This window comes from Carassius gibelio, chromosome B5 (genome assembly GCF_023724105.1).
Source record: "Carassius gibelio isolate Cgi1373 ecotype wild population from Czech Republic chromosome B5, carGib1.2-hapl.c, whole genome shotgun sequence".
NCBI lineage: Eukaryota > Metazoa > Chordata > Actinopteri > Cypriniformes > Cyprinidae > Carassius > Carassius gibelio.
In genome coordinates, this window is record NC_068400.1 from 7,945,812 (window position 1) to 8,017,900 (window position 72,089).

Consider the following 72,089-nt stretch of genomic DNA (forward strand, 5'->3'; position numbering starts at 1 on the left):
GCGCCTAGAACGGCACGAGAACAGAACAGACTGGGCATGTGCCTAAGGCCGGTGACACAAATAAATAGCACGTTTATATTTGAATATATGTCAACCTATAGACTTTCAAACATCAGAGTGTCATATGCATTTGTGTTCAAAATGATATATAAACATATTGTCCTATTCTATTATTATCTTTTCGCGTGAAAAATAGGCCTCGGTTCTATTTCTAGCATGCACGCGTTTTCCGCGCGGGCCTCACGCAGGCCGTCTGCAAGCTCTAACCTGTTAACATGGGAGCCGAATTAAAAAACGGACATGCCAAGCAGCTGAGACGCTTGCGCCACGCATCCAGTGTGTCGCCGGCCTAACTCCAGTCTGTCTGTCTGTGATGCGCCTTTTTTTCGAGCCCATGTTAACGGATCAGAGCGTTCACACTGCATGCTGTAAAAGGCTAGAAATAAAAACCTGCGAAAATAATTAATATCTAACACATGAGCATAGAGAGAATTGTGAGTGCACAGGACGCAGTTTAAGTGAGAGGAGACACGTTTTAAGTGCGCACACTCTCTCCGCGCAGAGCAGCGTGTATCGGAGCAAGCACGTCTGGTTTTGTGACAGCGCAAAGGAAATCTGCGTGCAAACAGAGAGATTCGCACTCGTGCATTATTTTAATATGCTTTCGCGTTATATATATGCACTCTCGCTGCTGACCGCATACACACTGTATACACACTGCAAACACCTGAGGCACCGCTACAATTAATAAACTATGAACAATGCATGGCAAAAAATAAAAAAGTCCCTGTACACAGGATTTTTATTTTTTATTTTTGCCAAAAGTCTATACATTTTGTTATATCTTTACTATAGTGATAATTTTGACTTATGTCTGTTCTGGAGACGTTACAAGTTTTTGATAAAGCTGTAATTGGTTTTCTTTTGGAAATATGTTTCAGATGACACAGCCCCAGTTCATTCAATAAATACAGTTAACAGTCTAGCTTCTGAGTACTTAGTTATTAACCCAACAATATTGGGGTCAGTTAATTCTTTTGAAGTGGGCCGCGCAAACATACGTGTGTGGTTGTGTGGGCCGCGAGTTGAAAAAGGTTGGGAACCACTGGCCTAAGCTATGCGCTTGACAGACCTTTTTGCAATCTTAGTGCTTCTTGTTAATTTTAACATACTGATCTGATCATATGATCAGATGATTTTTTTTTTTTTTGCATAGTATTAGCAAAAATAAGCTGAGGAAATACAGAATTGTTAGACTCTGTTGTGAGTATTTGCAGTAAATTTATTTAGTTGTTTGTGTTATGGGGATTTACAGTGTTTTGCAGTGTTTCACGATCCACTCAGATCCAGTAGTTCCGAATGGGATCAACCCTCCCTCGCTCGTTTGCCAGCGCATCTTCTGCTGCCGAGCAGAGTTATGTGAGCAGTTTGGACTTGAGCGAGGAGGGATTTTTTTTTTTTCAAGTCGGAATGTCGTGTTTTCACTCGCTCCAAGAGTGCTCGACCACTGCTCCAATAATTTCCTCAGCTTGATTTTCCAGCTGAACATTGCTTTTTCTTACGGAATTTTTCATTAATTGCTCACATTCAGACAGCCAGTGCATCTGAACGCTCTCCTCGGAAAACGGGTGGGTCTTTGACTTCTCTCCGAGTGATCAACTGGACTTGGGATAGATCTAGCGTGTTAAAGGGGGAAGGTGCTTTTGTATTGCCTGTTTCTTCAGGACTTGCATGCACAGTAGCTGTAGGGCTAGATGTGTTGAGGTGTGACATGATGCTATCAGCTAGCTGCTTCCCTATCTGCTGCACAATGGTGCTCATTTGGTCAACCAGTCTCACATCATCAGATCGAGGTTTAGGAACTGATGTACTAGTGCACTGTGGTGATTGTAACTCAACCATAGGCTGATTTTCGGGTGCCAATATATACCTATGTCTAAAAGGACTGTGGACAGAATCCTCACCAAAATATGTCTTATGCCCCCCTAGACTGTCACCCAGTGAGAATGGGACCGATGTGCTATGTAGTCCTCTACCTCTACCAATACCTAGAGGAGTCATTTCAGAGGTAGTACATTTATTGAAACTCAACCATGAGGACCTGCTCCTCACCCTCCCTGATCTTGCACAACGTCTGTGCAAGAAGGCTCACTGGAGGAAACGCATACTTGCGCAAGCCCAGGGTCCAGGGCGTCCGTGCCTAGAGTGCCTTCGGTCAGGGAGTAAAACAACTGGCACCAATTTTCTGGAGAGGAAAACAGGTCTACCTGAGCATCTCAGAAGCATTCCCGAATCAGCTGAACCGACTCGGGTGGAGTCTCCATTCCCCGGGGCGAGACTGCTGCCGTGAGAGCTCGTCAGCTGCACGATTGAGCCTGCCCTGAATGTGAATGGCACGAAGCGACCTCAGATGCTTGTGACTCCACAAGAGGAGATGGCGAGCGAGTTGTGACATGCGGCGGGAGCGTAGACCACCCTGACGGTTGATGTACGCTACGGTCGCAGTGTTGTCCGTAAGGACCAGAACGTGCCTGAAGTGGTGCAGAGCAAGCCGTACTGCTAGCAACTCGAGGCAATTGACATGCCACTGAAGTCAGGGTCCTGTCCAGGAGCCCGACGCAGCATGCACGTTGCACATGGCACCCCAGCCCGTGACAGAGGCATCTGTTGACACAACAAGATGTCTGGACACCGGTTCTAGGGGCACGCCGGCCCATAGAAACGAGGGGACCAACCACGGGGTGAAGTTTCGGGGGCAGGCCAGAGTGATGGTCACTTGGAGCATGCCCTGTTGCCATGCCCATCTTGGGACTCGGTTGTGAAGCCAGTGCTGAAGCGGTCTCATATGGGGTAACCAGAGCGGTATGACCGCCACCGCGGACGCCATATGCCCAAGGAGCCTGTGAAACCGTTTCAGTGGAACCGCTCTCTTACCCTCGAAATGTCTCAGGCAATTCAGCAGTGACTGTGCACGCTCCTTCGTAAGCCATGCGAACATGGCGACCGAGTCTATTTCCATACCGAGAAAAGAGATCCTCTGCACAGGGGAGAGCTTGCTCTTTTCCCAGTTGACCTGAAGACCCAGTCGGGCGAGGTGTCTGAGCATTAGATCCCTGTGCTCGCACAACCGAGTGAGCTAGGATCAGCCAGTCGTCGAGGTAGTTGAGGATACGGACACCTTGTTCCCTGAGAGGAGCCAGGGCTCCTTCCGCGACCTTCGTAAAGATGCAGGGAGACAGGGCCAACCCGAATGGGAGAACCTTGTGGCACCAAAGCCTTTAATCCAGAGGGCGGGAGACGCTAAATATTAGCCTAAGCCAGTGGTTTTCAACCTGTGGTCCGCGATTTGTAAATCGCTTTATAGCACAATTTTCCACGGCCCTGACCTCCTGTAGTATGCTATCCGATCCAATCAGAATGCATTGCGCGCGCCTAGAACGGCACGAGAACAGAACAGACTGGGCATGTGCCTAAGGCCGGTGACACAAATAAATAGCACGTTTATATTTGAATATATGTCAACCTATAGACTTTCAAACATCAGAGTGTCATATGCATTTGTGTTCAAAATGATATATAAACATATTGTCCTATTCTATTATTATCTTTTCGCGTGAAAAATAGGCCTCGGTTCTATTTCTAGCATGCACGCGTTTTCCGCGCGGGCCTCACGCAGGCCGTCTGCAAGCTCTAACCTGTTAACATGGGAGCCGAATTAAAAAACGGACATGCCAAGCAGCTGAGACGCTTGCGCCACGCATCCAGTGTGTCGCCGGCCTAACTCCAGTCTGTCTGTCTGTGATGCGCCTTTTTTTCGAGCCCATGTTAACGGATCAGAGCGTTCACACTGCATGCTGTAAAAGGCTAGAAATAAAAACCTGCGAAAATAATTAATATCTAACACATGAGCATAGAGAGAATTGTGAGTGCACAGGACGCAGTTTAAGTGAGAGGAGACACGTTTTAAGCTTTCTGTATCCTCCATGGACAGCAATTATTTTACTTTCAAGGCCCGGAAAGATTGTTAGAATAGTCCATATGTATACAGTGGTTAAACCTTAAAGGGGGGGGGTGAAATGCTCGTTTTCACTCAATATCCTGTTAATCTTGAGTACCTATAGAGTAGTACTGCATCCTTCATAAATCCAAAAAGTCTTTAGTTTTATTATATTCATAAGAGAAAGATAGTCTGTACCGATTTTTCCCGGAAAAACACGACCGGCTGGAGGCGTGACGTGTGGGCGGAGCTAAAGAGTCACGAGCGCGAATAGGCTTTTGCGTTGAGCGCATGTGGAAGCTGTGACATTACCGTGAGGGAAAACCCATCATCCAAAACAAACCATGGCTTACAGTCAGATTCACCCGTTTATTTATGATCCAGAATCAGATCCCGAGGCTGAAACTGAACGAGAGCAGCAGCAGCAGCAACGACCCGGGTCTCTGGCATGGGAGGGGACGCACTAACAAGGAGGCAGAGATATTTGAAGCAGTTTTACTCACCGCCTGCGGTTCCAACACAGGATCGTGACCCTTTTTCCTTGGGATTGCATCATCCTTAAGAAATAAACGATACGCAAATCCGTCGTCAAACTGGGCCTTGTGAACAAGCATCTTCGAAATGCAGGGAACAAACAAAAACACTTGCAAAACTCCGTTGATGCTCTGTAAAAATAAACTCCATCCACTGGTCCCTTAATGCTGTTTTTATTGGTAATCTGTGCAGGGTTGGCTTGCCCTGGCAACCAAAAACACACTTCTTTTGTGACTTTTCGCAACGCTCTCGCTCTGATTAGTGAATCGCTCTGATCAGTGAAATGTCTGTGCTGCTCAGCCTCGCTGTACTGGAGCGCGCGCTCTTCCGGCAAAAGTGCCTTAGGACCCATATAAGGAAATTCCGCTCCATCTAACGTCACACAGAGCCATACTCGAAAAAAACTTTCCGAAACTTGTGACAAACCGGAAGGAGTATTTTGGGAACAAAAATACTCCTTCAAACGTACAACTTAATTTTTGAAACTTTGTCCATGTTTAGCATGGGAATCCAACTCTTTAACAGTGTAAAAAACTCAGTATGCATGAAATAGCATTTCACCCCCCCTTTAATGTTATGAAGCGACGAGAATACTTTTACTGCGCAGAAACAAAACAAAACAAAATAGAATACCGACTTTATTCAACAATTTTTTTCCTTTCTGTGCCAGTATCCGATGCTGTTCACGTGATGTGTTCTCGATCATGCATGTGATTGCATTGCGCACAAAAAGTATTCTCGTCGCATCATAACATTGAGGTTGAACCACTGTAGTCACATGGACTATTTTAACGATGGTTTTACTACCTTACTCGGACTTGAAAATGGTTATAACATAGTAGTCTATAGGTGGGATCAGAAAGCTCTCAGATTGCTTAATTTTCTTAATTTGTGTAGAACAAAATTCATGTGTTTGGAACATCATGAGGGGGATGTAATTAATGACAGATTTTTAAATTTTGGGTGAACTAACCCTTTAATAGCTTCAGTAAACTTCTTACTGCATAACTACATCTAGCTTAAAGGAACACGCCAACTTTTTGGGACTTTAGCTTATTCACCGTATCCCCCAGAGTTAGATAAGTCCATACATACCCTTCTCATCTCCTTGAGTGCCTCTGTTTGACGCACCCACCGCTAGCCTAGCTTAGCACAAAGACTGGAGGTAAACGGCTCCAGCTAGCATACTGCTCTCAATAAGTGACAAAATAACGCCAACATTTTCCTATTTACATGTTGTGATTTGTATTGTCACAGTGTGTACAAATAACAAGGTCATATGAGACACAACCATCTTCTAACTGTATACATACTGGGAACTATATTCTCAGAAGGCGAAGCACTGCTACTTCTTTGGAGTGATTTACTCTAATTCTGAGCAAACTCTCTGCTCCTCACCACAGGGCTTCTCAGGTGCTGTGAGAAAATCACTCCCCAAGTAGCAGTGCTTCGCCTTCTGAGAATATAGTTCCCAGTATGTATACGGTTAGAAGATGGTTAGAGTCACTGTGACTATACAAATCACAACATGTAAATAGGAAAATGTTGGCGTTATTTTGTCACTTATTGGGAGCAGTATGCTAGCTGGAGCCGTTTACCTCCAGTCTTTGTGCTAAGCTAGGCTAGCGGTGGGTGCCTCAGACAGACTTACGGCAAGCACGGAGATGAGAAGGGTATGTATAGACTTATCTAACTCTGGGGGATACGGGGAATAAGATAAAGTCACAAAAAGTCAGCATGTTCCTTTAACACAGATACTGTGTTTCATTAGTCCGTTCTTAAATTGGAACACAGCTTACATTAGATTGACATCCATTCGAAGTCAATGAGCTTCCTGATAAGAGTGCAGACTTGCTGGTTCATGTGACCTCTCTGACTAACAGAAGAAAACTGTTAGTTTAATTCGTTTGATGAAAAAGGTGTCAGTTCCCAGTCACCACCTTCAGTGGGTCACTGCTTTTGCAGTACAGAGTCAAACTAAAGTTAGCTCAGTTTAAACAAAGGTGTAATTCAGGTGTAAGTACTGTAATTCAGAAAAAAAATGCATTGAACTGAACTGAAAAACATTTCCATCACAAACACAGTAGAATAGACCTTCACCAAAGTAGAGGTGTGTGATTTACCTAGGCAAAGCATTCGCACACAACAATTTACATAATGTACATGTTCCGTTTGCAGAGGATGGAGTAAGAGCCTGTTGCCTGTCCATCTCCCTATGGCTGTTTCTACTTGTACTCTTCCTCCTAGAATGATTACCCGTTCACAGATGATGTGATAAACATTTCATTTCTTATATCTTTTTCACAATAAAGCACCCAGTTTTCTAGTTGTTTCTGACTTTTTTAAAGATTTGTCTCTGGTCTAATCTGGTCTGGTCTCCAGCACAGACACACAAATTAAGGCCCCGTCCACACTACTGCGTTTTCGTTTAGAAACGGAGAATTAAAACGAATACGATCTCCGTCCACACCAGCGTTTTAGCTGCGTATTAGAATTGATCTCCGTCCACATTAAAACGACTGAAAACGCGGATCACGTGACCATTCACCAACACTGGAAATGAACAGTGTGTAGTGTAGCTAGAAAGCTACATCACCATCCTGTAGGCTACTGGAAACTAAACTATACGGTTTGTATTTAAGTTGTATATACAAACACCATTACCAGATGACGATTAAAAGACAATAATTACAAATGTATATCCTACAGATACAAATCACTGCAATTACTTTGGACTGTCTAGTTATAACCAACATTAATGTACTGGCAAAACACAGATAAGTGCACATTGGTCTAACAGCGGGAAAACTGCCACGCAAAACATTTATTTTGGCAGTGGAAAATTCCAGAGACAAGATAATTAAAAAAAAAAAATACATGGACATGCGCACTTCATTTTTCTGTTGACGAGAAAGACATCGGTTGCTCCGTTTCACACACACAGCAGGGAAGAAAATTATAAAGTTACTAATTTGAGATGAATTATATCCACCTTTGCCCAAATCCACAAACACCATAATTTATTTAGTTGATCTTAACTGTCATAATACCCACATTAAGGCCACATCTTACCTTATAACTTTATTTATCGTCGGTCAATGTAGAAAATGCTGTGGTAAAAGAGAGAACGCTGTTAGAGTAACTAAGATAAGCTTTAAGTAAAGCTAAAGTTAAATGTTCGACGGTGTAGCTAATCAGACATCTCACAGTTAACTTAATACGGTATAATTAACACTACAACCAACGTCTTTTCATTCAAATTTGCGCGCTTAAACGTCGACGCGAGTCTGCTCCAGCTAAGTTACAAAAACATGACAACAGAACCTACAACTAACGCTAATTTGGTTCATACTTTTAAATTACATGCACTATCATATAAAAAAAAAAACATAAAATTGATAAAGTTTGACATTTAAACACTTACCGCTGTCTGAATCCACCGAATGAGACCACGTAGATCAGAGAGCTCTGATGACGCTGCCGCAGTTGCCACTCAAAAAAGACGACATTCACAGTAGTTTCTTGTAAAAGCCCCGCGCCTGCATTATTTTCACAGTAAAAGTCTAAATACGGTATTATATTGTGAATTATCACAGTTAAAGCCTGTGAATTGGTAATAATGTAATTAACTGTGAAATATTACAGTTATATCTGTTGAAATCCTGGAAAAATTTTACAGTGTAGGGCTAGGTGATAAATCGATTTTATGAAAATCGGTTTCCTTTTTAAAATCCACAACGCTCCACTCAGGGCTCAACCCTCTCCGTGAGTCTGAGACAGAGACATGCTGCGGAGCGGAGTGATTCTGACTGGATTCATGCCACAACAGCCCGTAATATAACTGCATATATTCAGCAAGAATTCATGTTAAACATATTTAGCTATGGCTTGATCAGGTTATAATGACTGCAAGAGTCGAGCGGGATGTTAAAGGCTAAGGAGTTTGTCTGTTTCTTTTACTGATTATTTTTGGGTTAAAGCACGAGTTAAACAGATAAGGGTCATTATACGAAAACGTGCCATTTCCCACTTTTAATGTTTGATTTTCAAATTTCTGTTTTGAAAATCTTTAAGCCCCTTTTTGGATTAAGTAGATCCTTACCTCTCAGGAAAATGTGCCGTGCCATCTCAGGCTATCTTATTTTTTTTCATTTTTTTCATTTAACTAATTTAAATGTGTGTTTTTGGTCAACCCTGTTACCAACATATTAATTACTTTTTGAAAAGGTTTTAAATACATGTATAGAACAAATCTGATATACTGTGGAAGATATACTCCCCCTTGTTACATTAAGAGTGTTTGTGAATTGAGAATATTGAAAGTTTTATTTTTTTAAGGGGATGAATACATTCATTTCCAAATTACACTCTCCCAGCATCTTCTGTTTTAAGAAAAATGTATGGAAACAAAAATTAAACACCTCAATTCAATTTTGAGTGGATTATTAGCCTCTCTTACTAAACATTTACAATTAATTGATTACATTTTTATTTACATTTTTTAAGTTATATTAGAATATTATACAAGTAACAGGGTTGACACATCAGTTACAGGGTTGACAACAGCTACCGTATTGATTATACTGCTTGTTTGAGTTACAATTATGGTTGTAATGGAGTCTTAATTGGACATTCATAAACCTTTAATTCAACATGACTAATCAGCATATTATGTAGACGGCTCTATTGAGATATTTTAGCATAAAAATGATGAAAAACCGAAACTTATCTGTTTGCATGAACTTTAACTTTAAAATGTTTTAACTGTTGCCCCGCCTTCTACTTCTCAAACCTCATACTTTCTATGATATTGTGCTGAGAAAACACAGATTTACCCATTGTGTGTTGGTAGTGGCGTGTACCACAGTTTGCTTTGCCAATTGAGAAACTTGATTGGTAAACGGTTTGCCAGAATATACCCTGACCCAGATCTATCCCGTTAGTGAAGCATTGGTTTCCACACTGGTTTCATTAAATAAATAAATAAATAAATAAATAAAGGAAATTATTATTTTAAAAGATTCACGAATAAGAATCATCTGTTCACGAATTGGATCGTGAACTTGCATTACCGAGCCAAAGATGATACTGAACATTTCGAATGAATAAAGAAGTTCATCTGTAAACCACATAAAGCTATTGTTTGACTTCATAAACCTTTATTTTATGCATGCTTCGTATGGATCTGTTGACTGAATGCATAGTGTGATTTCTAGGAGAATGTTTGTGTTGTTATGTGCTTGTAACGGGAAAAAATCAGTCGCGGTATTGTTTGAAATCCCCAAACTTAAATATTAAATTAATAAATTACATCAAAATAAAAGTAATCACTGGTAATCTAAAATAGTTTTCAGATGTTACTGTAATCTGATTACCCCTTATTTAAAATGTTATTTTAACGAAATACAGTTACTCATATTTTGTATTTTACATACGTAACGCTGTTACATGTATTTCGTTACACCCCAGCCCTGATTATTTATGATTGTGTAGCATACTGTAAATGTAAGTAGTTCACATGCCATCAAATAATCATACAAGTCACACAAGCTTGATTTATTTTTTGACAAGAAAACTTTTTCAAACTATTTGGATGGAGTGCATGTATGGAGAGTATCCCAAATGCAAACTGAAAAGCTTGTTAATTTATTGACTTCTCATAATAAAAAAATAATGACTTTTGATTTATAAAGCACATTTATAAAACCCAATGCACTTGTGTGTATCAGTATAGATCAGTAACCTCAACATATTTTAGCCTATCTATCAGTAGAATAAATAAAAAAACATGATTTTTAGGGATAAAAACTGTAAAAACATGTATATTATGTATACTATTTGTAAGAAAAGTATGTCTGTTAAAATTCTCAGTCATCCAGGTCATAGTTATCCAAGAAGGGTTGGCTCAGGGGTGACAACCCCACAGAGGTTTAATGCCTGGCACTCCCCATCAGTCATTTAGAAATGAAGAAACCCCTTGGATGAGAGGCAATAGCTTCAAATATGGACGTACCTAGTCCAGTTGCCCTTGATTTATCCCTTCTTGTGTATACAACATGGGTAAGACACACAAAAGCGTACTTGGGTCAACCCTCTTACCCTGGAATGGTTACAGGGTTGACGGTAACAGGGTTGACGAAAAAGGTTATTGCCGGCCATTACTAGCCATGAGGTATAGGTAATGACACTACATTACGTGCCTTAATGAGAGGCTTAAATATTATCATATATGTAAATTTTTAAATATGTACAAAAAACTTTTTAACATATGCTTTTCTGGTAACAGGGCTGACACAATGAGCGTGTCCCTGTCTTTCAGACATTACATAACCTCAAAGAAAATTCATTAAAAAGAAGAGAACACTTACTTGTCTTCTACCATCAACTTCATGAAAGTCAGATAATGTCACTTCCTGGAACTGATGCAACTTTTGGAACAGTCCATTATCTTTAAAGAGGTGTTTTTATAAAAAGTAACAGGGTTGACGAGAACCTAGGGACCCGACTAAATTGTGTGTTTTTTTATTTTATTTGACACGTTAAGAATAAAATCCATTTATGACTAATGAACTGACACTTAAGGCTTTATACAAGTATATGTTTTTTTATGATAGTTTGACTTTTTTGGCCTCGATAGCAAGTAGAAGAAGAAAAATCTTACTGAGGGACAGGCCATTTTCAACATTTCTTCAAGATGCTTTGTACAAAAATGTGAATAAAATCCTTTAAAAATCAAAGAAACAGAAAATAATTTATTCTTATATTATGAGACATTATGGAAACTAAAATATAAAATATTCTATTTCTTTTATGTTTTATTAAGATTTACAGAGCTTTTTTTTTCCTGAGGGACACAAAATGGCACGTTTTCGTATAATGACCCATAAAGCACATTCACACGCAATCGCTTTAGCAATAATGCATTAAAACAAATTTAATCTTACAGTGCTACATTATCATTAGGCTATCTGATTTTGAAATCTTGAAGAAACTTCATCAATCTGTTTGGATAAAATAACTGACAAAAAAGTACTGTTCTTTCATCACAAACAAAATTTGCACAGCAGCAGCAGCAATTAAATATTTAATGCTTACAGTGTTATTAGTTTGGCATGTGATAGGGAAAAAAGTTTACACACAATAGCCTAAGACACTTTGAAACTCTCCTGTTATTATTATTTTTTTATAGGCTACGTTATGAACATAACATTACAAACATACTGAGATACTTTATCCACGGAGTGAAGGCGAGAGGTGTTTCTGGTATCAGTGTGTGCAAATCGGAGTGAATATTAAATGCTCTGAGCGCGGAGGGGAAGTTGTTGCTGCTCACAGACTCTGCTGCCGAGGAAGAGTGATGTTTCACCCGACGAAATTAAGACGGCAGCACAAGCACAGAACATCCGCCAAAAGCAACCTGCAGCAATGCTCGTTGCTCGACTCACCAAGCCTTACTTTTGTAGGTCACATTGCAGTAAAGAATACGATGGTATGACCATGCAGTCAATACAGATATTTAATAAAAACATTAAAAACAAGCAGGGCTGTTACATAACCCATTAAAAAAACGCACGCCAGGTCTACACCAGACACAAGTGGCGCGAGCCGACAAAAGACAACAGAACCCAGTGATGGATACACTGGACACGATCCCCATCAGTGAACTGATGCTCATTCTGTTTATGATGAAATGTACTGACACTGTGTTCAGATGATTTGACACTAATAGTGTGATGTCATCAAGTTTAGACACACTTTTAGCACAGCAGGTCACGGATGACAACTCTCGTGTCCGGTGACTGCTCTATTTACAAATAAGTTATATAAGAACATCAAAAAAAAAAAAAAAAAACTAAACCATAGGCATAACGAGATGGAAATATAGACTAGAAAATATATTTACACTTGCTCAGTGTCCATGACACTGACTCACTGTGGAGCTGCAGTTTGAATCTGAACAGCTCTTAACACTGAGTGGATGGTTAGATGCATGATGGGCTAGTATTAACAAATAAAAAATAATAATAAAATAAAATAAAGGTCTTTCAAGCATTAAAGGTAATAACATTACAGTTTTTATCATCTTGTCTCAGTTATAAATGTATAACTATATTAAAACTTGTTTTGAAAAATTTATTTGTCATTTGAATATTGATTTTAAAAACGATTTAAATCATAAATCAGATTTGTTTTAGGCCATATGCTATCGCCCAGAACTAAAAGCAAGTAAAGAAGGTTCCTTTTAAAATCACTTAAGTTGTCAATTAATAAAGTTATTTTTACATTGTGTGCATTTTGTTGATTATAATGAGAGAACATGAGTTTAATCGTGAGAGGACGGTTTATTAATCCGTCCATTCTTTAGAGTTTCAAAGATTTAGCTAAATCGTGCAGGTTTAATTTATTCATTTCTTGTTTTAGGCTAATTAAGCATAATGTGAACGAAATTATACAGTGCTTCACGTTTAAACATGCAACAATTTCTTAATCAGTTTACAGACAAATGTCTTTTTCCCAAGAAGTTATCTGTCAAAATAAAGGACAGGTAACGAATAACAAAAATGCATGTTGTTTTATTAAAGGAATTTTAAAATATAAATTAAAATATAGGCATACTATATGAAAATACTGACATTGCATATTAATCCATGTAGCCTACCCCCCTAAAAGGCTACCACTTTTAATGCTCAGATGCAAAGTAAACCAGTTTCTTTTGAATAATATAACACATACGTCATATAATATAAATAATACTGCACACCTTTTAAATGTATCAAATCTAAAATATGGTTTAATACCATGTAGCTTAGAGAAAAAAAATAAGCACAGGCTCAGACACAGGCTTGACATTTATCCTGCTTGAATTCGTTCTAAGAAATGCACATAACTTCCAAACTTAAGTACCAAACTTTCATCTGTGAATATTACATATTAAATATATTAAATATTTTGACTATAGTGTTTTTCTCTCATTTTCCGTGACTGAGACATACAGACATATATTTAAAAGTAGGTATTTTAAGAGAATTTTATTGATGTGGCAGTTTAATTAAGTAGATTTTTCCTGGTGAACAAAAATTCAAACAATTAGAAGAAATACAGATTTGCTGAAGAATAAAACGACATTTAAGAAAGAAAAAACTATTTATTTTTATTTAGAAACACATCTTTAAATGCCAATAGATCAATTTGTTAATTTAATTTTCAAGGAGAATTTAAATGAAACATTCAGCATTTTTGGAACATCAAAGTTTTCTCTCTTTTTTTTTCAGTCAGCCACAACGATCAAGTGCTTATGTTCTTTTTATATATGGTTGAACAGTGAGATATTGGAAGTTTTAATGATTTTCAGATAAAGCATGTATACATTTTATAAACATATATGAATGAAAGCAACACATTGAGGGCCCTATAATACACCCGGCGCAATGTGACGCAAGGCGCAGCACAAGTGTGTTTGCTAGTTTCAGTTCGCATTTTCCCGTCCAGCATCACATCGTTTAATTAGCAAATGCATTTGTGCTCATTTTTGCCCCATGGGCGTGCTGGTCTAAAAAAGAGGTATGTTTAGGCGCATTGTTATTTTAAGGAGCTGAAAATAGACTGCACCATAGACCAGCTCAAACCTGGTCTAAAGTCTAAAATGTTTTTTCTTTTAAAGAGCGTACTCACTGCTTATTAAACACAGTGACACACAGCAGCACAGAAACATGCCAAATATAAAAAGTTAAAGGATTGCAATGCATAAGATTTTTTGTCGAATGTATCAGAATTAGGCTATCTATTTTCTTGCACATGAGCAGCTCAGTTTCATCTCGGAGATGCGTTCTGTCTTTGCAAAATTCCACCGTGTAAATAGCAAATCCGTCATGGCACGAACGCAACTGGCTCTTAAAGGGAATGGAAGATTAGACTCTGATTGGTTTATTGCATGTTACACTCATTACTCATTAAGAGAATAAGGACAACCCGTTTAGACCATGTGCCCGTGCGCGCCAACAGTTTAATAGCAGTTTAATAGTCGTTAAAATAGCAAAAGTGGATTTGGACACGATTTTGGACATGCCCTGAGTGCACCTACGCCGTACGCTTTAAACTTTGCATTTAGATCGTTAAAATAAGGCCCTTAATCAGAATGTGATGGACAGAAAAAAAAAATCCTCATTTGGATAAAAGCTTTTACTAAACTAATAAATGTAAATGTTATCATCACACCATCACAGAAATGATAATTATCCCCAAAAAGATTTTCAGATAGTTTTGAAATCAGCAGTTACCATATCCTGTACTGTACAATTCTCAGAAAATTAGCATATGCAGAAATGATGATCCCTTATGAACAATGCATTCAAATCTAAAAGTATACTGTTAAAGCACAATGGATTATTATTAATATTTTTTAACTACTATTGAATGAGATGAGAAAGTGGACAGATGATAATTGCTGGAAGTGACAGCTAGCCTCCTCAGGATTCTTGTTGGAAAAGAATTCATCTGATAAACTCCCCATTCTAGAGAACAAACAGAACAGATGTAAGCACACTTCTGTATTGCTCTGCATTCAATGTGACTGCAGTTTAGAGGTCATTTGATTAACAGTCTTAAGCTTTAACAAATCATGATGAGCTGTGTATATATATATATATATATATATATATATATATATATATATATATATATATATATATATATATATATATATATATATAACCAGCACCTGTGTGTGTGTGTGTGTGTGTGTGTGTGTGTGTGTGTGTGTGTGTGTGTGTGTGTGTGTGTGTGTGTGTGTGTGTGTGTGTATATATATATATATATATATATATATATATATATATATATATATACATACACACATACACACACACACACAGGTGCTGGTCATATAATTAGAATATCATCAAAAAGTTGATTTATTTCACTAATTCCATTCCAAAAATGAAACTTGTGTATTATATTCATTCATTACACACAGACTGATATATTTCATATATTCATTTCCTTAAATTTTGATGATTAGAACTGACAACTAAGGAAAATCCCAAATTCAGTATCTCAGAAAATTAGAATATTACTTAAGACCAATAATACAAAGAAAGGATTTTTAGAAATCTTGGCCAACTAAAAAGTATGAGCATGTACATCACTCAATACTTAGTTGAGGCTCCTTTTGTCTGAATTACTGCAGCAATGCGGCGTCGCATGGAGTCGATCAGTCTGTGGCACTGCTCAGGTGTTATGAGAGCCCAGGTTGCGCTGATAGATTTTCTATGGGGTTAAGGTCAGGCGAGTTTGCTGGCCAATTAAGAACAGGGATACCATGGTCCTAAAACCAGGTTCTGGTAGCTTTGGCACTGTGAGCAGGTGCCAAGTCCTGTTGGAAAATGAAATCTGCATCTCCATAAACTTGGTCAGCAGCAGGAAGCATGAAGTGCTCTAAAACTTCCTGGTGTACGGCTGCATTGACCTTGGACCTCAGAAAACACAGTGGACCAACACCAGCATCTGACGCTGTCTGTTGTTCAAGAGTGGCTTGACACAAGGAATGCGAAGCTGAAACCAATGTCTTGCATACGTCTGTGTGTAGTGGTTCTTGAAGCACTGACTCCAGCTGCAGTCCACTCTTTGTGAATCTCCCCCACATTTTTGAATGGGTTTTGTTTCACAATCCTCTCCAGGGTGCGGTTATCCCTATTGCTTGTACACTTTTCTAACACATCTTTTCCTTCCTTTCACCTCTGTATTAATGTGCTTGGACACAGAGCTCTGTGAACAGCCAGCCTCTTTTGCATTAACATTTTGTGTCTTGCCCTCCTTGTGCAAGGTGTCAATGGTCGTCTTTTGGACAACTGTCAAGTCAGCAGTCTTCCCCATGATTGTGTAGCCTACTGAACTAGACTGAGAGACCATTTAAAGGCTTTGCAGGTGTTTTGAGTTAATTAGCTGATAAGTGAGTGTGTTGTCTTCAGTATTCAACCTTTTCACAATATTCAAATTTTCTGAGACACTGAATTTGGGATTTTCCTTAGTTGACAGTTATAATCATCAAAATAAAAAAAATAAACATTTGAAATATATCAGTCTCTGTGTAACGAATGAATATACAAGTTTCACTTTTTTAATGGAATTAGTGAAATAAATCAACTTTTTGATGATATTCTAATTATATTACCAGCACCTGTGTATATATATATAATATATAATAGATATATATATATATATTCAGTCACATGGAAATTAAGTTTTTAGAAGAAAACATTCCAGTGCACAGTTTATGCATTGCAAAGCTAGACAAGACAAGCATTTGTGTTTAAAAAGTGTATAAATATATGTATTTTGTTTTTAAGAAAATGACTTTCGCTAGATAAGCAATTTATTCCTTGGCTGGGATCGTTTAGAGTCTATCGATGTTGCTGCATTCTTAACCTTTAAACCATTGAGCACCACTGAAGTCCACTATATGGATACAAATCCTGGAATGTTTTCCTCAAAAGACTTCATTTCTTCATTTCTTTGCGACTGAAGAAAGAAAGACATAAATATCTTGGATGACATAGGGGTGAGTAAATTATTCAGGACATTTTTATTCTGGAAGTGGAGTAATCCTTTAAAGGGGTCATATGATGCAAATTTTTCAAGTTTTCCTTTCTCTTTGGAGTATTACAAGCCGTTTGTGCGTAGATAAGATCCCTAAAGCTGCAAAGAATAAATCTCAAACCCAAATAAATATTTTTTTAAAAGGTTAAGACTCAACAAGGCCATCCTAAAATGGTCCATTAAAACACGCCCCCAAATGATTACCTCACTGTGTGGGAAGCTTTGAATTACAACACCCAAATGTATACAGAAAAGAAAGAAGGCGGAACTGTTATTCTCACTGTAGTGTTGTTGCCGCCGCCATGTCTTGGAGATGCTGTGTTTTTCTAGTGAAAGCAAAACTACTTTATTTGGGCTTTCAAAAGAGGACACGACTAGAAATCAGTGGTTAAACTGTATTTACAACACTGTTCCAGAACAGTTTATCCCAAATATTAGAGTGTGTGCAGCACATTTTAAGAAGGACTGTTTCCAGAAACCTGAACCAGTAGCATACAGTGCCAGCTGTACACAAAGGCTGTTTCTATAAAGTGGGGCAGTTCCAACTTTGCAAAGACAGTCTGGTGCTTCTGACTCACAGCCTGTAAGTATGTTTTCATTTGTAAAGAATTTGTCACTGACTATTAAAACACACATTTTGAGCAGTGTAGAGTAGCACTTGTTGTTTCTATGATCACAAATGCAGACATGATAATGTTAACGTGGCATGATGCAATGTGACGCAAAAGAGGCAGTATAAGTCATTATAATCAGTAATTATGTCCCCACTGGATGCAACAAATGCCCTGTTTGTAAAAGTGAAAGTGAAAGTCGTGACATCTGCCTAGTATGGTAACCCATAATCAGAGCACACCTCACTCTTCAGATCGATGTGCTTTGTTAAAATCAACTTGTTTCAGAAGGCGGGGCATAGAGGAGAAACAATAATATACAGTATGTGGAAAATAATCTGTTTTTTTGATCCTTAAACTGCATAAACATTGCATTACACCAAATACACAGAATTATGTTCTTAGCAATGTCATATGACTTCTTCAAAGAAGGCTATGTTAGCAACGCAGCCCACAAATGCTGAAACATTGAAACCTATTTGATAAGCTAAGTTTAATTTGATGCAATAAAGCATGAAAAGTCTGGTAGGTTCTCATTTAGAAACATGTATCTAAATGTGTGTGTGTGTGTGTGTTATTGTAAATGTTCCATACCTGAATTTGGCCCTAAGCAGCCTCTAGGAAGTCCACAACCTCCTTACATCCAAATGCTCTTGCCTGTAGTTGATAGGCCAATTCATTAATTATTACAGGAAGCATGACATTTTCAACATTTCTTAACATATACATTTGATATTTGCTTTGCTGACAAAAACAAATTCACATTGAATAATTAGTAATTTTGCAAATACTTTTTCCAATTTGATTTGAGAAATGAGAAACATCACGGATAAATGCTTCATATCCGTAACTCCACTCAAACAGTTTTATGAAGAACAGGACACTGCAGGCACTAGTTCTTCTCTTATGGTTATCTATTACACACAGTGCTCCATTAACTCACCACTTCAACTGGTGTCTTCCCATCATACCCAGACGTGGCCATATCAACCCCAGCTAACTTCCATATCTTCAGTCCCTCCAAGTCGCCACTTGCAGCAAGACTGTGAAATGCACCAGAATTTCTACATGAGCACTGACGCTACTCTCATTATTTCAGCCCCTGAAAATTCAGTCATGGCATATGTTCTATACGCCGATCTGTGAATCATGAGAAGATCGCAACCTCATTTCACCAAGACAGCAGCTTTAAACTAATTCCTGATCCGTTATAAATGTGGAGGTGATTTATTATTGCCATTTAGGGGTGAGTGCAGTTTAATCTTGTTTTATAAGACAGTTCTGACTCTAAATTCTGACAAGATAAACCAAGTTAGAATTCATTAAATTTAATAATTTGAATCAACTGATATTAAAAACATTACCCTTGCCTGTCAAACTACATACAAACTGCTTAGCAGACTACTAGTACTATATTATTTAGTGAAAGATTACGATTTGTATACCATTATTATTATCAATCCTTTCTTTATTTTTCCACCGTTTGATTTGACAACACCGATAAACCAGGAGAGATATTTTTTTTACAGGTGTAAATGAAATAAAGATTACTAGAAATTTCTGAGTGATTTTGTTTTCAGTGTATGTAGATTGACTAGCTGATGTACCTAAAGGTCTGATATGCCACGAGTCAGTTGTTGTCGTGTTTAGAGCCAAATACCAAAAATATCTGCCTGAGTACATGTTAAAGAATAAGGGGGGTGGGGGATGAGATAAAGTGCGTGTGTGTGTGTGTGTGTGTGTGTGATAGAGAGAGAGAGAAAGAGACCGGCACAGCTCCGTTCCAGTATCCTGCAATTCATCACGGGAGAGGTGAGCTCCATACTTATTCAGCATCTCCACAGCATCCTTACATCTTTAGACAGATAAAAGTGACATAAAGAAAAACATATGAATCATATGAAATCTTTAAAAAGGAAGATCCTTCTACATTCTGTGTAAAATTATCTAAAAGTTTCATTAACATCTTACAAAAATGTGAGTGGTTCTTAATCATTATAAAAAGTTGCCGCCTCAATGCTAAGGATTTGTCAGTTGATGACAGGAATTTGTTATGCAGATGCTAAGGTGTTCAGAGGTGAATTTAGTGTTGCTATGTGGTTGCTAGGGTGGTCTGGGTGTTAATATGTGGCTGGAGTTCCTCCTTTAGTGTATGTCTGTGGGATGTTCTGTCTTTTTTTATTATCCATTACGCAAAATTGTGAGCCCAGCAACTTCAAAAAGTCATAGTACACAGTACTATGGTAAACAAAAATGAAGACATTTGTAATGAGGGTTTCTGTCCCTCCATTGAAAGTTCAGGAGCCATCATTCTGACGTAGAACATCTATCACGCTTAGTTCATGATCTGTGTATTCTGGTTCAAATAAGTAAGCCTAGTCAAGTCACCCTCTCTGTTAATCTTCAGGATGCCTTCCTCTGATTGTAAACAAGGCACAGAATATCTGGGTTCTATGTTTATCTCTTATTTATCAGTTTTCTATTTTGTAGAACACAATAGATACAATCTTAGGTCTAATAATAGCATTCTTTTTACTACACCTGCTGTAAAATCTGAATTTGGTAAAATCGCCATCCGTTACAATGCTCCTTCAACATGGAATGCTTTGCAGAAACAGTTGAAGATAAGCACTATTATCCCACTTAATGATTTTAAATTATATGTCACAGAAACCTTCAGCTGTAAGTGTGATTTTATATAGACTGCTGTTCTGTTTTGATTCTTGTATGGAGCTTTGACTTTTGTCTCTGTTATGTGTTGTGGTATGGTTTATGTGGTGTTGATATGTTATTGTGTAATTTGGTATGCTTTGTTTGTTTTAGATGTTTTTTTTTTTTTTTTTTTTTTTTTTTACATTTTTAAGTGCTGCCTTTCTTGGCCAGGGACCATTTGAAAAAGAGACTATCGTCTCAATATGATTTCCGCTGGTTAAATAAAGGAATAATAATAAATAAAAAATAATAATGTCAGAATGCCGGCTCCTGCGTGAGCAACACCACACACATGCCTGCAGACCTTCAATGGAAGGACCAAAATCTCGCAGATTACAATCAAAATATCTTCATTTGTGATTTGACGATTAACAGAAGTATTATGGATCTATCCCTTTATCATTTCTATACTATAAGGGTGCAGAGGTGCAGTCAGCATTACTTATGGACCTTGTCTGATTTATTGCAAAACTTGCTGTCGATGGATGTACAGACAAGAATACAGTCCTATGGCTCTTTTCAGTATAATGCACCTAGATTTTTATATTGTTCATTCCACGAAATCTGTGCCTTTTGCATCCGAAATAATAATCAAACACAGATTTAATATAACAACAAATAATTGTAAATTAAAAAAAAAACATAATATTATGAATGCTTTCATCAATATTACATCAAAAAAGTAAATTAAATATTATTTTAATTAAGTTAAATAGCATTTATGCTGGTAAGGGTAAGGTTTTTAGCCTGTCGCTCACTATGATTTTTTTTTTTTAAGTCACAGTATATGTAAGGTTTTGCCACTAGAGGTTGGATTTTCAAAACAATAACAAAGCCATATCACCCTGGAGCCCAAGACCGGTTGCCCACTGAAGCTAAGCAGGGCTGAGCCTGGTCAGTACCTGGATGGGAGACCTCTGAGAAAACTAGGTTGCTGCTGGAAGAGGTGCTATTGAGGCCAGCAGGGGGTGCTAACCCTGTGGTCTGTGTGGGTCCTAGCGCCCCAGTGTAGTGATGGGGACACTACACTGTCAACAAGCACCGTCCTTCGGATGAGACGTTAAACCAAGGTCCTGACTCTCTGTGGTCATTAAAAATCCCAGGATGTCTTTCGGAAAGAGTAGAGGTGTGACCTCGGCATCATGGCTAAATTCGCCCATTGGCCTCCGACCATCATGGCCTCCTAACAATCCCAATATCTGCTGATTGGCTTCATCGCTCTGTCTCCTCTCCATCAGTAAGCTGGTGTGTGGTGGGCGTTCTGGCGCACTATGGCTGCCGTCGCATCATCCAGGTGGATACTGCACACTGGTGGTGGATGAGGAGATACCCCCTGACTATGTAAGTGCTTTGAGTGTCTAGAAAAGCGCTATATAAATGTAAGGAATTATTACTATTAAAGGTGAAGCTTGATGACGCTTTGAAGGAGCATGTTCACGGATGAGGTAATTAATTGAGGACTTCTGGGCAAATGGCGGGCTAGGCGCATGTTTTACCTTTTATACTGCTTGTTCAAGCTCTGATTTTTGTTCTGATAACTGTTACTTCTAAAGTACAGGTGCTTGTTTCTGTAAAGTTTATAAAGACATCATCTTAAAACTTAAAGATGCAGAAGACCCGTCAGAACTCGAAACCACCGAAAATCTTTATTCTGCTGGTAGGGGAGCAGGTCGGGGAGCAGGGAGCAGTCCGCTTCAATCAACATGGAAAAAGGTAATGGGAATTCTGAGAAATAGCGTGATATCACTCCAACAAAAAGTAGCGAGATGAAGAAGCAGAAATCTGACAAAGAAAAGGTCTCCAACCTGGTCTTCTTGTAAGCTATCAATGACCTCACTAAGATGGAAGTTTTAATGGATCAGATGTGGAAAAATAGGGTCATGATTGTTTAAATCTCAAAGGCAGTTGAGTTTGATAAAGTGTAGATAAAAGACTGCAAAAGACAAAATGCAGAAATGAGCAAAGAAATAGCAAAACTGATTTAAAAGTGCAAGCAGCATTTACCGGGGTTCGAGCATTTACCAGGGCTTAAAATGTGTTATGGTTTTAAGGTCTAGGCCAACCTGGATGTATGGCTGACAGTAAAACACATCTAAAATGGAGAATAGGCTCACACACATAGATACACACACATACATATACACAGAAATGAAATGGTTAAAATATTATATCAATAATCATTAAGCATGCTTACACACACACACACACACACACAAAGATACAGAGATTGTCTTCTCTTTTTAAGTTTGTATATCATTGGCATAATTCTGGCATAATTGTAAAAACTAATATTTGAACAAAATGCTAAACTTTGATCCAATTTCAAATGTTATTTCAGTGATGTTAAAATGTGTGCAAGCAAACAAATGAAAAGTACTGATTTTTGTTAATTTAGTGAGCCCATTAGTGGTCTTCCACTGCCATCTAGTGGTTATGAATGCAATTTCTCATACAACACTTTGTTTTTAAGCTTTATCACTATTATAGTGCTTTTTTTTTGCCCAATCTTCCTAAATATGTGCATGCTTGTTTAGAATGTTTGCAAATTTAAGGTATGTGTGAATATGAGTTTTTTTTTTTTTTTTATTGGCAGTTTGAAGCCATTTAGAACAGAAATATTGTTTTATTGAAGTCTTATGAACAGTTATAGCGCCACATATAGTCCGAACCCCATGAAACTCTGCATGATTGTTAAGGGTCATCTGCCACGTTTTAACCAAGTTTTGACCATTTGTTTTGGTTTAATATAGCTAACCAAAAGACAAAATTCATAATTTCCTTCGATAATTATTGATCTAGAGAGTCCACAGAATATTACTGCAGTGGTTTAGTTCCGATCGGGCGAAAAGCCCAGGACAAGTTCTCAAAAGTATATTTTTTTACATATTTGTGAATGTTTAAAAGAATGATTTGATTAACAGCTTCACTCCAAGAGGCAAAGTTGCTCACAAAAAGGATATCTTAAATTTAATTTAAATTAAAAATATCTATCATAAGATATGAAGCTCTAGTGTTTGTGTGAATGTATGAACATGTTCTACAAATTGTGTTAATTTTTTTATTGAAAATTTGTGTTTTTGAGACATTTTCAACTGTTATAGCGCCACCTATGGACTGATCTTCATAAAACTTTGCATATGTGTTAAGAGTCATCTGCCATATGTTTTCACCAAGTTTCATAAAGTTTTGACTATTTGTTTTGGTTTTATAGGCTTTGGGGTATGTTTGGCCACTCCCCTTTTCTAAATGACCCCTTTAAAGCTAATAGGAAGAAAAAATTCAACACGTTTTCGATAATTATTGATCTCGGAGTCCACAGAATATTACTATGGTGGTTTGGTTCAGATCGGGCAAAATACCTAGGACTAGTTCCCAAAAGTAGGTTTTTAATAATTAATGAATGATTTGATTGACAGCAATGATTCTTGAGGCAAAGTTGTGCATTATGAGGAGATCTATCAAATAATATGCATATTGTGTTGATATGTGAAACACCGCGTGATTACAGAGCCAAAAAACTTGCTAACTAGTGGCTGATTTATTTCAAAATTCTTACAGACCTTTAGGGCCATTTGTGGAACACGCCCACCGAGTTTCTTTCCGATTGACCTCCGTTAACCCTGTCAAATAGGTGTTTAAATTTGTTTGGCCAATGGCGGCCATGTTTTTTGAGATACCTTCAGACAAAGGTAATTATTGATATTCAGTGTCCAGAGAATATTTCTGCAGTGGTTTGGTTCTGATCGGGTGAAAAACCTAGGACTAGTTCGCAAAAAGTAGGTTTCAGATATACCTAAATTTTCCGAGAAAACCATGCGCCGTAGAGCAAAAAAAGGCGGTGTGCACTTTTGTTCGGGCTAACCCAAGGATTGTAACGTTGGCATGTTTTTGAGTCTACGGCTAACGGTTTACGACCTGAGGCCAAAAATGTCTAAAATTTTAGTTTTTTGCACTATAGCGCCCCCGTTTGGCCGATTGGGCTGAGACTTTGATAAGTTCTCCCCATATTGAGCTCTACGATCTGTCCAAATTTCAGCTCTCTAGGCCTTACGGTTTGGGCTGCACCATCAGTTCTAGGGCGGAATAATAATAATAAAAATCCTAACAATTACAATAGGGTTTCAGCACTGCGTGCTCGAACCCCTAATAAAACTGTCACCAAATTGAGGAAAAGAAGAGTTACAAGAGGTGATGGAATCTCTTATCAATGGCCTGCATGAGAAATCTGATGAAGATGCCCGTGAGAGGTTTGCGGTTTGAGTTATGTGGGATTCTTAGAATTAATTCTTGCAGGATTAATATCAAGCCTATGAACCTGTGCTTATATTTTCTCTAAGCTACACAGTATTACACCTTATTTTAGATTTGACACATTTAATAGGTGTGCAGTATTATTTATATGATATGAATCATGTGTTATTTTATCTTAAAGAAATGTTGGTTTGCTTTGCATCGGAGCATTTAAAGTGGTAGCCTATTTTAATGAGCTAGGCTACATGGATTTATATGCAACATGTTAATATTCTTACATACTGTATAAGTCCTATATTTTAATTTACATTTTAAAATTCCTTTAATAAAACAAAATGCTTGTCACACACTACTTTGTTATACTTTCCCTGTCCTTTATTTTGACAGATAAGATATTTGATATAAAAATATATTTGTCTGTACACTGATTAAAAAAATGTTCCGTGTTAAATCATTTTCTTTATTTTAGTAAGTCGTGAGGCACTGTATCATTTCGCTCCCATTATGTATGCCTAATTAAACCAAGAAACTGGAATGATTATTATTGGACTGATTAATAAAACATCCTCACATTTAAAGTGCTATTATGCTTTGAATTTTTATGTTTGAGCATAAAATAGTTCTGCAGAGTTACAATGCACAAATTCAAAAGGAGATATTTTATTTAACAAAAATCAGATTTTAAAAACTACAACGAACAAGTGTTTTGGACTACAACAAATATTTTTTGGGATTTGGGATATCACAAATATTGATGAATGGGATGAGACTTTGGTTGAGCTGCACTAGAGAAGGCAACGAGTGTGATGTATACGTAGTTGACCATGAAAGCTGGAAGAAAAAAAAAACTCCTTATATTCAAGTGTGAATAATTATTAGCCATTTCTTCCTTTACTGATAAAATGGGCCAAAAAAAAGAGGTTTAACTCCGACTGAAAAATCCAAAATTATTAAATCCCCATGAGAAATATTCAACATTAGAGCAGTACAGTAATTGCAAAGTTGTCTGATAGTGCACTTCTCTTCTCCATCTACATGACATCATGAGGATCTGTCATTCAGAAGCATGGCTTTTCTTATCACTGCTATGCTGATGACACCCAACTCTACTTCTCATTCCAGCCAGATGACCCGACGGTAGCTGCTCACATTTCAGCCTGTCTCAGTGACATTTCTAGCTGGATGAATGACCATCACCTTCAGCTCAACCTTACTAAAACAGAACTCCTGGTGGTTCCAGCTAACCTATCGTTTCATCACCACTTCTCTATACAGCTGGGTTCGTTAAACATAACTCAAAATCACTAAGTTCAAAATCACTCTCACAGTCCTTCTGTGGACTGTGCCCAGCTGGTGGAATGACCTCCCAATCTCAATTCGTACAGCTGAGTCTTTACTCATTTTCCAGAAACATCTAAAGACTCATCTTTTTCGCCAGCACTTAACCAACTAATACTAGCACTTTTCCTTCTTTTCTTGTCTTTCATTAAAAAAATGAAAATAATGAAAAACCTGGCCATGCGTTCTGTACTAGACTAACTGAGACTTGTCATGGCACTTGTATACTGTTGTTGTTCTCTTGTTGACCTGACTGCTTCTATTGTTCTCATTTGTAAGTCGCTTTGGATAAAAGCGTCTGCTAAATGTTAAATGTAAATGTAATCTGTGAAGGTTGCATTTGCCTTTGGAGAGAATCAGCACTGTGAATTTCATCTTGTAGCCAACAGGAAAACATTCGTTTATTAATAAATAATTAAAATGTCTTTTTCACAATTATTAGGTTACTTCTGCCGGTGCTTTGTGGCAGACTTAATGCATGTGCTTAAGCGGAACATATTGAGACTTGATTATAGATGTAAATTTTATATAAACCTCTGATTAGTTGAATAATGACAAATGAACGACTAGTAACTTGAAAAATCTTACGTGGGGGCAGACCTATTAAATACCCTCTAGGCATCATCTGAGTTTTTAAAGCATTTTATACATGTTTGCATAAATTCTTTCAGAACGGTCCATAATGGAAATACGCCTTAACACTGATTTTTCCTCTAAAACACAAAAACTGAAATAAAATTAATATTTTATGTTTTGAGAATGGCCAACCCTTCTCTGCAGATATTGTTGCTTCTGGTTTTTGTATTGTAAATAACAGAAAGTCTACTAAATATATTGTCTCCCAAAAACTCATGGATACTTTACTGATATCTGGACTCTGTTTGGGATTTAGAAAAAACAAAGAGATGGTTCAATATATTGGTAATGAATAGGCAAAATTCTGTGAGAATTTATATTTCACATTCAAAAAAAATACTGTATGGATGCAACAAAATAAAATTAATGCAACAGTCAAAATAAATAATCGAATTTCGAATGTTTGTCGATTTTAAAATAAAAATCCACATTCAAATGCAAAAACGTTGCATTCTAATTTTAGATGAGCATTAAGGAGGCTGCCTTATAAGCCCCGGGTATACTTCACATTCCGTGTTCCGTACCATCTCGTGCACAGCCGTGTCCACACAACTTTCATATGTGGATGAGCTTGACACACAGTACAGGCCCAGATATACTTCAAATGAAGTTTGTTTTTGTTCTTCGTTTTGGGGCAAAAAAAAGATTAAAGACTGAGCGACGGCATACTGTATCCGAACATTCTGACACCCCCGTGCTGCTGGCTCGTGATGCTCGCGTGTAGGCCTAAACACAACAACGATGAAATGAAGAAGTGTAGGCAATCTAGGTGTGAGACGGGCCCCAATGGTCAGAATATTATAGACAAAAGAATAATCAGATCTTTATGGTAAGTGTGAATGGGTTCAGTCGAGTTCGGGCTTAATTTCTATCATCTTAGCGGGCTCGGACTTGCGCTCCGGTTTGCGGGGTAAACGGGCGGTCATGAGATGTGTTTCGATTAATGCGAGAAAGATGCGAAAATGGATGCTGAGTAGGTGTAACGGAGGCTTGCCTCTGGCGATTACGTTTTGGTTGCACCAGCAACTAAAGCAAAGTCAGAGGTGTGGAAAAGTTTTGACCATGTTTATAATGAAAATAATGAGTGAATAATGACGCACCATCAGTGAGCGCAGGAACACTCTAAAAACGGCTGGGTTATTTTTTAACCCAAAATGTTGGGTTGAGTATGTTGGGTCATTTTGTTGGGTTATTTTATTTCTTTTTAAACACTTTTGGGTAGTTTCAATTTACCAGGTGTTGGGTTAAACCTGCTGGGTTGCATCGCTGGGTTGTTTCAGGCCAGCGCTGGGTTATTTAACGCGCCTTGAAGATGTTTAAATCGCTCGCCAACTGTCATTTTGGAAGAACAACGGGGCAAAGCCACGGCTTTCAACTGTTTTAAGGTAAGTCCATTTAATTTTTCTTTAATAATTATTTTAAATTGGCAGAATTATAACTTTTTTTGCGCCAACAATACTGTTAAACGTCTAACAGTTACAGGCCAACATTATTTACGTTAAATGATGAACTGTTCACCTCAAACGGCCAACCTACGTTACGTGACTCGCATAATCGTGTTAAGATATCTGAGACGACATATTAATACAGTTTTTATTAAGTTTCAGACAGTGACGGATGGCTGAAATATGCGAATACCTGTGAAAATAGAGGAAAAAGTCGTTTCTGACACTGAAAAGCGAATTTGACATTTAAGTGAGTCAAATGAGTTCAAAAAGTGAATACGACACTCTGCTCTAAGGTAAACGCATGCAGTTGTCCATATCGACATGTAAATTATACAAATTACGTGCTATATAGTCGGACCGCAGGTCTATGAGAACCGACGATCCAGTTCAAATAAACCGGCTCAGTAATTCTCGAACAAAGTGATTCCCGGAAAATAATCGACGTCTCAGGGCATTTCAAAGTGCGCGGATGCACAGCGAGTGTCGTAGGCCGCGTTAGTGAGGTGATTTGATGCTTTGGTGCTTTATAAAGTCTTTTTACATACAAGTTATAATTCAAAATGTTGTTTTTTCCTGTCAGAAAAGCACATGGATACATTTGTGAGAGAAAAACTCGTCGAGTGCAGTCTTATTGAGGCGTCTAACGGTAAGTTCATGTTTATTATACATTTTACATAATTGCTTGTCTGTTATAATCAACTAACGTTAACGTTAAACCTCACGTAACTTAAACGCACATATATTTTTATTTCGTGCTATAGTTAAAGCTGCACTTAGTAACTTTTTGTTCAGAATGTACATTATTTATGAGCGTAAACATCATAAACATACAGATCGTGTTTTTTACTTGTCCTTATCACTTTGGTACACCTATAAGTGTTTGTATATGGACTGTTTTAAAGCTGGGGAGTAACCCAGTACCTGCGTGACTTGTCATAGAAATGTCTGTGTGCGCGCATGCAGTGTGATCTCCCTTATCTGTGCCAGTGACTGTGTGTGTTTGATATAGCCAGCATATTAACATAAAACTGTGATTTATAATAACTGAAACATCCCATTGATTAGACAGTTTGAAAGCACACCTTTCAGCCAATCACTATATCATATTCTGTTTATATATATAACAATTTTTTTTTTTTCCCTTATTTTAAAGGTTGGAACAAACATGGAATTCCTTAACCCAGCAGAGTCCACAAAACCCCATACAATTGTTGTGGCGATTTAAAAATGCCAGCAGATCTCTCAGGCATTGATCATAATCAATGGACAGGTAAGGATATTCAGGTAAGGATATTCTGGACAATTGCAAATTGTATATTTAATTGCATTTTTCCACATGTGGACGCATACATTGTGACATAGTCCTAACGCAATTGAAAAGCATTTGAATTTCAGATGCCTTACACAAAAAGCTGTCAATTTGTGTCAAGCGTGGTACTATACTATGGGGCGTGTTTTTTATTGGGATATATTCTGTAGTTTTTACCCCAAATCTCTCACTGTTTGCACTCTGATGCACATCAGCAAAACAACATTGCAGTTCTACTCTTATTTACCTATTTGCATCTTACCCTACATTTTGTTCCTCAGGTGAAAAGGTTAATGGTGAATATTGACCAATGTGGTTCTAACTGTTAGCAGGGGACAGTAGCTGCATTTGGGGTAAAAATGAAAGAATTATTTATTGTGTAAGGTGCAAAGAATATTAAGAGATCTGGGTTGGACTGTCTGTTATTTAACACGCATCTCTGGAGCGGCAGCTGCCTTTAGTAGTGCCTTAACCTCCATTGTTCAAAGCATTTTGGCACAATTTTCTTTGAGTGACATCACCTCCCAATACAAACACTCTCCATAGTATGGTCCCACCTCTGGCAAAATTGACAGTTTTCAATGTGAATCATTGGAAATTCAGATGCTAAGTAATTGCGATTCCATTTGAGTTTTGGCAGGTAACATGTGCGACACAGTGAAAAAACAGACATGGTAATTAATAACACCTCATGTACTTGTTCTTATGTTGCATCTATGCTAACATTAGTCTGTTTCTCTCTTATTCCGAGGTCACCGTAGCCACCAGATCCAGTCTGTATCCAGATCAGAGGGTCACTGCAGTCACCCGGATCCAGTACGTATCCAGACCAGATGGTGAATCAGCACCTAGAAAGGACCTCTACTGCCCTGAAAGACAGCGGAGACCAGGACAGCTATAGCCCCAGATACAGATCCCCTGTAAAGACCTTGTCTCAGAGGAGCACCAGGACAAGACCACAGGAAACAGATGATTCTTCTGCACAATCTGACTTTGCTGCAGCCTGGAATTGAACTACTGGTTTCGTCTGGTCAGAGGAGAACTGGCCCCCCAACTGAGCCTGGTTTCTCCCAAGGTTTTTTTCTCCATTCTGTCACCGATGGAGTTTCGGTTCCTTGGTTTTCCTAAGTTGGGGACCATTAAGATCAAGCGATATCATCGACTTGATTGCACAGAGGGACGATACATCACTGAATCAATGATGAACTGACTTTAAATAAAAAGAGTGTTTACTGTTATCCCTTCACATTATTACACACTATTTTCCTATTTAATACTGTAAAGCTGCTATGATGCAGTATTTTATCAATATGACAGGCTTATTACTCATAATACATGGAAAATACAGCTGCAAAGGGACTTTGCTTTTCCATTTGAAATTTGGCAGTCACTGTGCATTCATGAAAACTGAAACAGTAATTTTTGTTCAGTGTTTTTGAAACAGTGTTTTTATTCAATATTTGCAATTGTGTTTGGATTATGTCACAATGTGTCTTTATCTCATTTCCTTTTCAAAATTGTCCTTCCATAGACAGGCTCTATAACAGAGTACACTGCTCTCAGGTGTAGATCTTTGCTTCAGAGCTTAAGTGTTTGACAATAGTACACCCAAAAATGAAAATTGTCATTAATTATTCACCCTGGTCTGAAACCTCTCGAATTTCAATTTGTGTTCTGAAGATGAACGAAGGTCTTACAGGTTTGTAACGACATGAAGTTGAGTAATAAATGACAGAATTTTCATTTTTGGGTGAACTATATGTTGAACTACCCTAAGCAGTGTACATCTACCTACATGGGAGTCTTTATATACTTGATATAAATTTAAGGACATCTTTAAATGATTTTACATTTAAATTTAAAGAATGTTAATTGTCAATGTCATTTCACTGTGTATTTAAATAGCTAAACATGTCAAAATGTAATAGTTAAACAGCTAGACAGGTCACTCAGAAATAATTTTCTTATTTATTGCAACTATAATTCTGTGATTTTTATTTTATTTATTTATTTTGCATTTGCTGGAAACAAAAAAAGGGAAAATTCCATATTGTTTGTCATTGGTACAAATTTTTGAATGTCAGATGGCATTAAAATTATTTTTTTACAGTCTAAATTACCTGTATTCTTCATTATTTATTAATCCATGATTGCTTTGTTAAGCAAAAGTGAAATTATGAGAATAACCCAGCAAGAATAACCCAGAATCATAAAAATGCAAACCCACAAATGGTAAAAATGACTCTAACTTGGGTTTTCTAAATAACCCAGCATGCTGGGTTAAAATGTGTAAACCAGCATGCTGGGTTACTTTAACCCAGCACGTGTTCTGTCCAATATTTACCCAGTGCTGGGTTGCCAATTGGGTTATTTTTAACCCAGCCATTTTTAGAGTGAACACTGAAGACATCTACAGTGGATTCAATCATTTTCCTCCACAATAACATGTAGGCTTAGCCTAATCTCTGTGAGTAAAGGTTTTTTAATATTCATTGAGTCTTAAATGCATAATCTGGACAGAGTATTTACGCTAATGTTGGCATTATTCTTTTATTAAATGTCAGCTGCTAGTGGCGAAGTAAATCCAGCGGAGCCTATCTTGATTTTTGTAATTGCCAAATACCCATCTTAATTTAAAATGTATCTTAATTTAATTTGTAAAAAAAAAAAAAAGTCTCGTTTTTATTGGTGCGTTGGTCTATTTATAGGCTAAATGAGCCTATTTAGAGGACTTATTTTATTTCTTTATTCCAACTTCCAAGTGGCCTAGTCTACGTTATTTATGAATAAATTATGTTAAAACATGTATAAATGACTCATTCTTGACAAGGCAAAAGAGCTGTGTGTGTGCACACATTTGAATAATGTCGCGCTGTAAACGGCTTCGGGCTTTTAAAAAGCTGTCAATCAAAATGTACTTCTCGGGTTCGGGCCGAAACCTGTCGGGCTCGGGTCCTGTCGGGCCTAACTCTTAAGGCCCGATTACAGCTCTAATATGAATGCTTAGTGAATTTCTATTCTAAAAATCTAATACATATTATTTTGCACTCCTGACAAATTACTAAACTGTCACTGCAACGATGTTTTATCAAAACATTGGTCAAAAATCGAAGCTAGCGGCTTTACACTTTCAACTGATGCACAGTTTCTCCAGATCAAGTAAGAGAGTGATGTTAAACATGCTGTGAAAGTGAAACGGGGTTAAAAAAAAAAAAGGGGGTTAAAACCTCCCAGCGTTGTCACCCTATTTTCACTCAAAATGAAACTACTCTGCATGCGGTGCACACATGAGACTGTTACTGAAAACTGTGCTTTATGTTGGATAGTATTTAATTATAGTGAGTTGTTCATATTGTGGTAATCAAATACGGTTTCAAAGTGGCCGGAAGTCATTCATTTTCAATGGTAATGAGCTATGACGCGGTTTGGTGGGAACCAATCGGAACGTAGAAGTCCACCGCTTGAGAGGATTCCAGAGAACGCAGCTCCGACCACATTAGTTCAAGCGAAATATAAGACAGGTTGATTATTGCTGTGGCAGGTTTGCAGTCATCTATGATGTGTCCCTGTTTGCGTACAGGGACATAAAAATCAAATAAAAGTGATACGTGGACCAAGGTGTCTGAGATTGTTCATGTTCCTGGTGAATTACTGATATGCAGTAACGATATAAGAATAATAATCTAATGATATAATAAATAATAGTTCAGTAGTCCCAGTTTTCTTTTAAACAAATTTCCTTGATTATACTTGCATTAAGAAATGTCTATACTTTACTATATTTACTTAAGTAACATTTTCAATGCAGGACTATTACTTGCATCAGAGTATTTTACAGTGCTTCATACATTATTAGGAAAAGGATCTTAATACTTTGTCCGAAACAGTATTTAATGAGGTTGTCTTATAATGTTACCCCTATTGTGGTTAGTCTGCACAAGTTTAACAGGCTTGTTTGCCATGCGACAACTTTAAATACATTATAAGCATTCGATCTACGTCAGAGCATCAGAGCGCTAACGATTCTTTCTGCAGCGTTGTGAGCAGAGCGGACAGAGTGATTTTTGACGCTCTTGGCGGCGGCGGTGTGAATGCACAGTTAGGATTTTTAGGGGTTCAAGCAGGCAGTGCTCAAACCCTATTGTAAGGATTTACAGAGAGATGAATCTTGGTCAAAAGGTAGTAGTCTTGCTCGCCACTCAGGCGCAAAGAACTGGCCCAATCGGCCAATTTTCAGACATTTTTGGCCGTAGTTTTTCCATAGAATTCCTAGATGTCCTATATTCCAAACCTACTTTTGTAAACTAGTCCTAGGTTTTTTAACCGATCTGAACCAAATCACCTCAGACATATGCTCTGAAAACTGAATATCAATAATTATAAAAAAGCTCAATCTGTGGTCAAATTAAGAAAATAGCACCTCTGCCACTTGGTGGCACTATAAGTTTGAAAAAAAATGAAAACAGCTATAACAAGACAACTGTTGGTCCGATCGACTTGAAATTTGGTATGCAGTGTCTTTGTGTGAAGGGGCGTATCTCAAAAAACATGGCCACCATTGGCCAATGATTTTTGAGCAACTATTAGACAAGGTTATCGGAGGATTGAAACGAAACTTGGTGGACATGTTCAACTAATGGCCCTTAAGGTCTGTAAAAAAATGTGAAAGAAATCGATCACTATTTGGCGCTAACGAGTTTTTTGGCTCTGTAATCACGTGGTGTTTCACATATCCACTCAATATGCATATCATTTGACAGATGTCCTCATAATGCACAACTTTTCCTCAATAACCATTCCTGTCAGTCAAATCGTTTATTAATTATTCACAAAAATTTTAAAAACATACTTTTGTGAACCTGTCCTAGGTTTTTAGCCTGATCGGAACCAAACCACTGGAGTAATATTTTGTGGACTCTCTAGATGAATAATTATTGAAAAAATGTTGTATTTTATCCTATTTTAGCTTTAAAGGGGTCATTTAGAAAAGGGGAGTGGCCAAATATACCCCAAAGCCTATAAAACTAAAACGAATAGTCAACTTTATGAAACTTGGTGAAAACATTAGGCAGATGACTGTTAACAAGTATGCAAAGTTGTATGGAGATCGGTCTATAGGTGGCACTATAACAGTTGAAAAAGCCACAAAAACACAACATTTCTTTTTCATATTATATGATAGATCTCCTGATTGTGAACAACTTTGCCTCTGGTACCAATGTTGTCAATAAAAATGTTAATTAAATATTTAAGATTATTTAAAAAAACAACTATTTGAATTAGTGAATTAGTCATGTTTTTTTAACTAACATTTGCATTTGTGCAACTATAAACTGGCCATTTCATATTATGGTCTTTACATTGTGTACCCAAAAGCCTAAAAAAAAAAAAAAGGCCCATAATTGTCCCAAAATTCATGCATATCTTTTTTCTAATCAGGAATGCAAAATTTAGGAGACATTGGGCAAGACAAAATAATACTTTGTGTTTAACCTTTATAACTATTAGTGTCTCATACAAATGCATGAAATGCAAATATAAGTGCATGAAATTGCATTTGTAACCAGCGGAAGCAGCTGAAGACCACTAATTGGCTTATTCAACTAACTATAACAGTACTGTTCATGGGTTTGATGGATTCATGCTAGACATTATAAAATCACTGTTAAAACATTTAAAATCACATTAATTCTAAGTTTACCATTTTGTTCATACAGATATATTAGTTTTTACAGATTTGCCAGATTATGATTACAGTGAAACCTGAAAATGACATCTAAACTCTTAAAAGACGACTTGCAATAAGTTTTGTATCACCTATCACTTATGTCAAATATCTTTATCTGCAACAATGTGTGTGCATGTATAGCTATGTTTAAGTGTGTCTGTTTGTATATGTGTCTGTGTGAATATGCATATAGAGTATTAATATTCGAATTTAATTATTTAATTTAAGTGTGGGTGTATGCGTGTCTGTGAGCCTATTCTTCATTTTGGATGTTTAACTGTCAGCCATACATCCAGGTTAGCCAAGACCACCTCAAAATCCTTAAAGTGCTTGAACCCCGGTAATTGCTGCTTGTAGCTATATTGATAGTTAAGATTTGAAATGGTAAATACTAATGGTGGGGAAACTGGTAATCGTTACATTCCTACTATGATTTATGTTTAAAAGAACAACTTGGGTATCAAATGGCTCTATAAATGAGGTGGACAACTGAAATCATAACCGCATATAAGTGAAACTTTCAGATAACTTTAAGCACTTTAGTGGTGCCAGTCTTTGTAAAGAAAGGGAAGATATGTGATACATGACAAATTATCTGTTTTACAACATGCCCACACACACTTCTCCACACCCGTGTGCTAGCTGTGGCGAAAACAGTGACTAAACTTTTGGTTACAAGAAAACATTCAGTTAACATACACTAATGCATAAATAAGCTTAACCAGCCAGCCGGTCTATTGGCCAGTCTTACCTGAGGAGAATGGCATTGCGAAGGGGTGTATCACCAAAGCGATCTTTGGCAAAGACGCTGGCCCCTTTATCCAGCAGATAGTCCACTATATTCAGATGCCCCTGACATGCGGCGATGTGAAGGGGAGTGCGGCCATCATAATCTGGTTTATTCAAGTCAGTTCCCTATTTAAAAAAATTATAATAATAAAAACATCATATCATTTCCTTTATTTTTTTTTGCCTGACTTTATCTGGTACAATGTGGTGCAAAATCATCAAGGGTAAAAACTGCAGTTTGTGGTAACAATCTAATTTATTTAAGAACTGTAGGAATAAATAATACATTTAAAACATATTTTTATGATGCTTAGTTTATTTTTTTGCTTCTCTTTCTTAACATACATTATGCCATTTTGCCTGCCATTATGCCAGGTCTTAAAATTTGTCTGAAAGCAGGTATTTTGATTTCTTGGTGAAGGTTTGATTTCTTTGTTTGGAAGGAGTGGCAGGATTGCAGATGGGTCAACCTGATTGACAGTTTGTGTTGTAATGAAATTTGAAGAATGCTAGTCTGGAAGTGTCTTTAACAGTACAGTCAGCGCATGGGCACATGCCGTTACAGCAAACATCCGAATGCTCACCATATTCCTTATGGCCTCTAAAACCTCAGTGTCTCCATTCTTAGCAGCAGCACAGGCCAGAGTGGGCATTAGTGCATCTCGTATTCCTTCAAGCTCCTAAGGACAGCAGTAATATTATAGTGGATTATATTCACCAAATCCTCTTCTGTTTCTGAATATGCAGAAACATACAGACTAGACCAGAATAAACATACTAGAATCAGAATGCCTGCATATATGGTCTACTCACCTCTTTACAGCCAACGCTGAGGGTCTTGGCTATAATCTGAATAAAGCGACTGTCGCTGATGGAAAGCTTTGCCCCCTCCGGTTCAGCTGTCATCTCACCACGCAGATTTTTAGTCATCATCTAAATAAACAAATATCATGGTTTGAAATTTTAGACTCGAAATTGTCGCAAACTTCTGATGTGTATTTTTCACAAACATTTGCTTGCATTACCTTCTTCTTTTCTTCTAAACTGAGGTCTCGTTTTGCCAGCACATGTGCGAGTTTTGAAAGAGCAGCTTCCTGGGTCATATCAAACCCAACAATCACACCGGCCTGACTCAGAGCCTGTGGGGGAATATTAAAGGATTACACACTCCTGAAAACACACAAGAGGCCTTTCCTAAACAAACACCCATACCTGGCCAGTTGCATATGATATTGTGACCGTGCCCCTAAGACACTGAGAGCAGTTTACTATGATGACTCCTCTCTGGGTCGCTTTATGGATCTCATCCAGCAGGTCCTTGCGATTGCTGGGGGCATTACCACAGCCATAGGTCTCCAAGATGACACCATCCATAGGAGCCTTCAAGAAGGCCTTGACCTAATTAAAGAATTTAAACATCTGTAAATTCTGTAAACCCCCCAAATAATTAAAATGGCCTAACTTTCCCCCTCCAATATTTAAAATTCTTACACTTATCTGATGCATGATAAAAAAGTTTTCAAGCTTGGTCTGCCTCTGCAGTCTAACCGCACTCATCAGTGTCAAAATAATTAAGATGGCCATTCAAATCAAAGTCAGCTGGGTTTACTGTTTACAGAACCAGATTGCAAGCAATGAAGCTCTAAGTTTAAATAAAAACCATTTGTTCATTCAGTATAGAAGATTCAGTATCAAAGATATTGTATTCATAAAAGTCACTGAGGCAGCCTTGACAGTATGTCTCAATGTGCAAGCAGCGTGATCTACGATTTGTGTCCACAAGTGGTGTGTGTGTGTGTGTGTTTGTCAAAGAAAGTGCCAAGTGCTATTACAGTAGTAATAGACTATGTTCACACTGTCAGTTTTTGGGATTGACAAACGCATTAAGGCCATGTTCACACAGCAACAGAATATGGTTGTCAGTGCATATCCGAGTCCTTAATATGGTTATGTTCACACACAGATGAAGTGCAATTGTATCTCCCAGTGAAGCCTGTTATTATTGATACATCCCATATTATGTCATCCTTCTTCGAAATCAAAAGTTGTATGTCCCCATGTGTTCCCAGTAGTGCTAGTATTGATAACATCTCCTCTAGTCTGAGTGCCTTGTCTAATAACATTCGCAAAAGAGGCTCGCAACTTAGGTGTAGTTTTTTTTGACTAAGAACTGTTCTTTGATGTTCAGGTGACTAAAGTGGTGCAGTCTTGTTTTGCTCAATTCATTCCTTTTTTTGGCAGATTTGGAAAAGGTCATTCACGCTTTTAATTCTTCCAGACTTGATTATTGTAATGCACTTTATTTCTGGTATGGGACTGTTAGCATCAATAAAGGAACTAGGGCAATTACGGGGCCAAGCATTCCACCAGCAAATTGAGGAGCAAAGCATGGCATGGAGCATCATACCAAATGCAACAATGTGCAATTACAGCAATTTTAGGATAATTGTAATTGAAATGGCTGGAAAATCATAAATACAACATCTAGGAGCATGATGTATTGGCTTATCAAGTTTGACCAATAGATGGAGCTGTTATCAAATCATTTTGGTGTGTTCTGTGTGAGGTGTTAATGACACACACAAAGTTTGGTGTCAATATGCCAAAGCATTGTAGAGATACAGCCTCAAGTGTCATTTTGGCATCATGCCTCATATTCGTTGCTGTGGTATGCAAAAATGGTTTTGTCTATCGACACAAAATCCATAACATTTTGTCAGCACATTGTGAAGATCATCTGACTTGATTTTGGTGAAAATTGGACAAACATTTGATGGGGAGTTTTAAAAAAGTAGGTTTTCAACATAACTCAAAATGGCAGACAGGAAGCTCAGCTTACTCTGGCATATTTGGTATCTATGTTGCATAAGCCACAGAATATTTTGAGACCAGTTTCATTGCAATAGGCTAATGCAATAAAAAAGTTATTAGCATTTTTATAAATGTAATTATTAATGGCTAATGATTGGTTTATTACTCTTGACCAGTAGGTGGCGCTGTTACCAAATTGATTTAAAAAAAAAAGTGACGTGACACACAGCCAAGTATGGTGACCCATACTAAGAATTCTTGTTCTGCATTTAACCCATCCAAAGTGCACACAGCAGTGAATACACACAAACTGTGAACACACACCAGGAGCAGTGGGCAGCCATTAATGCTGTGGCGCCCGGGGAGCAGTTGGGGGTAAGATGCCTTGCTCAAGGGCACCTAAGTCGTGGTATTGCCAGCCCGAGTCAACCCTAGGGTTAGGAGTCAAAGAGTTAGGAGTCAATCTTTTGTTCGTTATATGACTCGGCTCGGTGTTCATCTTCAGTTCTCTCTTCACAGCAGTTCAGTCAGTGTACTGTTTGAGTAAATAAATTACTCCGGGATATTGGTTTGTTTAAACTCAGAGGGAGTGTCAGCCACATTAAAAAAAGTTAACAGCTTAAGTCATTTGTGGATTAATGCGTATTGGAGACGCGGACCGTTTAAAACGATTTGGTGAACTGGTTCAAGATCCGGTTACATCGAATGATTTATTCGCGAACCGGATATAACAAACTGCTTTGTTTTGAACTCTCTCTCACAACAGACACGGAAGAGAAGACAATGATGAATAAAGTCGTCGTTTTGGACCAAAATGTATTTTCGATGCATCAAAAAATTCTAACTGACCCTCTGATGTCACATGGACTACTTTAATGATGTTTTTCTTAACTTTCTGGACATGGACCAGTACCATACACACAGTTTCAATGGAGGAACTGAGAGCTCTCAGACAAAATCTAAAATATCTTAAACTGTGTTCCGAAGATAAAAGGAGGTCTCACAGGTTTGGAACGACATGAGGGTGAGTTATTAATGACATAATTTTGATTATTGGGTGAACTAACCCTTTAATCATTGGCCAATATATATTGTGCACTTCTAATTAAAATTATTCATGTATTAGTTGTACATTTTACAGCTGTTTTTTTGCATTAAAAAAAAAAGTCTGATACAAAGTTAACCTTATAAAATAAAATATGTTTTGAAAATAATGATGAAATAAACTAACGTTTGTGCACAATTGATAAATGGATGAAGATAAACAATGTCTCACAATGTAAATATTTCATAAAAAAAAAAAAAAAAAAAAGTAATACAAACGTTCGAGAAATAGTACATTTTTACATTTACATCATTGGTTAAGTAAAAATACATTATGTAGCTTTGTGTACACACCATGAGTTCAGCTTTCATTTCGTGAACAGTTGGGATTAACATTAGTGTATTTAATTCATTCACCGGACCCAAGCATACGCAAGTTTAAAATCCACTGGCTCAGTAACACTTAAGTATTATAGTAATAATAGCAGTGTAGATCTTATTTGCATTTGAAGTGATATTAAAATCCTGTAAACAGTTAATATTTGGATTTCTTCGGTTCTCTGCACTGGCGTTTAGCACAACCAAAAGTATCTATGCACACACTTGCAAGACCGGAAATCCAAGATGGCAGAGGTATGCAACTAGCCCATAGGCCAAACCATTGCAGACATATAGCCTCATATCCATTTTGCATGCCTTTCGTATAATTCGTTCACGTACTATTCAGAAAAAAAATATAACTAATCAACTTGAATTCCCTGCATGGTCTGAAGATGATCTGGTTCAATTTCCATGACAATCGTTTCAATGGCCTAGAACGAGTTCTAAAAAGTAGTTTTTATGAACTTCTGAAAATACAGAAATAACTAAACCTGGCAATTTTGGAATTTTGGTGTCCTTTCGACTCGGCATGAGCCAAGGAATCAGAAAAAAACAATTTAATTTTGTAGTTTACGGTTCAAAAGTTATTAGCATAAAATCTTTTAAAGTTAAGACAAGTGGTGGCGCTAGAGAGTTTATCACTCTCAATCAATATGTGGCACGGTTACAATATGTGTAACACAATATGTGGCATGGTCAGTTTGATGTGACAATGGCACATACAAAATTTGACATAAAGCCTCACATGCAGTTTGAATCGTTCCAGCAAATTCATTGATGCGCTAAATGAAAACTGTTTGGTATATCGACACAAAATCCATAACTTGCCATAACTTTTCCAGAATGGTCTGAAGACCAAGATACTAGAAAAGGTAGTATCCTCACAATTATTTTCCTTCTTAGAGAAAAATGGTATCTGTGAGGATTTCCAGTCAGGATTTAGACTCTATCATAGTACTGAGACTGCTCTCCTTAGAGTTACAATTGACCTGCTCTTATCATCTGATCGTGGTTGTAGCTTTCTATTAGTGCTATTGGATCTTAGTGCTGCATTTGACACTATTGACCACAACATTCTTTTGCATAGACTAGGAAACTTTGTTGGCATTAATGGAAGTGCATTAGCACGGTTTAAATCGTACTTATATGACCACCATCAATTCGTAACAGTGAATGAAGAGGTATCATATCGATCACAAGTGCAGTATAGAGTGCCTCAAGGCTCAGTACTAGGGCTGTTACTCTTTACACTTTATATGTTACCCTTGGGAGATATCATCAGGAAACACAGTGTTCGCTTTCACTGTTATGCTGATGATACTCAGCTTTATATTTCTTCACGGCCCTGGCGAAACATACCAATTACAAATAGGTACAAAAACATAATTTTCTGCAGGTAGTCTCAGGTTATGCTTTTTATAAGACTGTGATGAGTGGGGCGGGGCCGAGGGCCGTGGGAACGAGGCCGGTGGAGTGATTGGAGATGAGCGACACCTGTTCGACCCACCGGTCTCGAGTCCCATGGAGGAGATGGAAGGATATAAAACTGGAGCGACGACAGTGAAGGACGAGAGAGGACCAGGCCTGGGCGTTATTTTATGTTTTGGTTTTTTATTTGTGCGCATCAGTCGTCCTTGAGGGGCTGATGCACTGTTTTGTGTTTATTTTGAATTATTAAAGTTTCATTTGATTGTCCACCGGTTCCCGCCTCCTTCTTCCCAATGATTATGGAGATTTTATTATTACAGTGGTGCCGAAGCCCAGGAGAAGGAGGGACGCGCTGCTGAAGATCCCTTGCCGCTGTGGTGAATCCGCGGTGCCATCGAGCAGGCGAGGAGGGTGCCGCCATGGACGCTCGAGGCGGTGGGCTGGAGTGAGTTGCCAGGGACAGGCGAGCTCGCTGCTGGCCGCCCGTGATGTGGAGGGGCGGCTGCCGTCCGTGAGGGAGCGGAGGAGTCGGCGCCATTCGCCAGGGGGCCGGAGCCTACTGCCTCCGTGAAGGAATCCGAAGGAGCAGGGAACGGGGGACTCCTGCTGGCTGCCCAAAACCAGAGGAGCCGTCGCCGTCCACCGGGCGGCGGAGGAGTGTCGTGCCGTCTGCCGAGGGCCGAGAGAGGACCAGGCCTGGGCGTTATTTTATGTTTTGGTTTTTATTTGTGCGCATCAGTCGTCCTTGTGGGGCTGATGCGCTGTTTTGTGTTTATTTTGAATTATTAAAGTTTCATTTGATTGTCCGCCGGTTCCCGCCTCCTTCTTCCCCATGATTACGGAGTATGTATTATTACAAAGACACACCCAGTTTGGTCTCAATATGCCAAACCGTTGCGGATATATAGCCTCAGATCCATTTTTTGTGTGCTCTTCGTACAATTAATTTGTGTGTTATTCAAGAACAGTTTGACTTATCTTCTTAAATTACATAACTTTTTGCCAACATGGTCTGTAGATAAACATATCAAATCAGCAGGGAATCAAATAATTTCTTTCCCCACTGTATTTAGTTTTGTGGCAAGTAGCTGTGTAATAAGTGGTATAATGTAGATCCAGCTGGTTGTTATTGCAAAATAAAGCTCTTCTTTCTTATACAACATGCTGATGAGTCTGTTGGGCTTTATTCTGAGATAACAATGGGCTGGATGTACATTATCCCTTACTTCATGGAAATATATAACCCAACAAAATGTACACTGATTTTTTGCACATTTCCAATAGTTCAATCTAAATCCAAATATAGAGAATATTACGGTAAGGACTTTAAATGAACATGAACAGGCATCATAAAACAAAAAACAAACAAGATCATAAAAAGATATGCAGATATGCACACAAGATGAAAGAAGCTCGACAAAAATCATGGCAGATTACCACATAACCTTACTGTATCAGTAGTGATCCCTGGAAAGATTCGCAGGAGGCCCACATTGTGGTTCATTTCTTTGCAGACTGTGAATTTACCATTTGGGCTGAGTGGCCTCACAGTGTCCCAGTTAACTAAAGAATAAGAAGTGCTCATTTTTAAATCCGAAAAGACATTAGTAGAATTTTTTAATAGTGTGATATGTTATTTATTCTTCATATTTCAATATTTATCTTATTATAATTAATACCATGCTTTATTATTATATATTCATATAAATTATACAATATACAGTTGTGGCAATAGCTTAACAGACAGATTTCTGATCACAGCCCATAAATGTTGAAAGAACTGGAATTACTTTTGATGTCGCTTTCCAAATCGGCTAATGGAGGCAGGTTTGGAGACGCAAATGCCTTAAAGCTTCCAGAGTCCACTTTGGTGACACGATTGCCTCGGTACAGCTTATCATGAAAATAGAGGCAAACCTGGGAAGAAACAAAGCGATAGTGGGCTATTTTCTCGTCCCTTACTCCATTCAAACAGTTTTCAGTAAATGTACATGTTTATCTATTGTGGTTCATAGCCTTTTCATACCATTTCTATTCATTTTAGCTGCGTGTTAGCCTTCATTTGAACACCTTGTTTGATAGATGGTGTATAGGTGTTTACGCATTTGTGCTGTCTGTGTATACATCACTGAACAATAGGATTGGACATGACAATTTAAACAGCTAAATATGTACTTCAATATTTATGATTAATATTCATTAACCATCCATACTCTAAAACACTTATCATCTGATTTATTTATATTTTTATGACACTGAATACAGTGTTGATTACTGCAAAACACTTAACTGAGTTTAAAAAGTGCAATATGACAAATATTTCATGGTATCGTATAAATACTGCTTTTGCAATGGCTATAAAAGCATCTCCGTAAAGAAAAATCACCCTCACCTCAGGGATATGAAACTGTCCTGCAATCAACAGCGCCCCCACAAAGTTGTCCCTCCCATCACTCCTCATCTCAAAGATGGGCAGCTGCCACATACAAGATGGTTAGTTAAATAATAGTTTACTTAAAAATGAAAATTCCCTCATTATTTTACATTCATATTTACCTAATCTCATTTTGGGGTGAACTATGCATTTAAATGTGTTACCTGTGATCCGGTGACGATGACGGGCTTTCCCAGATTCTCACACATGAAGGATAAGGCAGAGGCAGTGTAAGCCATTGTGTCTGTGCCATGCAGAACGACAAAACCATCATATTTTTCATAGTTTCTCTGTGAATGAAACAAAAAGGTTGAATTTCTCAGCACTGACTGATGGTTTGTTTTGCTAGTCTACATTTTATTTGGAGTATTTCTTTGTTGCATAATGTACATTTGTTAATAGTATGCCTAAAATGAGTTTTAATATCACTATTAATAAGTACAATCGCTGCATAATATCAATCTTTAAATGTAAGATATTCAACAAATGCCTAAAGTATACCTGCAATTGTTCCACTTCAACACAATCAAATATACTCAACTATATCTTTGGTTGGCACTCAGCTCTACTTCAGCACAATCAAAGTTAATTAAGCAAAAAATTAGTTATTCCAATTTAGTAGACATTAAGTATACCAAAGGTACAATTGCAGGGTGTTTTTATTAACCACATAAATATGTAAATGTATTTGTAGTATACTTAACACAAAATAAATGCATTTCAAATACATTATTTTATTTATTTTTTCTTTCACTAGGGCCTGTTTATAAAAAAAAATATCAAAGGTTCTCTACAATTTGGTAATGGCCTGAATTAGTCATTCACTTATTAAATTAACTATAAGTTGTTTTTTATTTTATTTTTAATATTTTTAATTTTACAAGAAAGGATTCTCATATATTCCAACTTCCAAATCATAAAAACGATGCATAGAGATGATTAAAACGGCACCTCAATGTCTTTTCCAATAGTGACCCAGTCGTCCGGGGTTATATTACTGGAGTCAAGCAGGGGAGAGTACTCTAAAAAGATATACACAACCCTCATGTCCAGTTTAGATTTTCTGAAGTGAGCAAAAGAAAAGAAAATAATGAAATGAGATGTCCACACACATTTGACATTTCATACAATGACAGCAAGCTACAAACATCAATCAGAATCTTATTTAGTAAGGTTAAACCAAATAAAACAGACAAAAACTATTACTTTCTAAGGGACAGATTATTTGTAGACAGTGAGAGTTGGATGGGCTTCTAAGAAAAAATATCAATAAATAGGGGGAGGTTTTAGGTGCCTGAGTAGCAGAATGTTGCCGGAAGGTTGAACATGGTTCTTGTAGAGAAGGATGTGGAATGAGCAAATGCTGTGAAGATGCTGAATTCAGAGTTACTTAAGCCCCTTTCACACTGCGATTCCGGAAAATACATGGTTAATTTGACACGGCAATTGTTCCCGGGTTGCTAGATTTTGCCCCTTTCACACTGCCAGTGATTTCATGGAATATGTGCATGCGTTCACACACAACCCATAAAGGTCCTGTAAGGACATGTGATCTCAGGATGTGACGTGTAATGTTCGAGTTGAAAATGCTAGGCACGTTAACTTTCACTTAAGCTGACGAATGATCTCAGCATCAGCACGGATAGTGTAGAGCCAACTGATCTCTTCTTCATTACAGTTTGCACATATTTGTTTCGTTGCGAACGTTGATCTGGCTTCAAAACAACCAGTAAAAGAGTCGTGCTATAACGTGCATCATCATCATCGTCATCATCATGACACAGCTTTTACAGCATTGGTTCTGGCTTTTGTTCACACAGCTCTCGTTCCGGGTCCCCAACCCAGGATCAATCCCGGAATAAATCCAGGGACATGTTTGCGTTCCCACAGAAGGCGATCTGGCAATGTTCTGGCAATATTCCGGGACCAACGTGCAGTGTGAAAGGGGCTTTAGAGTACATCATGTTAGCAGGGGTTATTGTAATAAAGCACTAGAGCACTGGGGGATTTGCCCTTTTTAAGCACAGAAAGTGGGCAGATTTGCATATCCGCCATGTCCTAATTAATATTCATGTGGCCCCATAGTGCTGTTATACTGAGCCACCCTTGTTAGGGGCACAGATGTGCTAAGAGAGTCATATGGCTGCTCTTGTTGAAAAGATTACTTCAATCTCTCTGTTTTAAAAAAGAAATCCCTCCTAACCCTCACGACATTCTCCTGTGAAAGAGGTTGCAGCCCAGGCCTTCTGTGAATCAATAGAACAGCAGGGGCCAAATCAGCCCAACACACATCTCCTCTATGATGAACATGAGATGGCCTATCAGATCAAACTAGCCTCCCCTCAGATGAGCAGGTCAAAACATATGTTTGAGATCATGAAAGGGTGCCATAATAAAAATTACAATGTGCTCAACTATCATTTACATTACATTACATTTATTCTTTTAGCAGATATTTTTATCCAAAGCGACTTACAAATGAGGATAGTGGAAGCAATCAAAAACAACAAAAAGAGCAATTAAATATTAGTGCTATAAAAAGTCTCAGTCAGGTTAACACAGTACACGTAGCATGAGCTTTTAAATAATGTAATAAAAACAAAACAGATAGAATAAAAAAAAGAATAGAGCAAGCTAGTGTTAGAGGTCTATACACACACACACACACACACACACACACACACACACACACAGATATACTGTCAGTGTATCATTTACAAAATAATGTTACTAAAGAGTCGTCAGGCTTATTACTAATATGGTAGTGTAATAAGAGACAGAAAAGATTGCTGAGGCTGAGAACTACAGTGCCCTTAAAGTGACTTGTTCGGTTTACTTTTGTCTTGGCCACGAAATAACTCGTGGGAACGTGATAATATGTCGTGGCCACGGGATATTAATTTGTGGGAACGTCATATGTCGTGGCCACAAGATCATTTTGTCGAGGTAACGACATCCTTATGTCGTGGCTTCGAGATGCTCTGTTGAGGGAACAACATCCATCTCCCATGGCCACGACTTCTTATGTTTTTCTCGTGGCTACGAGTTTAATGCGTAAACAAACCTGCGTGACCATAGCAACCCGGGATTATCAGTGATGGATTCATTAATATTTTATTTTGAATTAAGAAATTATTATATTATTTATACATATAAAATGTATTTATTTACATTTTATGAATTTATGACATTTTATGTTAATGTCGAGCATTTACAGTGTTCTATTATTTACAAAAGTATTCAGAATGTTAATTAAAGAGATCGAAATTGAAGCAAAAAAATCAATATAAACTAAATTAAAAATATAACCAATAATAATAGGCTAATAATAATAATGTACACATATTACGTGGGAAATACTATCAGTTAATGGACAAGACTGTAGGATGAATACATTTTTTTTTTTTTTTTTTATTATGCACTTTGTCATATTTATTTATGATAAACTTAATTTGAATGCTGACGATTGCATGTAATACAGCCCGGTAGCCAAATCACATGGTTAATATACTAATTACTTAATTCAAAATAAAATATTAATGAATCCATCACTGATAATCCTGGGTTGCTATGGTCACGCAGGTTTGTTTACGCATTAAACTCGTGGCCACAAGAAAAACATAAGTCGTGGCCATGAGAAATGGATGTTGTTCCCTCATCATAGCATCTCAAGGATGTCGTTACCTCGACAAAATGATCTTGTGGCCACGACATAATGACGTTCCCACAAATTAATATCTCGTGGCCAAGACATATTATCACGTTCCCACGAGTTATTATTTTGTGGCCACGACAAAACTAAGTAAACCGAACAAGTCACTTTAAGGGCGCTGTAGAGAACAACTGACATAATTGTAAAACATTTAAAAGGAAAAAGTATGTTGTATGTCAGTATGTTGATATTATTTAATACAATATGTATCATGATCTAACAATCAGCAATACACTTACAGCAATATTCTTTAAATTAAGAATAATTTATTCATATATTTTTTAACACCTGAAGTTGTATAAATTATTCATTGTGTTATATTATAAATATAAATTAACTAGTGGAACTAACTAGTTATGAACTACAATTATTCATCGTTCATTCATATGTTTTTATAATACAATTCACAGTACATCATAATAAATAATTTATACAACTTATAAAAAATATATTATATGAAGTTAATCTTGGTTTGTTTAACAATCTGAGAAAGTGTTTATCAGTGGTTCTAAACTGGTGGGAAAAGTCACAAAAATGGGTCGCAATACTGTTCTGAATATGAACGCAGTAAGTAGCAGAAAACAATGCAATATCAAAAGTCTTTAAGGACGTTTTTGCATAATAAGATGATTTTGCTAGTTTGTGGCATTGCCATTTGATTCCAATGTAAATCTGAGTCCTGAAGCAAAATCAACTGAGAACCACCTCCTTAAATAACAAACCTGACTGCATGTTTGTGTGGGAACTTACGGCAACACCAGTATTTTCTTCTCCGGCTTATAACGTTCATACAGTTTCGTGTTTTGTGCATACTGCTCATCATGCATGAAGGGGAGTTTGCGCACATTTTCGAAAAGAGCATTAGGTTCTGGAGACAGAACTGTAAATAAAGAAAAGCAAAGTTACATGCATGAATGTTTCGCCAATCATTATTACATATTCGGGACATCATTACATAATCAGAAAACATATATTAAAACATGTATAATTAGACTTTTATAATTTACTATTTTTATTGTTAAGTTTATTGTAAGTTTATTGTAAAGTTGATGTCTAACTTTAAAAAATGAAGAAGGGAGAAGGTGGAGAATGATGCAACAGGTTGCTAAAGACCCGATGTATGCATTTAAGGGATATATATAAGGAACAGAGTTTAGAATATTAGCATGTAAGTTTAAAATATAAGATTAAAATATGATGCATCAGCCAATGTGTTATGATAGAAAATAAATAGAAACATTTGTTAATTTAGTTACTATAGCACAAAATGTAAGAAGCCCACCCATATAAACTTACAGGATGTGATTCAGTAATTACAAAATGATTTAATTCTTATTGTTGCTACTGATATAATTCGACATATTGATATAATTCTTATTCTTATTATTAAATATACTATACTTTAAGTGTCATTAATGTAGAATACGAAATTAACTATTTTATTTAACCCTTGTGGATTGTTCAAATTCACTACCCTTTCGAGTTGTTCGGGATGAAAACATCCACTCAATTAAACTGCTGTAAAAATGTATCAGATTCACTCATTCATTCAACTTGTTTTGCATAAATCTGTTAATCAACCTCAGTCCTGATCAAAACTACCAAATGTTTTTAAAAAAATCCAAGATTTTAACTCTTTAATTGCCAAGTTAATAAATGATGTCACTGATTTGGGGAAAAAAAAAAAACACACAAAATGACTTATTTTCAATATAAAAGTAATTGTGGCTGGATTTTTTTTTTTACTTTTTATAACAGTCTTGGGCATGTCAAAGATTAGTAGCAACATTGGCATTGATACATTTTTAGTTTTTGTGCAGCATTAGATTACATTTTTTTTCTCCCTAATTTGTTGTTGGTGGCTGTTTTTGCCCCATTGACTTCCATTATAACGACATTTTTTGATTGCAAAGCCATGACACCATGTAATCATGCATTCTTTATTGTTTGTGGTTTTCCCTTTTGGGAAGAGGTAAAATTTGTTAATTTTACAGTTGATCACTAGGTGGGACCATTAACCCTTTAGATAGGCTTGTGCAAAAAAAGGCTTAGTTTCTGGCTTGTATATGGAGTTATATGGAGTATAACAGCAAATTATAGTGTTTGTGTGTGTGTGTGTGTGTGTGAGATTCTTGATTGTTGGTGGTTCTCCCTGTTGGGAAGAGGTAACATTTGTTATTTTTACAGTTGATCACTAGGTGGGACCATTAACCATTTAGATAGGCCTGTGCAAAAAAGGTTTAGTTTATGACTTGTATATGAAGCTATATGGAGTATAACAGCATATTATATTGAGTGTGTATGTGTGTGTGTGTGTGTGTGTGTGTGTGAGAAAGAGAGAGAGAGTGTGTGTGTGTGAGAGAGACCTTTGCGCACTTACCTTAATGTACACCTCAGCTCTTAGAACTACATGAAGAAAAACAAAAGTGTATTTATGCACCTGCTGCCTTTTTAATGGTGGTGAAAGTATTCGCTTGTTAAGTGATGACGTAAGAAGTGCTGTTTCCAGGTCCAGGCCTCAACTCGCTTCACTTGAGAATATGACCTCAGCAGCCGTTTATGAGCACTGTTTATTGATATTGATAATTTAAGTTAAACGCTTTCAAACTTACGATATATACTACAGTCTCCGTGCTCACAGCGTCCCAAACACAAATAATTTTTTTTTTTTTTTTTTTATATTTATATTTTCATTGTCTGGCTATCTGGTACTTCGGTATGGAGTTAAAGGTTAATATTATAACTTTTTCGCTAGTATTCTATCACATTGTGAGTTCATATTAGCACCTTTTGTTGTTTTCTCGTGGTAACTGATAGAGCGTTTGGACACGGAAGCGCTGCTACGTGACGTCAGACTTAACAAGCGAATAGACTAAACAAAAGCAAAGTACGTGGATTTAAACACTTGCATGCCATCGTGCTGGATATTTAATGGTGAGAAGAGCAGCAAGCAACACGAGAAAGGGCTTGACTTGTACCAAAGTTTTAGAAATGATTATGTAGCGTGACCCCTCCAGTGAGCTGCAGATTATTTAAAGTTGGTATTGCATTTTGGTTCATAATACATTAAGTTCCTAAATTTGATGCGAAGTAGATTTTTTTACAGGATTTTAAGGTTTTAAACTGGCTTTACTATCAAGAAAAGACAAGCATTTCACACATAGGCCATCCGTACTTTTCACCATCAAAAGGTAGCAGGTGCATACATTTTTTATTGTTTACTCCATGTAGTTCTGAGAGCATGAGGTGCATATTTTGATTTTTTCAGATACTGTACATCAAGGTAAGTGCACAAAGGTCTCTCTCACACCTTCTCTCTATCACACACACACACTACAATTTGCTATTATACTCCATATAACTCCATACAAGCCAGAAACTAAGCCTTTTTTTGCACAGGCCTATCTAAAGGGTTAATGGTCCCACCTAGTGATCAACTGTAAAAAATAACACATGTTACCTCTTCCCAACAGGGAAAACCACCAACAATCAAGAATCTCACACACACACAAACACTATAATTTGCTTTTATACTCCATATAACTCCATATACAAGCCAGAAACTAAGCCTTTTTTTGCACAGGCCTATTTAAAGGGTTAATGGTCCCACCTAGTGATCAACTGTAAAAAATTTTTTTTTTTCCTCTTCCCAAAAGGGAAAACCACAAACAATCAAGAATGCATGATTGCGTGGTGTCATGGCTTTGCAATCAAAAAATGTTGTTATAATGGAAGTCAATGGGGCAAAAACAGCCACCAACTACAAATTAGGGAGAAAAAAATTTAATCTAATGCTGCACAAAAACTAACAATGCATCAAAGCCAATCTTGTTACTTATCTTTGACATGCCCAAGACTGTGATAAAAGTAAAAAAAAATATCCAGTCCACAATCATTTTTATATTGAAAATATGTAATTTTGTGTGTTTTTTCCCAAATCAGTGACATCATTTATGAACTTGGTAATTAAAAAGTTAAAATATTGGATTTGTTTTTTTTACAAATGTGGTAGTTTTGATCAGGACTGAGGTTGATTAATAGATTTATGCAAAAAAAATTGAAAAAAATATTTATCTGATAAATTTTTACAGCAGTTTAATTTAGTGGATGTTTTCATCCACGAACGTGAATTTGCCCACAATGTACCGTTGAGTTTTTGAAAAATATGAGTCAAAATATGTGTCAAAATAAGATTTGTCACCAAAAATCATTCCATTAGCTCAAACACAGAGAAAGTTGTGGCCAAAATAAGACTCAACTTTACCCCCTAGTGGACGAAAACGTCCCCAACAACGCACAAGGGTTAAATTTTTATTTTGACAATTTGGTTGAATAATTGAATAACTGATGACGGATCATTAATCATAATAATTTACATTAGTAAATTAACTTATGAAGATAAATGAAAGAACTTTTAGCATTGTTTGTTTGCATACATATATCATATACTTCATAATTCTATAATAATAATAATAATAAAAATAATAAAATGCTGTGCCAGTGCTGTTATAAATCCTTTTGCATTCAGGAATGAAAACTCAGCTAATTATGTTTACCGCCATCATGCAAGACCATTCCGATGGTTCCACCGGTGTATATGACCAGGACACTTGTCTCGGTGCTTTGTTCAGTAGACCCCGAACAAGCGTAGGAAACTCTTCTACGACCCATTCCAATGGTGCTCTGGCAGACAGACTTCTGAGACTGAAACACATCGGACAGATTTAACCTCCAACCCAGCGATATCATGCTTGATGAAAGGCCAGTTCATTTTAAGTCTCAACGCCCACAACAATCCAACAGTTTCTTAAAGAGGCAATGCAATGATTTTAAACTACATTCTAAAAAAGGTGGGTCTTTAAAGGTTCTTACATATATTAGCGATTCAATTTTGAGCTATAACATCCTGATGAACCCTTTTATGCTGAAATGGTTCTTTGTGTTAGGCTGATGATACACAGGACAACTTTTATGAGCTTTGGACAATGTGGCCCTCAACCAGGTGAGACACAAGGCCCACGACCAATCTAAATTATCAAGATAGAAATGTATTAGCCATTCTGGATGAGAAACTTCACAAACAACACACGAAAAATTGCTCATAAAGTTGCTCAGGTCTCATCGGCCTTGTAGTTTAGGGTTCTTTATTCCTAACTTTTTTTTTTCTTCAAATCTGTAACTGGCGAAGCACAGCACCTCATTACTGATATTCTGGAGTTCGTAGATTACACAGACGGTCAACACACTCTCAAACAGGTATATGATTTCATTCTTAAATTTCAATACAAATGTACTTTTTATATTGTATCAGGTTTCCGAACAAAAATTCTCTTTTATTTTTCTTTTTAGTTTTTGGGTCACATGTAAGAGTAAGCAGCTCTGTTAAGCTGAGGATACTTCTATCCTCTTCTCCACTTAGCAAAGTAACAGAGACATTGAATGTATAAAGCATATTAAAACAATCCATATTGTTATATATATAAATATATTTAGTTTGATTATTATGGGTTTATGCATACAAATGTGCATCAACAACAAAAAAACATTAAAGCTATAGTATAGATTTTTTATTACATTTTGTTTCTTTAAAGACTGTGAAGGGCTCACTACTGTCCATTTTTTGGCTACATTTGGCCTTACTTAAACAAATGGACACACTGTAACTCTAAACTCTAAACTTGTGTTTCAGGTGCATCATATCCCACAACCTTGACAGAAACTGTCATTCAATCACACCAAAATGCACATAATGATGGACTTAAAGGCATCATAGAGAATTATGAAAATACAGTATTTCACTGGAACTTGGTCTTCATTACACTATTTTCTGTTTCTATTTTGTAAGTATTTATTTATGTTCAACGTCAATTGTCATTTATAAATGTATTTTGCTAATAACTGTTGTTAGAGCACTGAGATTTTTGCTACAATGAACATAAAATAATAAGTATAGAATTTTAAAAATAGGTACCTAATTGACACAAAATGTTGCTGCTGTTGTTGTTTTTATAATGTAAAACTCTAAAGGCTACAAGATAATATAAGACCAGGCAGATAGAGGGGTAAAAAACAATATTAATAAACAATATATACAAATGATATTAATAATGGGCAACTATTATTCATTATATAAATATACTACTATTAATGAAAATAAATGATCACTAAAAAGGTTATTTGTCACACCATTAAGGTCCTACATAAAATTTCCAATGCATGGTTCATAATGGAACCTTATATAAAGGGTTCTATTTAGCACCAAAAAGGGTTCTGCTATTGTTACAAGCTCTTCTCTGGTACTGCTTAGAGCCATTTTTCTTAAGTGTAATACATTCCCATAAATTAATACTTTATGCAACTGGAAATATGTGAAATAAAATACTTTTACACTTGCATCATTACAAAAGTATCATTAAATCTGAATTAGTATCATTATTATTATTTTTTATTCATTTTTTATGTGTATTACATTAAATAAATAAACAAATGTTAAATATTGTTTCCAAATCTTACCAGAAAATGCAAATCCATGTCTTTTCTTGTAGAAGTAGGCAAATTCACAGGATTCCTGTTGAAGATAATCAAGCAGATTGAAATATGCTCTTTTATTTGTGGCAGACTTGAAGTGAAACTGTGTTTGAGCCAATGAGAGTGCTGAGCAATTGAAAAAACCCTTAACACTGTAAGCATAACACTGAAATCACAAGACACCCCACTATTGCCTAGTTAAGAAGTGTTGTCTCAGTGTTGTCCCTACTACGTTAAGCAATCCAGTTAATAAAAAGTTAAATTAAAAATGAGGAACAAATGATAGGGACCATGTTTAATGTCAACACTTTTTATTCTATTTTTTTTTTTTTTACCTGCAATTCACATTAAAGTTTTCAGAGCAATCTGATGTAACTGGCACACATGTTTGTGTTGCTATCTAAGTTGAGGACATTGCATAGAGTTTCATTAATTTTCTATCAGGTCAATGATATATTCTATCCCCTAACCCGAACCTAACCTAGACCTACACATCACAGAAACATCTGCAGAAGACTAGATCTACATCAAAAGATCGTTTGGCTGATTTATAAGCCTTTTTAACTAGTGAGGACCAGCCAAATGTCCTCACAAGTGGGTTGTCATGATCTTTCACTATATAAGTGATATTTACATTTGTTTGTTCTTTTGTAGGCTCTTACCAAACAGAACAATGTCAGTAGATCTTCTTGGAAAAATTAAAGCAGTGTTTATTTCATTTGTATATTTGTTTTATTTTATTTGTCAGTTTGTTTTAGTTTGTTTCTTTGTTCATGTTCTTACTGTCTTTTTTATATAAAACACGAAAAATCCCTGCAGACTAGTGCATTTATAAATTGATGTTTTATATTCATTGAATTAAATATTTATTTTACATTTCAGAATATAAAGCAATGTTTATTCAGCTCCTAATTTGTCATATACATATTACAACGAAAAGTACCATCCCTTTTTCCCAGGTACAGCGGTTGTAAATCCTGTTCTACCTGCTCTACATGTTTTATATCAATTCAGACGTTTGATTTATTGCATGGGACATATTTCCTTGTTGATTGTTAATAATGAACTGCACCCTTTTCCCAGGAACACTACAAGGAAGAAAAAAAGCTGAAACTTTTAACCTGTTAACTGTCACCGCGTCCCGAATACGGGACGCCTACGTTGACTATACTATATTACAATCAAATCTAATCTAATCTTGACAAACTATATATCGTTGGAAAGGTCTAAGACTCCCAGATATATATTTTACCAATATTTTTTGTTAAAAATTATGTAGGAAAAGTAATAGATTAATTTATGACAATAGTGCACCCTCAGAAATCTTTGTTTTGACCTTTGTTTAAAAAAAGACTTCCTCGTTGCCTTTTTCTCTATCACATTTTAGAAATCATCAGAAGTTATTTATCACTTGAAAACATAAAATCTCAAAATTAATCCTTTAAAACCTATTTTAAAATCAGACATTATATTACCATGTAAATGGCACATCAAAATCATGTTATAAAATGTTTTCAAATTTAGGTTTGTATCATGCACATTCAAGTCTATCTTCAAAAACGTGAGTGACAGTTAACAGGTTAATATTTGTCACAGGTGATCCACTGGCCGTGTTTACACCGACAATCTTTTGATGCCCAATTCAGATTTTTTTTTTTTGACAACATACTTTCCTGCATTAACATTATACTTGGCGAAACAAACCAAAAAATTACATTATGATATCAAGAAATCGATTTCAATAGTACATTCAGTTTAATGTAATAGTTTCATGCTTGCATCAGAATTAAAAAAAAAAAAAACTGTCTAAAAAAAAAAAAAAAAACTATCAAGCATAATCCTTCAAACCCCCACACAATAATTTAACCTTGTCTAAAATAGGTACTGCATGTTTTGAACCAGCAACTCGATGGAAGTAGCTGAAAAGAATCATAGAGTGATGTCTGTACTAATGGAAGCTGCTTTCCTCTTTACTGTCATATTACAAAGGTCTGAGAGCTGGAACTGTGAGATTCTAATAATTCTAGGTATCCGCTTAATAATTATTGATCATTTCTTCTTTTTTCCAGCTGAAAGTAACCCATACCAATATACAATATTACGCCGATTCCACAAGTGACCGAGACACTGTTATCATTACATACTGTCTAACAAGAAATCTCTGCAAATGCCTCAGAAAAAAATAAACGCTGTTGTTCTTGTAGACACAATTCACACCTTGAGCCAAAAACAGTTGACTGTCAAACAAGTTAAATAAATATGTTAAGGATTTAACTTGTTCCACTTCCTGCCCCAACTCTTTGGTCTGACTTAGCACCCCTGCAGCAGGGCAACTGGGTGCAGTGAGGCGGCATAGTCACAGGTCAAAACACGGCTCTTCTGTTCTGATCAACATTAAACAGGTTCTCCCCACTCAGTGATGCTCCACCTGAGAAACCTGATGAAAGTGCTCTAGTTATTGGTGATTCTATTGTACAGAACGTGAATATAGAAACACCAGCCACCATAGTCCAATGTTTACTCGGAGACAGAGCGCCTGACATCTTGCCAAATTTAAAAGTGCTGGCTAATGCTAAATGTAAATACAGTAAGATTGTTTTTTACACTGGCGCTCATGATGTACGACTTTGCCAGTCAGAAATCACTAAATATAACATTAAAGAGGTGTGTGAACTATGTCAGACACTGTAATATGGTCTGGTCCCCTCCCTGCTTACCATGATGATAAGATGCATAGCAGACTGTCGTCACTCAATGGCTGGATGTCTAAGAGGTGCCCACAGAATAACATAGGTTTCATAGCAGCAATAGAGGTAAAAAAAGTGAATAAATAAATTACAGAAATTGCTGTGTGCAATTGACAATGTCAGTATATTAAGTATCTTACTGATAATTAAGTGAAGTCACGTAGAAGTCAAGAGGCTGAGTTTGAGTTTAGGAGCCTGATGGCCTGATGGAAGAAGATCCTCCCAAGTCTCTCAGTTTTTGCCATCAGGCTATGGAAGTTAAGATTTTAACAGCTCTGCTTTTGAAGCGTTTGAGGTGGTTGTCCTGCAGAGAAGGGAGAGCAAACCCTGAGATGCGCTCAGCTAAGCGCACATCTCTCCGCAGGGCTTTGCAGTCTTGAATGGAGCTGCTCCCATACCACACTGAGATAAACTTTCTATGGCCCCTGAATAGAACGTTTTCAGGATTGCTGGCAAAACTCTGAATTTTCTCAGCTGTTGCAGATGGTACGGTCTTTGCCTGGTTGTTTGAATGTGTGAAGTCCAAGTCAATTCCTCGGAGATGCTTACATCAAGGTACTTGAAGCTGCTTACCCTCTCCACAGGTGTCCCGCTGATCATAAGATGAGTATAGGGCCACTGCTATCTCTCCCTGAAGCCCACAATCAGCTCTTTAATTTTACTCACATTCATAAAGAGACAATTGTCCTGGCACCATGATGGGAGTTTCTCTACCTTATCCAAATTGCACATTTTCACCTGTTTAAGTCTGTATGGTTATATGTTAATTGTTCTGCAATTTCTGGAGCACGTTCCCAAGAATTTCACTCACCAAGCCACATGTGCTGTGGTGATGTGACAATAAAAGTGACTTGACTTGACTAAAGAAACAAACACCCCCTACCTCTGCTTTCCCTGTGAGGTCTTTCATTGAGAATCCTGTAAGGTTGATGTCTGAGTCTGGAACCACTGCAGACATCAAGGTTTCGGTGAAGCAAATAATGCCGCAGTCCCATGTTTTTCATTGGTATGAGATAAGTGCCCGCAGTTCACAGAGTTTGTTGTCCTGTGACTGAACGTTAGCCATCAAAATGGTTGGGATAGGAGGTCGGAGGGGACGACCTCTGAGTCTGACAAGGAAAGCGGCTCTCTTCCCCCTTTTCCGGAGGTGTTTCCTTGGTCGTGACTGTGCAGCCCAGACAAAGAGCTCTGATGTGGTGTTTCTAAACAAAGTGCCGGCGTTCAAGAACTCAAAGTCCGGATTGGGTTGTGCGATGTAGGAACCTATGTTTAAAAGCGTGTCTCTGTCATAGAACACTTTGTTGGCATCAATGGAAGTGCATTAGCATGGTTTAAATCGTACGTATATGACGGCCATCAATTCATAGCAGTGAATGAAGGGGTGTCATTTCGATCAGAAGTGCAGTATGGAGTACCTCAAAGCGCAGTACTAGGGCTGTTACACTTTAAACTTTACACATTACCCTTGGGAGATATCAGGAAACACGGTGTTAGCTTTCTCTATTATGCTGTTGATACTCAGCTCTATATTTCTTTATGGCCCGGCGAAACATACCACAAAACTAACGGAATGCATAGTCGATATAAAAAAACTGGATGATGTGGAATGTCTTACTGCTAAATTCAGAAAAAACAGAGGGGTTAATTATAGGACCTAAAGAACGCGGTCTAAGACTTGACGGCTGTTCTGTCAATTCTTCATCATCAGTTAGGAACCTAGGTGTGCTATTTGATCGCAATCTTTCCTTAGAAAGCCACGTTTCTAGCGTTGTTAAACATTTTTCCATCTAAAAAATATATCGAAATTATGGCCTATGCTCTCAATGTCAAATGCAGAAATGTTAATCCATGCATTTATGACCTCAAAGTTAGACTGTAATGCTTTATTGGGTGGTTGTTCTGCACGCTAGTAAACAAACTACAGCTAGTCCAAAATGCAGCAGCAAGAGTTCTTACTAGAACCAGGAAGTATGACCATATTAGCCCGGTCCTGTCCACACTGCACTGGCTCCCTATTAAAGATCATATAGATTTTAAAATCTTACTTATTACTTATAAAGCCCTGAATAGTTTAGCACCTCAGTATTTGAATGAGCTCTTGTTACATTATAATCCTCCATGTCTGCTGCGTTCCAAAAGTTCAGGCAATTTGATAATACCTAGAATATCAAAGTCAACTGCGGGCGGCAGATTCTTTTCTTATTTCACGCCTAAACTCTGGAATAACCTACCTAACATTATTCGGGAGGCAGACACACTCTTGCAGTTTAAATCTAGATTAAAGACCCATCTCTTTAACCTGGCATACACATACTAATATGCTTCTAATATCCAAATCCGTTAAAGGATTTTTAAGGCTTCCTTAATTAGATCAACTGGAACCGGGAAAACTTCGCATAACACCTGATGTACTTGCTACATCATTAGAAAAATGGCATCTATGAAATATATTAGTCTGTTTCTCTCTTATTCCGAGGTCACCGTAGCCACCAGATCCAGTCTGTATCCAAATCAGAGGGTCACTGCAGTCACCCGGATCCAGTACGTATCCAGACCAGATGGTGGATCAGCAACTAGAAAGGACCTCTACATCCCTGAAAGACAGCGGAGACCAGGACAACTAGAGCCCCAGATACAGATCCCCTGTAAAGACCTCGTCTCAGAGGAGCACCAGGACAAGACCACAGGAAACAGATGATTCTTCTGCACATCTGACTTTGCTGCAGCCTGGAATTGAACTACTGGTTTCGTCTGGTCAGAGGAGAACTGGCCCCCCAACTGAGCCTGGTTTCTCCCAAGGTTTTTTTCTCCATTCTGTCACCAATGGAGTTTTTGTTCCTTGCCGCTGTCGCCTCTGGCTTGCTTAGTTGGGGACACTTCATTTACAGCGATATCGTTGACTTGATTGCAAAAAGAAATTAGTCTTTAAAAATTTTGCTCCAATATACTTACCTGCTGATCAAAAATCACCTTAAACCTAAACTAGATTTTATTTTATTTCAGGAGGGCGTACTCATTTTTGGCAACACAACATTTTTATTACTTTAATAAGAAAATTAAAGTATTTTCTTAAATAATTTTGACATTCTTCCTTGGAAATTGATCAAGCAGACTTGTTGGAACATTTTATCTACAAACAACTTCCCTAACAATCCTTGGTCTAAGTGTTACGTCCCCAGCTTGTCTAGGGGTGTGGGACTAACAAATATATACCCAGGATGGAAAAACCAAGGAAAACTCAAAACATGTGTCAATTTCATGTATTCATCTATTTATTTAAGCCCCATATGAAGTGATCTACAAAAACCGAAGCTCAATAAAAACCATACAACACAATATACGGTCTTCACGGCTCCCACTGCGTTACTGAAACACATGTGGAGATTGCCCACCACTCACCATGCTGACTTCCAGCTAATCAGGAACCTCGTTCCAACAGCTGCCTCCACAGAGTCCCTTGACCGACAGTACGGGGAGAAAACTAAGATCAACACCGCTATAAACCACACAGTTCACACAGAAATTCATACAGTATGCCACGAGCTGCCCAGGGAAAAAGAACAACAACCACAAGAGCACTTCACTGGCTCAATTTATACACCCTTACTAATTGCCACTGATCCGCTTCAGCTGCAGGATTTTCACTTCGTCAACCTAAAGATATGGGACACCTGCTGAATAGAGACAGAAAACACCAACAACACACACACAGACCTCACGGGTTGTAACGCTAAGTAATGAGTAATTGCTGACATTTGTGTGTGTGTGTGTGTGTGTGTGTGTATATATATATATATATATATATATATATATATATATATATATATAGATATATATATATATATATGAAGAGCTCTTTTCCAAAACGCGATAAACGCCAAATAAAAAAAAAAATGAGTTCATCATGCCATTATGCCGTGTACTGAACCTATTCTCTGCTCCATCAATGTTTCATGCTAAATTGCTATATTTCCTTGTTTAAAATGTACTGCAAAATGCAGTTTTTTTCCAAAACGCTATAAGCGCCAAACCTGTTTTTAGTCTAAATGCGATATATCCTATCGACCAATCAGAATTCGGCGAGCGATTGACACAATCTTGGCGGCGCTCTGAATCGGGATCTTGTTTTGATGATGAATTTCAATAAGTTTTATGAAAGACCAATACAAGGTTGACCAGGACAGGACCATTCTTAATCTCCTGGACATAACACGGGTGAAAAGGCAGCGTCTGAAAGTCCTGGACGTTAACAAATGAAAAGACCGGAAAATTTCTGTCAAGTACAATCTTTTGTGCGGCAATCACCCGGAGAAGGTGCCCGTTTGCAAGGCGACCTTCATTAAAGTGTTCGGTAATTACAATTTTCATTTTAGATTTGCCTAGTTTAATACCGTTTTGTAGGTTTCTCCCTTGTGACAAAGATTTTTTGCTGTAAACAAGCATGCTAAAGTGACATGGAAATTAACTTACTGATAATAATACTAGCCTACTGATGCAAAAGAGGTTCCTGACCCCTGCCAGGGCTGTGCAAAATTCAGAATTTAATTCAGTTCAATTAATTAATTTGAATGGACTTCACATTACTGGATGTTGAATTGAATTTGAATTGGAATTGCGAAATTCACTTGAAAAAGTGGAACTGAATTCATAACAATTCAGAGAAATGTATTATCACATATAAGTGAGAATGTGATACGTTACTTTTAACATTGATTTTTCTTCCTAATTGAAGTATAGACAATAACATTAAGCATACATTCACTTAATGTAGAATAATTAGCAATGTCTTAATTTCAAAGTAATCAAATGAAAAAAAATTTTGGTATTACAATTTTAATAATCTGTTTGAATAGAGTATGTTTTAATGTTAATTTGTGTGTAAAGTTCATACAATAATAACTGTATGAAATTCATGTTGTAATCATATGTTATATATATTGTAAAGCTTCATTGTTAAATGCACCTTAATTAATTATTATGAATTTATTTGAATTTTACGGAATTCAAATTCTACTTCGGATTCAGCTTCCTGTTTGCAATCTCACTTCAAATTCAAGGATAATAGCAAGTTAGTTGTGTGTAATTCTTTATTTCAATCTTAACTATTTACTTTCACAGGCATCAGCAAAGACCGTGTGTCCCGGGCTGCTAAATATTATGCTGAGACTGCTGAGGCTCGCCCAGAGTGAAGAGGTGGTGCACGGCACAGTAAGGAGCACAACAGGAGAAGGCAACTCATTGTTGAGCACATCCAGTCTTTTACCTGCAGGGCCAGCCATTATGGTCGGAGAGGAGCACCAGGCCGCAAGTATGTCCCCAGTGACTTGAATGTGCACAAGATGCATGAGCTCTTTGAGTCTCAGAACCATTCTCAGACCAGCTACTCCCTCTATTACTCGTGTTCTCCAAGGATTTCAATCTTGGCTTCGGTCACCCAGCTACAGATGCATGCTCTGATTGTGTCAAGTACAAGATCAGAATTACAGATCCAAACCTAACTGAGACAGAGAAGAAGATGGAATCTGCATCATTCATCTTGCATCGTCGCAGAGCTCGCATGTTTTATGACCTGTTAAGCAGGGTTGCTGAAGGTCATGTGACCCTCGGTTATGATATGATGCAAAACATGGTCCTTCCAAAAACCCCAATAGGAAAGGCCTATTACTCACGGCAGATGTATCTGTACCTGTTTGGTGTTGTTGTTGTACACCATGGTGAGAACAGTCAACAGGAAAAAGATGATTTCCATCTCTATGTGTGGCAGGAGAATGAGAATAGCAAAGACAGCAATATGATTGCTTCTGCACTGAGTGACTGCCTCAAGGTTCGACTTCAGGACAAAGTCAGCGGGGATCCAGGGGACTTCGGCTGTTCAGCGTCTCTTGTTTTGGGCAAAACAAAAACATGAACATGGTGTCCATGCTCATGGAATTTCGTCAGCTTTTTCCCAACCTTGGCACAGAACATACCTTTCCAGTAAGGGACCACAGTTTTCTCCCAGCAGACCGAGTCTTTGGCAGAATTGAGCAGAAGATCAGGAAAATTGACACAATTCTGCTACCACAGGAATGCCATGCCATCCTCCAGCAATTCGGCCATGTCCACATTTATGGCACAGACTGGGAGGCATTTGATTATAGGTCAGCCTCAAAAGAGTGCGTTAAGGCTCAGAAGAGCTTTAAAATCAGTGAAGCACGCATGCTTGACTTGAGTACCAACAAGGTTGGTTTGAAGACTACTTACAATGGGGAGTATTGTTTTCATAGTGTGTTAAAGCGGGGCAAGCGGTGGGCTGACCTTAAACCTGAGTTACTTCCAAAGCGAACCTCTGTGAAGGCAGCAAAGAAGCGCGATGTGCTGGCACTATTAGGAACAGTAGGTGTGTCTGATGTAGTGAGGGCTTTTTATGATGATGCACTGTATCATGTGACTGACAACGCAGGCCATAGTGATGAAGATGCAGAGTGATCTATACTCACTCACTCACTCATTCTCTCTCATACACACACACACACTCTCTCTCCCCTCTCACACACTCAAAGCACATTTCACACACTGTGTGGTTAGTTTTATGTATAGCGGACAATGGTCCTACTGTTTACAAGTTTGACACTACTGAATTCCAATGTGTTACTGAATGACTTGCCTATGAATATCGTTATCATTATTAGTTTTTTTCATACATATATAGTGGACAAATTGTTCTACGTGTTACAGGTTTGACACTTTACAAAAAAAGGCTTTTAATGTATTTCTAAATTACTTGCCTATTGAGGATTGTTATCACTACTATCATTACATTTTACAGGTTCAGCACTGAATGACTATTAACCTAAATGTGTTACTAAATGATTTGAATGTAATGTTAACATTGTTGTAGGTTTATTTAATTGGTAGTATATGTATGTTTGTTATTTTTAAATTATTTGTTTTATGTGGTGGACAATATTGAAACATTATTTACAATATTTATTTTATTAAAATGTTATTATTTATTTGGCTGCTATTTATTTCATGAATTTGGATTTATTTGATTTATATAAATTTATAGTATGAGTCCCCGTTGTCATATGTTGCATGTTCTTTTGTTGTTGTTGTTGTTGTTTTTTTATAAAAAAGACATAAAACCAACAATTTAAAAAAAATGGATTTGTAGCGTTTTGGAAAAATAATATGGATTTGTAGCGTTTTGAGAAAAAAGTAAATAAACTTTGAATTTATAATCAACAATACTGTTGTTTCATTTAGCAATCATTTTTTAACATATTCAGACTGAGTCAATATACCTTTTTAACAGGATTAATTAAATATTAACAAAATGTATGGGTCTAGGTAAAAAAAAAAAAGTCATTTTCATGAAAACGATTAAAATGGATTTATAGCGTTTTGGAAAAGAGCTCCTTATATATATATATATATATATATATATAGATTTATAGATATATATAGATATATCTATATATCTATATATATATATATATATATATATATATATAGATATATATATATATATATATATAGATATATATATATAAACAGTATATAGATAAAGCAATTTAAAAAAGTCTATTACTAAAATGCAAATTCTGTAAACATTTACTCTCCCTCATTTCATTCCAAATATGTATAATTTTTCTTCTTCTGTGAAACACTTTTGTTTTTTGTCCAAACCATTGAAATAAATGGGCTCCAGTGTTGTTTGGTTTCCAATGCTCTTCAAAATTTGTCATTTTGTGTTCTGCTCAACAAAGAAATGCATACAGATTTGTAAAAATATGAGGAGGAGTAAACTATTACAGTTTTGTACTTTTCTCCAGGGGTGAACTCTCTTTAACATCTGGTTAGATTAATTGTAATTTAACTGTTAAAGATGTACTAGAAAAAAGATTTATACCTAAAGAAATGTCTAATGTCAATGAAGAGAAGTTTATTGTACAGTATGAGTTACATTTGGGTAAAAAAATAAATGACAATTTTTTTTTTTCTATTTCATTTTGTTTTATTACAATGTCTTTGAATTATATTAATAGATTCATTTTCTCTGGTCTTATGAAAACTTACAGTGCTCTGTACAGAGCTTTATTTTCCGGTTCAGTATGTTTATGCTGGAACATGTCCAAAAGCCAGTATCACTTATTTTAAAGAATTTGTCTCTTTCTAATGAATGCTGGAAATCTTCCAAGCTTGGGAAAATTGAGCTGTTTATTCAAGGTGACTTACTCTGTGGAATGTTGTGTAACTGACAACAGAAAAGTGAAGTGTGAATACGCATTTTGCTGTCAGTCAGTTTTGGAAATATACCGAAAAAAAAAAAGCCTAATACATTTTTCAGAGAGATTAAAGGTTAGGTAAGACATTTTTTATCTGACATTTGGTAGAGGCCACATTGGGTGTTAAATAAGCACTGCTCATTGTTTGTATAAACCACACTCTAGAGTGTAAAATGAAACGCTAAAGCAGTGTTAATATTAGTGAAATAATTCAGTGATTTCATAAGTGATCACTTAGCATCAACAATGAACACCAGTTGTTAAAAAGGAGAATCACTGAAGGAAAGAACAATGATACCAGAATTACAGCTGCAAGCAGCGATGAAAGGGCCCTCGTACCCGGGCTCACCACCACCATAGGAGAACAGCGAATGTTGGGCCATGTGCTTATAAAAAGGTAAACATTTGTGCCACATTTCACGCTGGCAACAGGTGGTGCTATGACAGGGCTGGGGAGTCACGAAATACATGTAACAGCGTTACGTATTTAAAATACAAAATATGAGTAACTGTATTTCGTTGTAATTACATTTTAAATAGGAGGTAATCATATTACAGTTACATCTGCAATGTATTTTAGATTACCAGTGAGTACATTTATTTTGATGTAATTTATTAATTTAATATTTAAATATAACAGTTTGGGGATTTCAACCAATACTGCGACTGATTCTCTGTTGAAACAATAAAACTGTGTGCAGCAGCTCTTCATTTAGCAACTCCTATTCATGCTCATCATCATGACACAAACATTCTCCTAGAATTCACTCTTTGCATTCAGTTAACAGATCTATATGTATCATGCATGAAATTAAAGTTTATAAAGTAAAATGATAGTGTGATGGGTGGGGCGGGACAGAGAACTATAGGAACGGAGCGAGGCCGGTGGAGTGATTGGAAATGAGCGACACCTGCGACACTCACCGGTCTTGAGTCCCACGGAGGAGATTGGAAGGATACAAAAGAGGAGCGGCGACAGTGAAGGACGAGAGAAGACCAGGTCTGGGCTTTATTTTGTGTTTGATTTTGGTTTGTGGGCGACAGTCGTCAGCGAGGGGATGTCGCTCTGTTTATTTTATTATTAAAGCTTTATTTGAATGGTCGCCGGTTCCCACCTCCTCCTTCCTGATGATTATGAAGTTTATAAAGTGTTACAGATAGCTTTATGTGCTATACAGATGAACTTGAAGTCTTGATTCATTCGAAATGTTCAATAATAGATTGTCTTTGTCTCGGTAATGCAAGCTCATGATCCGATTCATGAACAGATGATTATTTTGAGTCAATATTTTAAAAGAATAATTTCTTTTGTTTAACGAAGCCAGTGTGGAAACCAGTTGTTCACAAACTGGATGGATGAAAATCACCAGCCCGATATCCTGGTGTTATTGTTTTCCAGTCGGGCTCCAAAGTGTATCACGGCTATGCCCAACGGACTATTTGGAACAGTGATGTAAGATTCCTAACTTGATTCGCATTCACTCACTTGTAGGGGTGAAACGGATTGTAGTTGATTGTACTTGTGTCTTGCTGATTCAAACATTTTAAAATATTTGCGCGCATTCGGAGCTTGCATGCACTCATTCAAAGCATGCGCTGAGAGCAGCGTTTCAAACAATGTGTGTACACATAATTGATTCATCTTTCACGTATCCTAGCTTCTGAATAAACACATACACACAAAATTATCTCAAAATAATTTTCTCTGCAAGTATTCTCGTTAACACAGTCGGTTATGTATTAAGTGAATGTATACGGTGGATAAAGAAATATCCTGTGCATTATTTTATTGGATCTGTGCACTCGGTCATAAAGGGGCAGCAGCCTTTACATACTTGCTGGTCCATTGATGGCACCTGCTGTCAAGAGACTGACATTTGTGTCTCATTCACAAAGGTAAAATCGGACCATTCTATTTTTACTTCAAATTTTTAAATTATACAATCCAAATAACATGTATTTAATTCATATGGTTTCTTCTGATTTAAAATAGACCACAGACAAATATATATATATTTTAATTTAGATATCTCTTTTAGTTGTATGATTTTTTTTGTTTGATTTAGGATTTGTTTTAAAATTTCAAGTTAGTTTTATTATTTAACATTTAATTTTCACCCAGAAATATGCAGCATTTTGTCTTTTTTCTAATAATAAAAGGACACATTTTCATTTATAATTTGTCTTAAATCTCATTTTGTAAAAAAAATATATAAATTACAAAAAAAATTAAGAAAATTGTGTGGTGTAATCTGTATTACTAATTTTATTGCAACGTAAGTTTATTTAATTGTTACATCCAGATATGTTACTAGTTTTTGTTGATCATGCTTATTTGTCCACAGTAAAGTTCAGCCGATGTCTTTTTTTCTTCTTTTTTTTGGTTTAGTTAAATTAATTTTGGGCTACCAAAACCTGAAGAATGCCTGCCCGAAGGGCTACCATGGATTTTGAAATGTTTGCAAGTCCTGAGGTGTGTTTCCCAAAAGCATCTTTATAACAACATTGCTTGCAACCATGGGAAACATATCATTAATGACCCTCATGTCTTTCCAAACCCATAAGATCTCCGTTCATCTTCGGAACAAGGTTTAAGTTATTTTAGATTTAGTCCGAGAGCTTTCTGACTCTCCATTGAAAATGTATGTACGGTATACTGTCCATGTCCAGAAAGGTAATAAAAACATCATCAAAGTAGTCCATGTGACATCAGAGGGTCACTTAGAATTTGTTAAAGCATCGAAAATACATTTGACGTGTTTTCTGGTGCACCCAATAACAAAGATAACACATCAGCAGCGTCGTACATCAGCAGTGTTGTGAACACACTCACAACAGAGCCAGAAGAGAATACAATGCTGAATAATGTCGTAATTTTTGGACCAAAATGTATTTTCGATGCTTCAACAAATTCTAACTGACCCTCTGATGTCACATGGACTACTTTGATGATGTTTTTATAACACTTCTGGACATGGACAGTGTACCGTACATACATTTTCAATGGAGGGACAGAAAGCTCTCGACTAAATCTAAAATAGCTTAAACTGTGTTCCGAAGATGAACGGGGGTCCTACGGGTTTGGAACAACATGAGGGGGAGTTATTAATGACATAGTTCGATTTTTTGGGTGAACTAACCCTTTAAAGTTTGGTCCATTTGTTAAATAAATCTATTGTATAACTTGGACAATTGTGGCTACTTTTATTTTGGCTACTTTTATTATGTGTTTGGTGTGTCTGGATTCGTTTTGAAGCTTTAAGCTAAAGCATGCTATTAATACTATAGAAGAGGAAGTTGTTGTAACTCAGGCAAGTAATGTCCGATCTGCCCCAAACGTCACATGTTTGATAGGTGTTATGCCCTGAACAAATACACATTCCCAAATTCAGTTATAGTCAAAGCGCCACCTGCTTGTAACAGGAAGTGACATGGTTTACACTGTAATAGACTCCTACAAACGTAATAAAAAGTGTCAACAAGTGTTAAATAGGCTGGCAACATGCTAGAAACATACGTATACATGCTTTTAGCACTTAGCTAAGTGTTAAAGCATGTTACTAATGCAGTGAAAAAGAAAGTTGCTGTAACTCAGGCAAGCAATGATTGATCTGCCTCAAACTTCAAACGTTTGACAAGAGTCCTGTCCTGAACACCCTTATTTGGTTATAGTCATAGCGCCACATACTGGCAACAGGAAGTGTCATGTTTAACACTGTTATGGACTCCTAGCAACATATTAAAAAGTGTCAGCAAGTGCTAAATACACTGGCAACATTCTCAAAACATACTAAAACATGCTAGCAACACTTAGCTAAGTGTAAAACCATGCTATGAATGCAGTGAAGCAGGAAGTTACTGTAACTCAGGCATGCAGGGTCCAATCTGCCACAAATTTAACAAGTTTGATAAGATTCCCGTCCTTAACACACCTACATTTTAATTTTCTATTATAGTCTTAGCGCCACCTGCTGGCAAAAGGAAGTGTCATAATTAACACTGTTATGGACTCCTAGCAACATAATAAAAAGCATCAACAATTGTTAAATAGGCTGGCAACATTCTAGAAGCATGCTAAAACATGCTAGCATCACTTAGCTACGTGTTAATTAAATGTCCTATCTGCCTCAGACATCACAAGTTTGATTTGATTGAGTCCAGGCCTGAATACATCTAAAGGTCATATTCAATTATAATTATAGTGCCACCTGATGGCAACAGGAAATTACTTATTTTAAATTAACTTAAAGGAGGGGTGAAATGCTGGTTTTCACTCAATATCCTGTTAATCTTGAGTACCTATAGAGTAGTACTGCATCCTTCATAACTCCAAAAAGTCTTTAGTTTTATTATATTCATAAGAAAAAGATAGTCTGTACCGATTTTTCCCGGAAAAACACGACCGACTGGAGGCGTGACGTGTGGGCGGAGCTAAAGAATCACAAGCGCCAGTAGGCTTTTGCGTTGAGAGCGTTTGGAAGCTGTGACATTACCCAGAGCCGTTGAAAAACATATTTAACAGCTCTGACATTACCTTGAGGAAAAAACCATCATCCAAAATAAACCGTGGCTAACAGTCAGATTCAGCCGTTTATTTATGATCCAGAATCAGATCCCGAGGCTGAAACTGAACGAGAGCAGCAGCAGCAACGACTCGCTCCAAGCGGGGCTTGAACCCAGGTCTCCGATGGGAGGCGGACGCACTAACAAGGAGGCAGAGATATTTTAAGCAGTTTTACTCACCGCCTGCGGTTCAAAGACACGATCGTGACCCTTTTCGTTGGGATTGCATCATCCTTAAGAAATAAACGATACGCAAATCCGTCGTCAAACTGGGTCTTGTTTGTAAAACAAGCATCTTCGAAATGCAGGGAACAAACAAAAAAACTCGATGCTCTGTAAAAATAAACTCCATCCACTGGTCCCTTAATGCTGTTTTTTCTTTGGTAATCTGTGCAGGGTTGTCTTGCCCTGGCAACCAAAAACACTCCTTTTGTGACATTTCGCGACACTCTTGCTCTGATCAGTGATTGTCTGTGCACAGCCTCTCTCTGCTCTGCTATACGGGAGCGCGCGCTCTTCCGGCAGAGGTGACTTAGCACCCATATAAGGAAATTACGCTCCATCTAACGTCACACAGAGCCATACTCGAAAAAAACTTTTCGAAACTTGTGACAAACCGGAACAGAAATACTCCTTCAAACATACAACTTAATTTTTGAAACTTTGTCCATGTTTAGCATGGGAATCCAACTCTTTAACAGTGTAAAAAACTGCATGAAATGGCATTTCACCCCCCCTTTAAAAATGAAATGTCTGATCTGCCCTAAACTTCACATGTTTGATAAGATTCCTGGTCTCAACCAATCTCAAGGCCAATATTTCAGTTATAATCATACCACCGCCTGCTGGCGACAGGAAATTACTGTTTACTAATTTAAACAAGCAATATCCGGTCTGCCCAAAATTAATGTGTTTGATATAGGTACTGGCTAGGGTGGCCATTCGTGACATGTCCTGCCCAGGATTTCTATATTGCCTAAAATATCCATGTTTTCCCAGCCGGCATTTCAACATTGATTCAACGTTGAAACAACGTCAGGTACCATGGTTGAATCAACGTTGAATAACCTTTCGATTTTGCAAATTGGATCAACGTTGAAATCACGACGTTGATTCACCGCTGAAATCGTGACGTTGATGTACGGTTGAAATCACGACGCTGATTCACCGTTGAAATCCCGACGTTGAATCAACGTTGAATTACCTTTCGATTTTGCAAATTGGATCAACGTTGAAATCACGACGTGGATTCACCCTTGAAATCGCGACGCTGTTTCACCGTCTTACCTGCATTATGGGTGAATTAGGGTCGTGCTGCAGACCTGGGATGAAAGCTGAATGAGGTGTTTATTTTAAAAAGTTAATCAACGTTGTTTCCCCGTCGTACCTTGCACCGTGTATAAATACACCTAGATTCTAGTGGGCATTTAGATCAACACGGTACATGCAAGGCTAAAAATCTAATGACTGGCAGCAATGGCTTTACAAACAACTTCAATAAACTACCACATGCTCAAAATTGTCAAACAGCAGTTTAATTTTGGAAACATACAGTATAAAACAGATGAAAATAATCCCACACTTTATTATGCAGAGTAGCCTATGCATGGAGGTAATGCTAAAAACATGTAGTAGAACAATCCAAATACAATAATATTTAAAGGTTTTTTTAAAATAATTTGGCACATAAATGCATATTTTTTGCAGCACTTACAAGACAAACCCTTGTACCTTTAGGACTGAAACCAGTGGATCTTTTATTTGGGTGGAAAACTACAGTTTCTGTCAAAAACATGTTTTAGTAATGTGTCTCATTACAAGAGTTGTGTACATTTGTGCAGGGAAAATGTGTTGCACAGGACGAGCAGGGAACCTTCAACCAGTTGATTTCTAATGGGAACCCCCCGGACTGTGCCGTCTTTACCGTGGGGAATGCAGAATGAGATTTCTACCGCAGGGCACTCTAAAATGTTAGAACCAGCAGCCTCGTGTATATAGTGTGGTTGTGCTTCGGGGGATCCTTGAAAGTGTCCCAGCGCTAGGTCCTTTCTGATGCCATCCCCTCCACTCTCTCCCACTTGTGCATTTTCTGTACCGTCCTGTATAAACATTTACATTTAATCATTTAACAGACGATTTTATCCAAGGCGACTTACAAATAGGAACAACAGAAGCAGTCAGGTCAACAAGCGAACAACAACAGTATACAAGTGCCATGACAAGT

At 37.2% G+C, this 72,089-nt stretch overlaps 1 protein-coding gene across 1 annotated transcript; it reads right to left on the minus strand.

Annotated features, from left to right (window-relative positions):
- Positions 1-14,695: 14,695 nt before the first annotated feature.
- On the minus strand, positions 14,696-60,580 carry LOC127957964 (60 kDa lysophospholipase-like). The gene is made up of 18 exons (XM_052556706.1): positions 60,432-60,580; positions 54,271-54,325; positions 52,314-52,461; positions 48,508-48,637; positions 44,997-45,108; positions 44,210-44,335; positions 44,004-44,087; positions 43,402-43,528; positions 43,062-43,174; positions 37,160-37,345; positions 36,973-37,086; positions 36,761-36,880; positions 36,532-36,627; positions 35,910-36,073; positions 19,505-19,591; positions 18,680-18,779; positions 18,331-18,393; positions 14,696-15,042 (listed from the first exon to the last, which is right to left on the minus strand). Exons 2-17 carry the CDS (start codon positions 54,286-54,288, stop codon positions 18,343-18,345), a joined length of 1,776 nt encoding a protein of 591 aa, XP_052412666.1. The 5' UTR covers positions 54,289-54,325; positions 60,432-60,580; the 3' UTR covers positions 14,696-15,042; positions 18,331-18,342.
- Between the last annotated feature and the right edge of the window lie 11,509 nt (positions 60,581-72,089).

Excerpts from the sequence above, each read along its gene's own strand:
- LOC127957964 (XM_052556706.1), bottom strand. Across the intron at positions 37,346-43,061 it reads CAGGGATCACTACTGATACA|GTCAAGGCCTTCTTGAAGGC; the intron begins GTAAGGTTATGT and ends TTCTTTAATTAG. Across the intron at positions 19,592-35,909 it reads CGCAATGCCATTCTCCTCAG|ATGTAAGGATGCTGTGGAGA; the intron begins GTAAGACTGGCC and ends ATCTGTCTAAAG.